Source organism: Acanthochromis polyacanthus, chromosome 4 (assembly GCF_021347895.1).
Source record: "Acanthochromis polyacanthus isolate Apoly-LR-REF ecotype Palm Island chromosome 4, KAUST_Apoly_ChrSc, whole genome shotgun sequence".
Lineage (NCBI taxonomy): Eukaryota > Metazoa > Chordata > Actinopteri > Pomacentridae > Acanthochromis > Acanthochromis polyacanthus.
The window spans coordinates 30,796,850-30,868,938 of NC_067116.1; the positions used below are offsets into that span (position 1 = coordinate 30,796,850).

General features: G+C 39.3%; 3 protein-coding genes and 1 long non-coding RNA gene across 7 annotated transcripts in view; all 4 read left to right on the plus strand.

Moving 5' to 3' along the window:
- Positions 1–15,189: 15,189 nt before the first annotated feature.
- Positions 15,190–24,288, plus strand: LOC110949340 (aquaporin-4-like). Its single transcript, XM_022191324.2, has 5 exons — positions 15,190–15,397; positions 19,571–20,027; positions 20,148–20,312; positions 21,507–21,587; positions 22,074–24,288. The coding sequence occupies exons 1-5, from the start codon at positions 15,363–15,365 to the stop codon at positions 22,326–22,328; spliced, it is 993 nt and encodes a 330-aa protein (XP_022047016.2). The 5' UTR covers positions 15,190–15,362; the 3' UTR covers positions 22,329–24,288.
- A 2,004-nt stretch (positions 24,289–26,292) lies between these two features.
- LOC110949333 (uncharacterized) lies at positions 26,293–36,041 on the plus strand. The gene is made up of 4 exons (XR_002595578.2): positions 26,293–26,476; positions 27,821–27,917; positions 29,276–29,334; positions 35,420–36,041. It is a non-coding gene; the product is annotated as an uncharacterized LOC110949333 (long non-coding RNA).
- A 2,390-nt stretch (positions 36,042–38,431) lies between these two features.
- Positions 38,432–57,335, plus strand: LOC110949339 (BTB/POZ domain-containing protein KCTD1-like). Of its 4 annotated transcripts, none has more exons than XM_022191318.2 (5): positions 38,433–40,109; positions 46,645–46,832; positions 47,375–47,519; positions 48,663–48,968; positions 54,461–57,335. In XM_022191318.2, the coding sequence occupies exons 1-5, from the start codon at positions 38,517–38,519 to the stop codon at positions 54,617–54,619; spliced, it is 2,391 nt and encodes a 796-aa protein (XP_022047010.1). In that variant the 5' UTR covers positions 38,433–38,516; the 3' UTR covers positions 54,620–57,335. The 4 variants fall into 4 exon arrangements, with proteins under 4 accessions (XP_022047011.1, XP_022047010.1, XP_022047013.1 ...); XM_022191321.2 differs by lacking the exon at positions 38,433–40,109 and adding an exon at positions 41,716–45,060; XM_022191320.2 differs by lacking the exon at positions 38,433–40,109 and adding an exon at positions 45,091–45,114.
- Positions 57,336–63,115: 5,780 nt separating this feature from the next.
- The window catches only part of LOC127533761 (transcription initiation factor TFIID subunit 4B-like), a 14,869-nt gene continuing 5,895 nt past the window's right edge, over positions 63,116–72,089 (plus strand). The window contains exons 1-11 of the mRNA XM_051947663.1: positions 63,116–63,218; positions 63,407–63,492; positions 64,684–64,812; positions 65,715–65,837; positions 66,052–66,141; positions 67,269–67,406; positions 68,573–68,705; positions 69,760–69,915; positions 70,381–70,511; positions 71,667–71,792; positions 72,021–72,077. Coding sequence (XP_051803623.1) covers positions 63,116–63,218; positions 63,407–63,492; positions 64,684–64,812; positions 65,715–65,837; positions 66,052–66,141; positions 67,269–67,406; positions 68,573–68,705; positions 69,760–69,915; positions 70,381–70,511; positions 71,667–71,792; positions 72,021–72,077 — 1,272 coding nt within the window. The remainder of the gene's footprint in view (positions 63,219–63,406; positions 63,493–64,683; positions 64,813–65,714; positions 65,838–66,051; positions 66,142–67,268; positions 67,407–68,572; positions 68,706–69,759; positions 69,916–70,380; positions 70,512–71,666; positions 71,793–72,020; positions 72,078–72,089) is intronic.

Sequence of the window (72,089 nt, forward strand, 5' to 3'; positions counted from 1 at the left end):
AGTAAGTCTGACCACCCACATTATGTCTTAACCCCTAAATTCCTCCTTAAATGTTACCACTTAATGCTAATTTTGGAAATTTCCACCTGCATCCACCAACATCCCCAACAGCTGCAGCACTGTAAGGCCAGAATGAGCAACACTTGATTTTATAGATCAGAGCTACTTTGCCTGATTATCTCAAAACCTCCAGAAAAACTGCAATTTACTTCTGACTTATCAAAACTGTAAATTAAAGATTGTAACAGCAAAAAGAATATATAACAATGTATCAGTAAACATTCCCGTTATTTAACGTGTTCTGAAAATTCTCAACCAGATGTGGTGCAAAATTGGACCATAGGCTTCTTCAGTGTATGTGCCACGCTTTGAAACCGTCAGAAGTGTTTTTTTAATAGGTCCTGGTACAGGGACCTCAGGGTGCAATCGTAAAGTGTTAATGAGGCGTAAGTACAAGAATCAGTAGGGGTGTTGTTTTGTGCCATTAGGTACTTCTTTAAACTCTGTGAAAATCACTTCACCAGTTAAATCCCATGTTTTCTGTGCGTAAAAGTACACAGCCTCTCATTAGTTTTTAAGACATGTAGGAATAAAACAACCTTTAGATTTATGTCTACTATCCAAGTTGTAGCCATCACAATTATATGCAAACTGATGATACAGGACATTTGGGATCAGACAGTGTAGTATTTCTTATCAAACACAGAAAAACAGTACCCAGACTAAAGTAGTGTATATTCTGCTATTAGCTTGTCTGTTAAGGTTCAGAGAGAGTCGTGTTGCTCTGCTCTGGACTAACTGTAGTTCGTCTTTCTTTGATGTGTTTGAACTCCACGCCACAGGACTGTGATCCAAATGAGCAAGAACTAATGTTTGAGAACTGCGCTGTTGTAGTCCTAGAGCAATAACAGTCGGATCTCTCCCCGAATGCACTTATGACAAAATTTCACACACAAGTTTGTAATTGGATAAAATAATAAATGATGAGAAATGATGAGAGTCAGCACCTCCAAGCCCGAGGCTGATTGATTGCTGCCTCTGGGTTGGGATTGAGTTGCTGCCACAAGTAAGAGTTCCAGTATCCCAGAATCTTGTTCGTGAGTGTCAGGAACTCGAGACATTGGTGTCATTGTAATCTAAACTCTCGTGCTGTGTGATGGACTGGTGACCTGTCCAAGGGTGTAACTTGCTTCTCGCCGTATGTCAGTCAGGACAAGCTCCAGCCCCCGCTGTGATCCTCTACAGGATAGATCCCCCATCGTTTTTCTCCTTCATTATTTTAAGTTCTCTTTGCAGTGCCTATTGTTAAATCTCTATTAGCTATGTTTTGCAGCTCATTGTCATTTTCTGGCAGGTTTTGCTGTATGTTGTTTAATTGGTGCATTGTTGTCCTTTAAAGAGTAGAATAAGTTTGACAGTCCTCATTTGCATCCTCAGGAGTCTCTTCCTTGTACAACATAGATTATTTTGCTCAGTAATTCCTGACAGATTGTCTGATATGACATTTTATAAATTACTTTTGATTTCCCTTCACTAGTTTTTGTGACTTAGTTGTGATCAGTAGACTCAACGGAAACGGATACCCACATTTGTAAAGAATGCTATGTTGATCTTTTGCCAAATGCATATTCTCAGTGGTTGATTAATGATGACTGCTCTTTTTCTATTGGGCAAATTATATTTCTGGAGACCGGCCAGACTAGGTAGCTTTATTTGTTTTTATCATCCTGGAGTTCATGTAACTGTTTATTCCGTTTAATTAACCTCCCTCCATTGCACTCACTCCAGCTGTCACACATCAGTCGGTCTGACTATTTTGGAGACTTCCTCTCTAGCGGCTGCACTTTTGATTTGTCCCTGTGCTCTATAAGAGATTCAGAGAATATGAAGGATACAGACAGCGAGGACCAGCATCTCCTGTTGTCATTTATGCAGCAAAAACAAACAGAAGGTGGAGTGTATGTTTTATAAGCCAGTGTCAGTTAAGCAGACACCTGGCATTTGCATAAAGCTGACTAGAAATCCACTACAAATCCCCAAACCACAGTGTCCCTGTGCATGTGCAAATGAATGACAGGTCGAAGCATCTACATTTTCTAAAGATATTTACTGTGTGGATGTGTGTCTCTCTTTTTTTTCTGTTAGAATACCCCAAAAACTACTGTGGTGAATCAAGCTTCTTCTAGTGTTTTTCCTTTCCACTTTCGCAAGTTTCACCATATCTTGGGGGAAAAAAAATCACCAAATTGCTCCCAAGGTGTCTGTATCAGTGCACAAGTAGAAGTCAGTTTGGATGAAAGTGTCGGCTGAATGAATGAAATTATAAAATCCTGCAAATATTCCCCAGCCTACATCATATTCTTTCCACAGAGTTTACTCAACTATCATCACGCTGTAACTCTCCTTATCTTCACGACTGAACAAACAGTTCAGAGTCAGCTGTAAGAGACTGAGATGCGGGTCAAAGCTAAAGACTAACATTATTATTACTGTCAAACTAATATTTCTACAGTTATATTTTCATGCTCAGTTAATTCTCTGTACCTCCAACCCTGTTACCAGGTTAAAAGGTGTGTTAACTTTTTTTTTAAATTGCCAAAATGACAACATTCATCAGGCCAAGAGAATGTAAAAACAGAACTGTCAGATTTTCAACTGTCCAACGGTCCATTAATGTATCTTGTAATAATGTGTTTCATCAGGTAAACTAACCAAATCCAAGCTTAAAATTGTGATGTTTAATCAAAATCACTTCAGTCCGCATTTGTAATTCTAAAATTTGCCAAAGGTGTACTGTTTACATTCCAAAAATCCAGAGTTTTCAGGTGAACTGCAGGCTGTGTTTGCACAAAGCAGAGAGGCGACAACTAGAAAGAGTAAGAGCAAAATCATACTTGATCAATAAAACAATAAAAATAATAAGGTTCAAAAACGGTCACCATACATTCAGCATGGTGAAATATCTCGACAGAATTGATGTGCAGAGTAGTGTGGAAAATCTCTGGCTTGTATCGATTGTAAAAATGTAAAAAAGACTAGTCAAATAGCCAGTCTAAATGATGTGGAGTCCACATTTTAATCAAATACTAATTTTTGATTTTTGACTTTTTTATTGATACATGGCATTCTCACGTCACAACAGATGTTTTTGAGATCTCTTTACTTCTAGTAATGCTTGTGCTGTTTCCATAGAAGGGTAGGACTTTATAGTTCAGTGAAAACTGAGTCTTGATGGAGTAAAAGTGTGAATGAAATCAAAAAATACAAACGAAAACAACAAGAAAAAAAAACACTTGGGCTAGGGCAGTAGCCACTTCCTATAAGTTAAAGCAATGCCATGTTAGTTTCACGCATCTATCCAAACGTAAGAATATTTTAACTACAAATTTTCAGCATTATAATTAAGGTGTTTACCACATGGTGACATGTTGACTCACCTATATTTTTATTCACACATATGAAGTTTCTCTACTTCCATTTTCCATTTTCTTTCTCTGTCCTGCACCGTCTTCTGAGAGCGCTATAACTAAAATCACACAGAGCCCATCGGATGTGTTGTTTAGACTCCTCAGCTGTAAACACCAGCTAAATCAACGCTTAAAGCAGAGGATAGATTAGTTAGGAGTTCAGCAAGCCATATAAACGTGCAGCAGTCAGCACGAAACAGCCTCTAAACAGCAGCTCTGAAAGTTCCTCAGTCATTGAAAGCAGAGCTCATTCTGGTGTGAACTCTGGTGACGTATGATGATGAACGCAGAGGAGTTTTGAAAACAGCTGCCTTACCGCAAAATCTTCCATCCCTTGATTGCTACGTCAGGGGAAACTCATGGATCATCCAGACACCCTCTGTAATCATTTTGGTTTTGTCAGCACAAGACAGATGAGTTGTACACTAACAAGCTCGCTCTTACAAATTAGGGAGCCGTGCTGGTATGGAGTCATGTAAAGGTGCATCGCTGCCACGTTAGCAGGTCAAGAACTCCAGAAAACCTGAACAACTAAAGACATCGACTGTGCTCAGTGTTTTTATTTATAAAGCTTTTTTTATTTTACGCCTGTTGGATGACTTCTTTGCACCAAACATGGGCTCATTAGGGAGGCTTGACTCATCTTTTGTCTGCTAACAAGGAGATAAACTAAATATCAAGCAGATTAATTACAATGACTATACAAATCTATTCAGAACTTCATTTCACTGAAAAGCCACACCAACCTCCATTCTCTCTTTCTGACTAAATGGAAATATTTAATTAGTTTATGTCCTCCCTTCATTTCCATATAAAAGTTTCACTTAGACCCTTATTACAACATTTTAAAACAGTAGATTAACTGACAAAAGACAAGATAAAAGGCTGCATTCCCATTCAACCCTGTCAATAGAGACAAAACAGCATTACTAAAACTACGGTCTACACCCAATGCACGAATACACTAAAACACTCAAAGCATGTATGAGGTGGTGGAGAGGGGAAAGATTAACTCAGTACCACAGATAGCAGCTCTGTAATGGACCTTTAAAATTGATTTCATCGCTGTTTAGCTTTTAAATTCATCCTAAAATTCCACTTTCTTCACAATGTTGTTGCTTTGCACAACAACAGCTTAAAAGATCAATTAATGGACGGTCAGCTGTAATTTGTGCTGTCGAGAGGGCAAAATCTTACATTCTATTGACCCCGCAACCTATTTTAAAATTTTCACAAAATAATACCTCACTGTGAACACATTACATTTGCTGTAATCAGTTAGAGCTGCTGAAATTAGTCAGCAGAATCGAGGGTCAATTTTACATCTGTTTGCTTCTCTCCTGCTCTCTGTGCTCACATGTACTGCATTTTGACACAGCTAAATTCCCACTAAAGATACTTTAATGTAAATATTTTTTCTGTTTCTGTTCACAAAGGAATGCATGAAATCCAATGTCCTTTAATGTAAAATCACATTTTCTCTACTCCGTAATTTTCTTTGCCATGAAGTCAGGACTCATATCAACCAAAATAAAAACCAGAGACATCTTTCTCAGATGTCGAAACATGTTGCATTTTAAATACAGAATGGTCACAAATAGTCTGACACTAATGTTCCTCCATAACAACACACATACTGAGTTGCTCTTATAGTCTGGGTCACGTTATACTATTTTCTGACAAAGTAAAGCTAAGAGTGACATCACGATGGTTGCTGAACACAGACAGTAATGTTCATCATTTGAACTTTAACTTTTTCTCTTAACTGAAATGGGAGACATGTTGAGTCATTGTTAATTTCACAACGTCGTTATAAACTTACCCGTCGGATCAGCCCACTCCTGTAATGTTTCCTGACTGTAGCTTAAACGATGCAAGGACATCATTCTGCGCGACTCCAATACTTGACAGCATTTACTGTTATTTATATAAATTAAGAATATATCGGCATTTAATCGGCAAAACTCCGGCCGATGATGATTATTTTGAAAAGGGCTATAATCAGCCAATTTAATCGGCTGACCAATAAACCAGTCAGGCCCTACTGTTTGCCGTCTTCCGTGTGGAGCTGCTTCTTGCTTCTGCCCATTTGCACATGCACAATGGCACTCGCGACGGTAAGTCTGCTTGGAAAAACTGCCTGAAATTCGTTGCAAGAGACGTTTCAGTAGGCAGGTGCATTAATTGCGTTAAAATTTGTAATGTGATTAATCGTGATGATGGATTAATCCGCATTAACACGTTAATTTTGACAGCTCTAAAATGATTCTATGCTACACAATCACAAGTTGTAATCTTGAATCATTTGGTTTCTTTGGATGATTTGTGTTTCTCAGAGAAAAAAAATGGCTGGCAAGAGCTATATAACCAGCAAGTCTTATTCCTACTATTTATCGCAGAACCAGAGATAATCCACATGCATCTGTTACCAGCACAGACGAAACAGATGTGATCTCACCTCTAGAGACAGATAGTAGTAATTTCAACTGTACTATGTATTAATTATTCAACTTGTACAGAAAAATCTCTCCATCTACACATTGTGTTTGTCTTTCCAGTCTTGCACAACACATTCAATTCATTCACCCTCCTAAGCACATCTAAGTACACACATGCACACTTGCATTCACGCACACACTCGTATATAAGTGCCACACAGAGAAAAACACTCATATTCCCAAGGAGACATTTGCACACATTCATATTCAGGAGAGGAGGAAATGATCAGGCTGTGGAAATGTCAGAATCAATCAGCCAATCCCGGACAAGAACAGAAACCCCCATGGTCTGTGAGGCTGACAAGAATGAGAGAGACAGAGTGTGTGAGGCTGTGAGCGTGAGAGAGACCGACAGAGAAATAATTGCCTCAGCAAAGCTGAAGAGATTTTTTTCCAAAAAATCACAGATAAAGACAGAGATTGTAATTACCATTGCTTAGTTTGAAAGTAAGAGACAGAGACAATGTAGGAGAGAGGGAATATATAACAAGGCCTCGATATTGGATTTGTGTTTTTACAGGATTCTACTGCCCTCTGCTGGCCTTGAACATTTCAGAGGAACTCCATAAAACTCACTTCAAGCTGGAGTAGTGATACAGATAGGTGACAAAGAGAAAGACACTGTTTGTAAAATATTGCTCCATCACGAGCTTCCTGAGCAGAGTCAATGATGGTAATGATCACTTAAGTGGAGCAAAAGTTTGTAAATCTCCAACAGAAGATCAGCCAGGTGTAAATCAGGGAAAATCTTATATTCCATTTATATATTGAATAAAACTATTCAATGATCTGTTGTGTCCTGCGGATGGAAGCATTGTTATCCTGGAAGAGATGGGTCTCATCCAGGTTGAAATACAAGTCACTATAAAGTGAAGCCTTTCTCATTCTCCCTGCAAACACCATGAACGCATAGTTGTTATGAAACTACATTTGTGTCTGCTTGTAGGACTTCACTCAGTGCATGAGCAGTAGATCAGCATCTACCCATGAGCACTGTTGCCCTTTTAGACATGAGCATTTGATGAAATTTACATCACATGGGCCCTGCAGACACAGAAAGCACAATACTGGCCTTTGTAGCAGCTCTGTGTTCATATGCAAATCTATCGATCTGTCTACATATATTTACAGAATACTAGTGAACATGACTGCATGTGGAGAGTTTGTTGTCTAGATGTAGTCATGTTCATGGAGGCATGCTTGTAGCTCATCAGCGGCACATCGCTTCCTGCTAGGTACCTCTGGTTGACCTCTGCATTACCTGGGTTATCTCCACAATCATCCAACCCTGGATCTTCCTCCTCCTCCAAGATGTCACCTGCTGCTGCACCGATGTTCTAGAGGATGTAGCCGGCAGCAACCACCTTAGGAGCAAAAAGAGGACTTCGGTATGGTCTCCAGATGTGGTATTCTGATCAAAAAAAAAGAACAGTAGATCCTGTCGGAGTTTTCAACATGTGCTCTGCAGACGTCCAGACTTCACACAGTAGCATGTTAACTGTATAGAGGTGGAAGTTTAGAGGAGATCTTGCTTTTTAAAAAGCCTTTTTTAAAAAAAAAACCAGAACATGTCTGCTCTATCATCTTACCAGGCTGACCTCTGATTGACCCTGTGATGAGTTCTGTTGCTGCTGTGCTGTGAGTTCAGGGTAAAAAATAAAATGAATCATCACCTAAGTACTGCTCAGATTTTCACTTCCAGCTCGTCTCAGTCTGTGCACACTACTGGGTATGTCTTCTAGTTAACATACAGAAATGATGTTTTCACATGCAACATTAGTCACCAATATGTATTGTCTGTATCCTTAAGCAACCTGCAAAACTGCTTTGTTTGTTTTGTAAGATTTTAATATTTTGTCTTCAAATATACAACTGATGTTCAAAAAGGTTTGTTTTTAAAAGAGGTCGTTTCTAATGCTATCAGGTGAAGAAAGACACACAAAAAAGCTGCAAAGTAGTGAAGAAAATGTCATTGGAGCAACTTAATTTAAAAAAATTGTCACCTTAAAATGTTGAGATCACTTAAAAAATGTGAAAAACCAGTTGACACAACTTTATTTTTCAATTGAATAATCGCTTATGAATTTATGTTTGTGCCACCAATTACCAAGTGAGTTGAACTTTAATTCAAACTTGGATGCTAGATTAAAAGCTACTTCCCCTAACTCAATGTAGTTTGTTGCTTGAACACAATTTTTATCAAATGTAATAGCTAAAAAACACAGTGCCAACTGAGGCTTGACTTTTATTTTGTTCAGACTAAACTTACATTTTTTTCAAAAACTAAAAAACCTGCAGAGTATTTCCTATTTCTATTGTATTTAGATTTATAGGTAATCTGATGATTAACTACATTTGTCCTTAAAGGGGAAGTGAAGAATTCAGTAAAGGCAACATAACTCACTGCATATATTTCCTCTCCATTCAGAATGTATATAACAAATAAAAAATGTAACTATCTAAAAGTAAAATAAGATTTTTTGTGTCTTTTCTCCAAAGGATGCTGCCACATTGGAGTACGTCAGGTTTATCAGAAGCTCTTAGCTTGTTTTCTCCTCTGCTTTTGCACATATTTCATTTTTGATCATTGATCAGACTTAGGTTTTAAGATTTAGTTGCCTCTAATGAATGAACCTCCACCAAAGTATCAAATCTTTCCTGATAGTGCATCACCACCAAGTTATGACTTAAAGAAATGTTCTAACTTCTGTCTTGTAATGTTATAAAACCTGTTATTCAGTAGCATCAAACAGCTATAATGTGATGGAAATATCAAATATTTCACTTATGAGCAGCACATATAGTTATTTTGTGAATTTGTCAAGTGAATCTGGAAAAATGTATGATTTGCAAAATAGGGCAAAATGCAGGCATTTCTAAACAACAAGGAGTCTGAAAACTTCAACTTGAAAAATAAAAGTGCTTGTTTGACAGGTCAAATCAGTCTTTAGTCATGAAAGTGAAAATAAATGTTTTTGCACTCACATGTTGTCGTTGCCTGTCACCTGAAAAAAGAATTTTAAAAAAGTAAGCGTGGGACAAACATCTAATTTTATTAGAATTTGCCGTAACTCTGCAAGATATCTATGGGCAGTTGCATTTTTTTGTTGGAGTGCATATGATTGAACAGTACATTTCACAGTTCATTCAAATCCTCAGTCGAGCAACAAAATGACACACATCAGCCAGATGTTGGCGGAACAACTTACAGATTTACATTTTGGCCAGACAGGAGGAAATCCAGGTGGCTGTCAAGAAGTAAAACAGGAATTCAAATAGGAGAATGAAAAACAGACTAAGCGGAGAGCTCTGAGACTCCTGCACACTGGACAGATTACGGTTGCTCACAGTCACACCTGTGGCCAATTTAGAATCACCAGTTAACTCAGTCATTGGACCGTAGAAGAACCGAAGAGGAAAAACAAACATACACATCCCTGATTAACAATGGCTCAAAGAAAATTACAGGGCTAATACTGAATTTTTCCACTTCAACCTCATGGTGGCAGTGATCCATCCATCCATCCTCTATACACCGCTTTATCCTCATTAGGGTCGCGGGAGGTGCTGGAGCCTATCCCAGCTGACTTGGGCGAAGGCAGGGGACACCCAGGACAGGTCGCCAGTCTGTCACAGGGCTACATACACAGACGAACGATCACACTTGCATTCACACCTACGGACAATTTAGAGTAATCAATTAACCTCAGCATATTTTTGGACTGTGGGAGGAAGCCGGAGTACCCGGAGAAAACCCACGCATGCTCAGGGAGAACATGCAAACTCCATGCAGAAAGATTGGTGGCAGTGACCCAAGCCTAAATCCTGACACAATGACACAGAACTGTGGTTGTTCGGCTTATTGTCACAGTAACATGATGGAGCTGCAGCTAGTGACAGGTTCAGTTCAGAGCAGCCTGCAGTTCAGTCCAAAAGTAGAAGAATTTATCATGTGAGTCACTGATTCTCAGTTGCACCGATAAGTGTACAATTTTTTTGTTCTTAGGAGACACTGGAGAGGTTTTGTTTTTGCTATTTTTTAATTAGGTGTAGAATAAAGTGATTTCAGTGAAATGTCCCGATTTTTAGCTTAAAGGCATTATGGAGGATTTTTTTTGTTGTTTAATTTGTCTGATTCACATAAAATGAATATACTAACCTTTAGTGGACTTGTATGTATGGTTTCTAAAAAATTAAAAATTAAAAAAATAACTGTGGACATGGCAGGACCTGAAAAACATCAGCCAATCAAAGCGCTCGGACCGAGGCGTTTGGTTTGCTCCCTTTCCTGTCAATCAAAAATCTTCCAGCTCAGGCCTAGTTACGTAGATTACGTACACCTTGGACTTACGTGTTTTCTGTATGTGTTGCTTTGGTATAGCTTCGTAGTTAGCTGGCGACTTGTTTTGCTCATCTTTTTTACATAATGGCTGATAAAGATCCAGGGGAACCCAGCCGTAAAAGACAACTTCACGAGTGCTACGCAAGTTTCTGGAGGGGGGCGTTCCTTCGTAAATATTAAGACAGGGGAGGCTAGAGGGGGGTGAGGGAGAGGTTGTATGTGCGCATGCGCATGCTACGTTCAAAGTCGTAGGAAATTAAATCTCCTCTAATGCCTTTAAATGCAGATAATTCACCCATGAAAGGCAAGTCACAGATGAGTAGTTCAAGGACTCTTGTAAAGTTGAAAATCTGACAGTTCTTCCTGTTTTTACAATTTCTGGCCCTGAAACTGTGTAATTTGGATGATTTTTCAAATCGATAAAATGTCTTTTAACCCACCAGCAGGTTTTGGGGTTCTGAGATAATACAAAAATATTTTTATTGAGTGTTACAGTTAGTGTTAGTAATTTCACTTCAGTAAAAGACCTGAGTATAGAAGACATTAGCTTATTAGGAGATATTGTTAAGTCAAAGTCAATACCTCTGGAATGGATTTTTTATTTCTTGTATGCGTTTGGTGGATTGTGAACGGACACTAAAGAGTGTGATTGTTGAACTCTTTTCCATCCATGGACTTTAATCTACTGCTGTATCAGCTTTCAGACTTTTTACCACATGAATCCGGCTGCAGGGAGAGGATTACTGAGGTCCAGCACTGATGTTGGCTGAAAAGATTTGGCTCACAGTCGGCCTCCCAGGTTATCCCAAATGTACTGATGCGGCTGAGGTTTATGCTCTGTGCGTGCCAGACTATTTCCTCCAGAAAAAAAAAAACGGAATAAAATGTCAATGCATGCTGTAATATCAGAAACCGAGAAGCCAAGATCAAACCAGAACACACCAGGACAGAAGTGATGCGATCAGTGTGAATCCACTCTCAGGACCCGGTTTTTGACTTGACTCCTATTTGAAATCACAGTTGACTTAAAATACACTTTACCCCTAAAAAGATAAAGTAAAGGTCCCATCCAGTCACGCATTAGACATTAAAATCTGCTCTGTCTTGAAACACAAATTTGGTGTCATGATTTTTCCACAACAAAATGAATTCAATACAGATTTTTCATAGATATACAGAAAACACTTTTGGTAATCATTTTTAGTTCTACACAGTTTTTTGTTTGTTTCCATTTTTTATTTATAAAGATTAATCAATCTCCTCCCTTATTGAGAGAAAAAAAGAATATATGAACATACAAATACTGTTAAGTTTAAAGAGTGGATGCCACCTTCAACTCAGATTTTAAAGGAGTCCAGAGAAAGCTTCCTGTTCAGTAGAAAGAAATAAAAAATATCTCCTGCTAGGAAACTCAAACATCTCTCTGCAAGAGATGTCAGATGTGCATTACATTTTTTCCTGTAGTTGATCGATAACATATAATTAATAAGTGCTTGCCAATAATATTGTTTCCGAAAAAAGCAGTTTAATCAGTGTATCAATGTTTTTGACACATTGTCACACAAAGTTTAACTAACCTTCAAAATAAAGCCCATTAAATCTTGTTAAAGCAAACCACTGGAAACAAGACATGCTCCTACTGTTTTTTGACAAATGATAATAGAAACCAGCTTGGTTTGCCTCCAGACAGGTTACATAACTCACCAGTTTCTTTTGGACAGTGGTCCACAATTAATAGAAATTCATTCTTTATTTATTTTTAAATCAATTTTGGTCTCATTAGCTCACTCACACGTTCTGACTGTTGTAAATATCTGTAAACTGACGTTGTGTAATGCTTATATAAGAGATAACATGGGTGTCTGTGTGATGTGAAAAAGGAGGGCTGCTCTGTCAGTGTGCTTGAAGAAGCATAAACACTGGCAGCTTTGTGTATCAGCAGCGTGTCAGTATTTATTCAGTGGGGATGGGTGGTGCTGTTGGAGGGTTCGGGCTCCTCTTAGAGAAAATAATACTGACAGCGTGCAGAGCAGGCTCGCTGTCATACAATCTGTTGTGTGTAGTTGTTAATAATAATCTTCTGGTAACTGTGTGCAAAATGTTAGTTTCTAAAAGCGAGACTGTATAACCGAGTTTTTCTTTTGCTTTTTGTCCTGTTATTTCGCATTGTGATAGTTTAAGAGCAAAAACAGTAAACGCAGAAAAATAAGTAATGACACAAAAGAAATAATAACATACGTACCTTAGACATACTTTTGCCTGAACAAAACCTGAGCTGTGACCTGCATTGCCTCATGTATTTATCAGTCTTCCGAGGTTTTCTGTCTTTGTCATCGTACTTTGATAGCTGATATTTTCTGGTTTTACTTGCCTCCTCTGATTTTACATGTAGTACTCATGCTGAAGTTCTTTGTTCGCTTCATCGATTGTCTGTCACACATTAAGAATCTTAAAACAGCTAGAAAGAGAAACTATGTTCAAGCAAGCTCATGCTTTTCTAACTTGTAGGGGACTCATGGACTGGATATAGAAGATGGTGAAGGTGAAGTCAACAGAGAACTGCCTGAAACCTGCATTCTTACTAACAGCCAGCAGGGGACGAGTCAAAAAGAACTTGGATTGTATGGACAATGAGAAAATTACTGTACTTCTCACTTGATTTGTTAACTCTGTAGACATTTTCCTTAAAAAGTTCTTGTCTCAATCTCTAGTTTCAAGACTCCATAATACATCAAGATGTTCATTTAGTGAATTAGCATCCAAATATGATGATGCTGCCCACTCCTAGAATCCCTTTTGGAACTATAGCCATTTTAAAAAACTAGGCTAAAGCCAGTTTTTCCCCCATTAGCATGCTGCCATTACTGCTGATTTAAACTTATCTGTATTTTTATGTCATTTATAATTTATTTTTTATGTAATTGTCACACCTAGCTCCCTCTCTGAAGTTATGCTGGGATTATTTCCTGTTTTATTTTGTTATTTCCTTTTGGGTACTGTACTCACTCTCATCTTTGTAATCATTCTACAAAAAGGCTGTAGTCATTGTAGTCATTCCCAGTGTTGTTATGTTTATGACTCAGCCTGCTTTTGATTACTGAACCGTGCTTTTGTGATTTGGAATCATTTTTTCTGGTTATTCTGCTTTTGTACAATAAACCCTGTTAGACTTTTTGTGAGCCCCTGGAGTCATTTGAATCCACCTCTGGGTTGGACTTCTGTTGGAATAATTTGTTATCTTTTGCACTTTGAAAAGGTTCAGTTTTTAAAATGTGCATTGCAATGTTTTATGCTTTTTGTTCTTTTCTTTCTCTTCTTAGAAATTTGCTTTACAAAAAGAACTTTCCATGCCTCGTCTGGATCAATGAAGTTATTACAAGTGGAGCTGATTTTAAATGCTAGTCACACAGTGGGGCTTTTGTTAGGGGAAGGGAGACCATCATTTTTGTCTCACAGATGTTTGGTGGTTTTTAATATAATCTCCGAGCCAATTATATATCCTTCAGTATCACAGAGAGGTTTGCTCAACAAGTGTGGAAATGTGAAGTATCTTTGATTTTTGCCCAGAGGTTTTTGAAGACTGCACAGCTGAATACAAAATCAAGCTCTGGCAGTGAACTGGGATTGGGCTTCAATGCTGCTGGTATAATTTTTAAAAGGATGAAAACAATTGACCAAACTTGACATATTTAGTTTCTGAAAAATGTAACAGTGGTGCAGCTTCTAGTTGAAAATTGTAATTGTTCAGTTATGATTGTTTGCTCATTGATGTGAGATGATGGGCTGAATAAAACTCACTTACTGCAAGAGATGGCTTTCTTCACTGCTAGGAGGATTTTATCCAAACACAACAACCCGGTACACTTCAAATCGATAAGGCGACACTCTGAGATAAAAACTGAGCCACCCTGAGGATAAAACACCTGAACACAAGCCTAGCCATGTTGTATATGTAGTCCAATGCAGTGATGAGTGCACAGATCCATATATACGGAGATAAAATAGCATAAATTCACAACACAACACTGGACAGTCAGCTCCTTAGAACAAGACTCACCAGTCCACCTTCATCTCAAGGGTAACAGACACGTCTTTAAGGACATCAGTGTCCACGTTCTGTGGAGTGACGGTTTGGAGAGGAATAAGGAAGCCATTTCATAACAGAGTAGGGGAGTCTATGACCCCAATTATCAGATACTCTGCTGAGTCTGTTTTTACCAGCATGAACACCTTGAGTCATCTCTCATTTTGTGGCTTCATAACCATTCACCCTTTGAGGCATTCTTTGTCTGACATCATTAACGGTCCAGACACTTTGGGAGTGAGAATGAACATCTAGGACTCTTCATCAGTCAGTCAGCAGCTAAACGATGGGTGAGATTGGAGTGGACAGAAATGTCTTCAAGAACAGAAAAGACTAGTTGTCATCTAGTGATGCACTTAGGACATCAAAAAAATATGGAGAAAATGGAAAACAGTGAAATAAATGCTGTGCTGCAACGCTCTATCAAACCTTTCTATCAGTTCTGTCCTTTTTAGGTTTCACACTGCACTTCCAGTTTAACAGTCTTCTTCTCAGTCTCACTTGCTCTTACTACTAGAAGTTTTACATTGTTATGCAGTAAGATTTTATAATAACTACAAATGGACAAATAAGTTTAACTGAAACTTCACTTGCATGACTCAAAAGTTACCGCTGCTGACTGTCACAACCTTTGCAAAGGGTTCACTGTTCAAATTGCTGTTCTGTATGAGTACTGCAAAGCATCCTGTCAGGAAAATTTTCTACAGCCCACTAAGGATTGGAAACATGATTGCATCGTAGTTTTTAAAACGATTAGTCTCTGCGTTCGTCCAGTATCAGGGAAAATTACCCCCAGTAAGCAGCGTCTTGAAACTCCTTTCACATCTTACTTCTCTGTTGTTTTTCTCTTCTCATCCGATCCCATCCAGGTCAGACAGGGATGAAATAGACTCTAACCGCAAACACACGAGCTCTCTCACGTACAGACCCTCGCTATAAAAGACAGGGACATCAGAGGGGCTGGTGGAGTCATGACGGAGAGCGGCGGGGCTCTGGAGCGCCTGAGGTGAGTGAAGCCGCGCGTAAAGACGCACGGAGACGCTGCGGCACGGCACAAAAAATGTGTGGTTGGACTGGAGTGAGACAGTTATTTTTTTGTTATTCGGCATGTAAAATGCAAAGCCAATGGAGGAAATAGCCTATTTGTGCAATCTTAATAACACTGTGGATCGTTATGTTTGCATTAATGATGTCGTAGCCCGAAATTTGAAATTGTAGTCTTCCTCACGTTCCTCTCCTTGAACTTGTGGCTCGACTGCCATGAATACTGCTGCTGTTCCTACAGCAACCAAAGAAGAGGCAGAATAATGAATCAATAGAAACCTTTTGAACACTTTAAAATAGGTCTGATGAAACACCTCGTGTGGCTGAAGATCAGGAGCTGCAGTTTGGTTATTTTGTCATTTAATTTCGGGACACAGCAGGAATGCACAATAGGAGCAGGCTGCCACTTTGCTGATGTAAGTCTCAGGATGATGCCTGTAATCAGGTTGGGTGTGTAACGTATTACATGTCATCGAGAATATGTAATCAGATTACAAAAATGAGCATCTATAATCAACCCAGATTACAATGTGCAAAAAGTGCCAGTTGATTACAGTTTGATAGTCAATAATTTGATTGCATCTTTAAAATATGGCCACTAATGAAGGCCTTAAATGTGTTTTGGGGGGGGGGGGGTTAGACATTGATTTATGAATAGTGGAGTTCTATTTCTTTTTATTTCTACTGGAAATGGAAGATGAACGTTCACAGGAGGCGCTGCTCCTTTATGTCAACATCAAAGTCCTCCATGTGGCCTTTGATTTCAGACAGCATACAACACACTGTAGCACACACACAGTGCACCTGTAGTTTGTGCCAGTACTGTTTTAGTGGGCGTAATTTGATTTGACTAGCTCTAAATGTGTTTTATTTGCATTGAAAATGTTTTCAGATGTTGAGAGAGAAACTGGTGGAGCTCAAAATCAAAGTAATCCTGTGAAATAAAACACATAATGTCTGCCGTAGTCTGAGTATACACAAGGCTAAGAAAGTGTGACAGTGACATTGTTTTTGTGCATGCAGACAAAGTAAAAAGAGGCCCACACAGTTATTGAATGAAATTCTTGGACGGGACGGTATGACATTGTTCCCAGAAAAATCAAATGGACAAAGAAACCACTGTGAGCTACAATTAAATGAGTCAGAGGGTCTTGATGAAAGAGGCACATCGGTCCATGTGTGGAACTGATGTATGGAGGCTTTAAGCTGTCGGGAAGTATATAGATGTACACCACATGCTATGGTGAAGTTTTTTTGCCGAATTTATACACCATCTTTTGAATTAAAGGTTGGTGTGATGATATTTTGTCAAATTATGAGATTAGGTCATATAAATGGAGGTTGAAATCAAGCAGCATAATATTGCTTAGCTGAGGGGGCATTCATTTGGGTGGTTCTCCATGTTTTCATGTTTATTTGATTACATTCAGATTGGATCAACCCTCTGAAGAGCCTGAGGCAGTGGCGTCTCCAAGTGAGGGGCAAAAAATAGTGTTTGAATGCGTTTTCATCATCATCTAACATAATTATACTGCCTATAAGCACCAGTAATCAAACATGTGAAAAAAATAGGATTGAAAAACACAGTTCAATGCTTGACAAAGTATTATATTTTGATGACTAGTTTCCATTATTTTATATTACTATTTGGCACCCCAGCTGCTAAAATATTACCACTTTCTACTTTTTAAAATTATTTACCATGTTTTTGTTGTTGCTGTTGTTCTGACAGTGTGTTTCTATGTCAAATAGAGTTAAACTTTATTACTATAGAACCTGTGAAAACTGAAGTGACAAAGTGCTGTACGAAAAAAGAGCACCAATATCATGTATAAAAGGCAATAAAACATTAGAAAAGACAATATAAAATGTTATACAAATTGCCTGTCTGTGGTTGCTATTCTCCTACTTTTACGAGAAGAATGAAATGATAGAGTAATTTACTGACCACCACCGCTGGCTGAATCTCTTTTGTAAAAAACAAAATGTAATCTGCAGGAAAGGAAAAAAACATGTCAGTAAGCTTAAGTCCTCAGCAGCAGTTCTTCTGCAGGGACACCCTTTGCTGCTGCGCGACTGCAGGTTTGGTTTATTCAGCGGACTTTGGTCTGAGTTATTTTTTGATCAGAGTTGACTGATTGTTGTGTAAAGCAGTCTGGAGCTTTGGCTGGAGAAGTTGTTCCCAGTGCTTTTATGCTTCCTTTATCTGAGGATGTACTGTACCTTCACAACTTACTTCCATCACTATTAGCAGCATATAAGAATGATTTATTCTGGAGCCTGTGTACTGATTAAGACTTGTAGAAGACAATGATTTTTACTTCACTAAATAACACATATGTTCAGGTGAATGCTATTCATTTCCAATTTCATACTCAAAGTCACTTGAGTTCTTTATGACCACTGTTGCTGACAAAGATTCCTTATTCTTTTTTGAATTTACTGACATTTTTCCCCAGACATGATATTCATACACTGCCATAATATAACCACTGAACCTGTTGACACACAGCAAAATGTTACTCTATGCATGTCATCCTCATCTTTTAAGATATTTTTCCTCTGATGGATTTGATCTTTCTGTGAAAAGGTCTCCAAGCTTTGTAGTGTCATGAGCCTGCTGAAATTGCACTGAAAAGGCTGCACAAGTTTTTATTTATAGTAGCCAACATAACCTAAACAATTTTCAGGCGGAAGACAGGCAGAAGAAAGATGCAGAGAAGTTGACAACAGTCCTACATCACTGAGGTGCTTAGTCACTCAAAACTAGCATTATCACAGCACCTTAATCTGCTTTTTTGGCAGAATTTAGTGGGTAAATTGCAGTGGCAATTTTATTTTATAATAATAATAATAATTATTATTATTTTTTACAAACTATGGACATCACAGTTTTACACAAGGTTAAGATTACACATTTAAACCTAAAACATGATCTTTTCCAGCAGATAAGTTCAGTTTGGTGACTCTGGCCATTGCCATCTTGGCAGTACTAGACTCCTTTTAACTCTCAGCTAATTCAACAATAAAACCAGAGGTAGAGCGGCAATGCAAGCATCTTTGTTCCATGGACTGACAGCAGCCATTTGTTACTCAAATTTAAATGGGCGAATAATATCAAAATTCACCCCTTGTACAGTTGTCATGAATGGGGAAGTTACCTCTAGAGACCAAAACCATGTACCAGGCTGTAAACATGTTTATTTCTGCTGTAAAACTGGCCATTTTAACATAGGGGGTCGATGGGGATTAACCATAGACTGTACATATAGTGGACGTAGCATCTGGCTCCAGAATTGAAGCCAACCCGGAAGTGTCAAAAACTTGCAATATCCCGCCGTCCGCTAGGGTTGGCTCCAAAAAGCTTTTTCTCCATAGACCCCAATTCATTTTTGGAAAAAATAAAATTTGATAGACTGATTTTCTACAGCTCAGGATTTTTTTCCCCGTTAGTTTTCATGGTGAAAATGAGAGATCAGGTGGCCGATCTTAAAATAAATCAATACTGAATTTTAAATAAATCGTTAAAGTTGGCGGAGCCAGGGGGCGTGGCTATACTTGATGGACAGCAACAGAAGCCTCTGCGGTAAAACGAGGGCGGGATAAGAGAGTCCTCAGCCAATCCTGCCCCTAGGTGCTCTCCGGTCCAGTCTGTTTGATGACGCTTTTTACGTCACTGGCTCCAAAAAATCCAAAACGGCGACCAGGAAGTAGCAAAATCCGGGCTTCATTTTCTCTGCGTTGAAACCAACGGGTGACGTCACGGTTAGTTTACGCCTGGGATTAACTCGCTTTTTGGGCCAGCCTCAAGTGGAAGTCAAAGGAACTGCAGTTCTTCTGCATCAGCTTCAGTCAACTCAAACCTAATTAAACCTCAACCAGAGTGTTGTCTCATTATAAAACATATTTATTTTGATGCTGATAGACTAGCAACAAATTCTGTTGCTTAATTTGTAGAATGTGCCGTATTTAGAATTGTGCCCACAACACAACTCTGAATAATTAAAATTCGATTAATCTTTGTATTCCAGCTACTTCAAAAATAACTTTATATTTCATGATTATGGTTAGAATCCTTTTGTAACAATATTTTCTCTTTCCTCCTATTCCTCCTCTCCTCTTTCATCCCTTCCAGGAGGTGTTGCATTCCCTTCCGTTCACCACATAGTCAGTTCTGGCCTCCATCTTGCTGTGCTCCAGACACAGCCATGGCTGCTTTCAAGGGCATCTGGACTCAAGAGTTCTGGCGCTGTGTGGCGGCCGAGTTCTTCGCCATGCTGCTCTTCGTTCTGCTCAGCCTCGGCTCAACCATCAACTGGGGGGCCGCGGGGAAGGACGTCCATCCTCCTGACCTGGTGCTCATCTCGCTCTGCTTTGGCCTGAGTATCTCCACCATGGTGCAGTGTTTCGGCCACATCAGTGGCGCTCATATCAACCCGGCAGTCACAGCAGCTATGGTGGTGACCAGGAAGCTTAGTCTGGCTAAGGCAGCCTTCTACTTTCTGGCCCAGTGTGTAGGAGCAATAGTGGGGGCGGCCATCTTGTATGGCATCACTCCAGCCTCTGTTAGGGGAGGCCTGGGCGTCACTGGGGTAAGAGCATTGGGTCTGATATTCAAGTGTTCATTGTTTTTGTACAGTACAGGAATGTAACCACTATATATCTGAGGAAGCATTCTAATGGTTTATTTGGCTGTTGGTTTCCTCTTGCAGGTGAATACAAGCATCTCTGTAGGAAACGCTCTGGTTGTAGAGCTCTTCATCACCTTTCAGCTCGTCTTCACTGTGTTTGCAACCTGCGACCACAAACGTAAAGACCTGAAGGGTTCCTCTGCTTTGGCTATCGGCCTGTCCGTGTGTATCGGTCACCTGTTTGCTGTAAGTACCCAAACACAGACGCAGCACAGCGTTTAAACCATTCATCAACATACAAATGGTTTAAAATACTCCACTTACAGTTTACATGACATTTCTTGCCTCGCACATTATGAAGGTTTCACGTTATCAGCTGTGCCATTTTGAAAATAATTTGAGAAACTGCCTCTGAAAAATCTGAAAAAGAGGAACACTTTTGCAACCCATTCCAGCCCATCAGCCCAACAGTAAATACTACTCTGATAGTAGTTACCATATTCAGTTTTGTTAATAATGGGCAAGAAACAGGTTTGTCACCTAAATAACAGGATATGTCTTTCAACAGGACTTTCCTGTATAACCACTAAGAATATTCTAAAAACAGCAAAGAGAATTGTGTGTACAAGCTGGGGTCCTGCTGGGACATGACATATTTGAAGTGACAATGAATACATAAAATACTTTCAGTAAAATGTTTGACATAAAGTAAAAAATACAAAATAAAATAGTGAGTCAGTGGGCAGACAGCACAGTTTGCAAACTTGTATCCAGCTTTCTGTTCTTGATTTGGGGATATTTACCGACATTTCACTTCAAATTCTGATTTCAGGTCAGGGGTTTGTGAGGACCTCTCCAAAAGGTTCAGCCTGTGCTACTTCAAGTAGTTGTCTTCTTCAGTTAATTTCACTGCATGTACTTGAATTCTCTCTAACGAGACCAGAGAAACACTAATATGCATTTGCAAATGAAACTGTGATTGGGAAGGCACTGACGAACATTAACGTCCTGCTGATTTTAGTGTCGAATCAGAAAATGCTTATTTGGATCATTAGGAAGGCCATTATATGTTACAGCTTTTTAAAAAATATTTTTAAATTTAGTTTAGAGGACTTGTTGCAACTGTTTATCAATCAGAAATAGTCTAACTGCAATTCAGGTTTATACAAACCAGTAATATTGGTGTTTTAGTGCAAAACTGTGAACACTAACAAATAGATTTAAAAGTACCTAAAGTCAGTACATAGTAAGCTTTACAAGATAAAAAGCAAGTGTTGCAAGTTCAGTTAGTAGCAAGCGTAATCAAGAGATTGAAGCCATAAGAAGTAACAGAAATACTTCCATGCAGGAATGTGCAAATTAATCACTGCAAGTATATATAATATGAATGTCTCAGTGTCCTTCTTTTCAGGGTCTTTCTCTACAATTATTTTCCCTCAGATTCCCTACACTGGAGCCAGTATGAATCCTGCTCGATCCTTTGGTCCAGCTGTGGTCACGTGGTCCTGGGAAAACCACTGGGTAACTGTGTTTTTATTTCTTTGGTGAAAAGTGATTTTGATGAAATGTCACATTTTTAAACAAAGATCAAAACAAAACTGAGCATTGCATATGATTAATTCTAGAGAATAGTTGAAAATCTGACAAGTGTTTTTGTCTTTAGAGTTTCTGACTCTGATGTGTGGTGTGATTTTGATGATTTTTTTTAAAGACATGCTTTTCAAACCTGATGGCAGGTATTGGTGTTTAGTGGTTAAACTCTGTTTTGCTGTGTTCATTCGTATTACAAAATTTTATAATGAATATTTTCAGGAATAAGAATATTGAATATCTGATTTTAAATATTTTAACTCAGCATTTCTATTATTTAAAATTTTAAAAATAAATAAATAACAAGGCCTTTACAGCTGTATTTTGCATATGAACCACAGTTTGTTGATAATAGAAAAGAAGCAATTGTTTGTCTTGTAAATGTAGCATCAGACTGGTGTGTTTCGTGTGTGCTAGGTGTACTGGGTTGGTCCACCACTGGGTGGCGCTCTGGCTGCAGCCCTGTATGAACACCTGTTCTGTCCAGACCAAGAGAGGAGGAAACGTTTCTCAGAGACCTTCAACAAGACGCACTTCACCGCTACCAAACACCGGCAGGATTCAGTCACGGCTCAGGAGCCTCTGTTCACTGTCATGGATGTGGAGAGAGCTGAGAGGAGGGACAGGGAGAGGGAGAGGGAGGTATCAGGCGAGGTGTTGTCCTCGGTATGACTAGAAAAGAAGCACAGCGCTAATGTCCAGACTGCTGATCAACAGTCCACTCTGAAAGAAACTAACCTCCTGTAGGCTGGCTCAGATGACACTAAAACACTAAAACACTACAGAAGGAAGGAGAAGAAATGCAAGACAGAGGGGGCTTGAGTGGTTAGAGAGCAGAACGCCCTGAGAAGCCAGTTCCCAGCTGGAAGTTTCCTATGCATCTCCATTGTGCTTATCAACAAAAGCTCCAAAAGCAAACAAGACTACAGGGAACATTTGAAAGATGGGGTCCTTATTTCAGCCAACAAACAGCCAGATTCCTTTTGTCTATTTTAGCTGAAGGGCTGCAGGTTTTGCAAAATGGAATAAAAAGAAAAGAAGGGAAAAAACAATTTTGTGCTCATCCATTATGTATTTTAGGATGTTCATCCTATTTAGGGGAAAGATGGGGGAAAAAATACAAACTGCCACTGCACCTACAGTGTATTTGAAAAGAAAAGCAGGTGCAAAATTTGTGGCAGCGTTTCAACACTAAGAGACTCTGCAGGAAGCACAGTGAGTGACAGCAAAGATTAGATAAATTTGTCCCATTCCGAGTAATTTTTCAGACAACAAAACATGTTAATCGATGGCAATAAAAGCACATGGACAAATTAAAGGACGCTCTATAAGCATAACAACCCAGAACAATAAGCAGCAGTGTAAGAAGTGATTTCACCTGTCTTTCCCTTGCTGTTTCCTTCTTGAGCTTCACTTTTTCTGATGTTCTAGTTCGCCAGAAGAAAACTGCCACACTGAGAAGTCGATGCTCACAGCAGGCTCCTTCTGTGTTATGATGTAAGCAACCAACAATACTTGTTAGGTAAAACATTAAATTTTCATAGCCTCGGGAGGCCATTTTAATTTATTCACTGATCTTTTTGTTGTGCTGACAACGTTGGTGCATTTCATGAATATTTTCTCACATATACGGCCGTCTTCAAGAGCAGTATTCAGTATTAAGTTCAGCAGAGTTAAAGAAAGAAAACTTTCATTGAGTGTCATTGTTTTCCAGACACGAAGAAGATACAGTTATGAGAAAATATCATAAAGTCAAACTAGTGTGTTTTTTTGACATACTTAGACACCCTTTGGAATAGTGCCTACAGATAAAGGTGACATACTTAAATGACAAAACAAGGAGCATTAACTTTTCAATCATTTACTTCACAAAAACATCAATAGATGTAATGTTTCTGGTTTCATCCCCAACAGTCTCTAAATTGACCTGATTCTTGACAACTCCTGAAAACAGCCCAGTTCCTCAGGCAGCAAAGCAAACCCAAACCAAAACATTTAGACCACCAGGCTTCATTGTTAGTCTGAGGTTCTTCTACCGAAAAGCTGCCAGTCATGTCTACGGTTACTGTGACCACACAAATCAATGTTTGATTCGTCCCTTCAGAGCACGATATTCCAATAGACTTGATCTATGCCTTTATGTTTAATGCAAACTTTAGTTGAGTGCTAATGTTCCATTTGGAGAGCAAAGACTTTTTTTTCTGACATGCCTCCCATGCGGGTCAAATTTATTCACTTTCTTTCTGACTATGCAGCACTTTGACATCAACAGTAGTAACAGTACCTGCAGATCCTCTGATGAATTGTTGGGCTTCTCGTAAATTTCTTTTTGCATCAAACACTCTGCTCTTGGGCCGAATTTGCTGAGGCAGCCAGTTCTGGACAAAGTGGCAGTTAGATGAAATCCACACCACTTGTGGATGATTTATTTGAGATAAATCTGATGCCAGATGATGACATCCCACACTTCAACAGCAAAGAGAGCCGCAGAGCAGATCAGTGAAACTCACCCTGCGATGGAGTGCCAACTCGGCTGTATTGATTGACTCTGAGTCATTTATATAGCAAATGTTCAAAAATGTCCCTTGGCTGTTGCTCCGTTAACTTGAAAATAAATAATTTCAAAGATAAATGAGTTATGGGCTTTTTAATGTTTATTCATTTCATTTAAAAAATGAAATGCCCCCTGGTCTACTCTCATTTTGCAAACATAGCCCCTGGGAAAAGCAAAGTGAATATCCCATCCATAGGCAGAGAGGAAGTCCCATCTCTTTCATGGGACCTTATTTTAAATTGTCCAGTAGTCATAAGGAGAGATAGCCAAGCCGCGCTAGACAACCCACGGCAACGAATTTAATTCTCTGCCAGGGTGGGTCGAGTTACCCTCCATAAGGCTCGAGGTTGGATGCTCCTAAAACTGGCCGGACGAATCACCATGAAATGTAGAGTCAGAAGGCGGGCGTAACTAAGTGACGACAGAGGCGCGACGACAACCGGCGCACAATAAACAGTTATCTTTCGACTCGGCTTTGGCCACAGCCCTTAAAGATTTGAAGCAAAAATTCAACTTGAAAAATAAAGGACAGCACTGAAGTGTTTCATTGAGAAGAAAGACGTATTTGGACTTATGCCGACGGGATATGGCAAATCCTTAATATACCAGTTGGCTCCGCTGGTTGGGAAGCTAATGGGACTTAGCCACAATCCGGCGCGCTAGGAACTATGTCAGCCTATTCGTTGCGCTGATTGGTTGTATACCAACCCAACTGCTGCAGAGTGATTTGAAAGACAACCTTTTAGCCCGCCTCCCTCCCTGTCGAATGTTCCTAGACCCTTGTGTCTTAAGAGCTGGGTCTAGCGCGGCTAGGCTAAAGGAGAGACAAATTTTTATCTGTCCCATTTTAGCTGTGCCATGAATTATACATATGTTGTTTGTTGATCTTAAAGACAATTTTAAAAGTAGACAAAGCCATGGTTTGTCTCAAAGAAAGAAATTTTTAAAAACTGCTGAGGCAAATAACAACCCAACCTTAAACCGCTACTAATAATAAAATAATAAATAAATAAATCAAGAAATAATGTACCACTGCTAGTCCTTTTGCTAATTTGACTCAGGTTATGTTAATCAAACTTGCTTGACTCTACAGGAAATACAAAGCATAATTTGCAATCAACGGGACCACCTGTTGTGAGATCTGAGTCTATAAAAATAACTAACACTGAAGGGACAAGATAGTTTAATTTCAGTTACCATTGATTGTCTAATTAAGGTCACATAAATTACATATCATGAAAAGTCTCACACACTATGCTACACTAGGACTCTTGTGCATCAATTAGATGATTGTTAAATTGTGCAGTTTATCCTTATCTGGATTTGTTCCAACCAAAATACTACTTCCTGTCTGACTACCTTTAATTTTAAAGGTTTACTCCTCCCAAAAAGTATTTTCTAAATAACAAATAATAATTATAAAGATTTACTTTACCTCAAATACATATTGCTATAATGGTTTATTCCCATCAAAATGCTACTTTCTGTGCAAGTACTTAAAGTTTTACAGGTTTGTTCCAACCAAGAGGTATTTTTTTTACCTCCTAAGTTATGGGCTAAAAGGTTTGTTCCACCCAAAATACAATTTTATGTTCCAAGCACTTGTAGTTTTGAAAGTTTATTCCACTGAAATGATACTCTCTAACAAGGGATGGGTATGTACTCAAAACTGCATCTAACTTTTTTTTTTTTTTTTTAAAGCTAGCCCCTTTACAGTAAACAAGTAGTATTCATTATAACTGTGGGACTAAAACTTTCAGAGAAAGTGAATTTCAGAAGTTTTCAGTAGTTTTAACAGCTACTTTTTTCTTTATTTTTATGGGGTATGATTCAAATAAACAAAATAAATGGATACGGCCACCAGTAAGGTCGTCATATACAGTCTTGCATCAACTTAATGGTTTTTACTCCACTTAAATGTTTTTTTACATAATGTATCCTCTACACCATGAGAGATTACTTTATCCTCACATGTAAATGTAGCTAGTTAATGCTGTCTACAAATGTTGTGGTGAAAGTGTGCAGTGGGAACGCTAAAGTCTGATATTCTCATGGCGGCCATTTTCTTCCGTCTCTGTCCTGGTTGGAAGTTGAAGCGCTGCTCTCGAAAGTCCTGCGATTTTCCAGGGAAATGTATGAGGAAACGAGGCACAGTCTAAACGTTGATGATTTGACAAGTCGTTATCGTGTCACTGCGTCTTCATTGATCAGCTACTGTTAAGACAATGGACTGTAAAAAGTTGAAGGACGTCGGGACATTTAAAAGGTAAAGAAAACTGTTACCTGCAGCTAACGTTAGCATCTGAACACTTCCTAGCTAACATGTATGTGTGACAGTCTTTCACGATGTTGACTTTTCACCTCAGAAATGTTTTTGGCTTAGTTAGTGAAGTTATGCGACATATGTACCCACATTTCTGTGTTCATACACTTTAAATTCAACACTTAAGTGCGTCTCAAGTACTTCAGCTGTGAGTGTTTTCTGTGGCAGGAAGAGGCAGAAAGGCTTATTTTAGATGCTTGACTTCAGTTACAGTACCAATACAACAATGTGAATAACTCCATTACAAGTAAAAGGTCTACATGAAGGGCTCTACTTCAGTAAAAGGAGAGAGTAAAAGGGTGTAGCTGGAAAATGTAGTTGCAGTCTAAAATGTGAAAGCACTGGTCCAGACCCTGTGACTAATATGTTTGACATCATTATATATCATTATTAATAGTTAAGCAAAGTGTGTCAGCAGCATGTCACTGTTGTAGCTGGTGCAGATTTGAATTTTTCTATATCTGTTTTTTATTCACATGGACAGCAGATAAATCTCAGGGCTTTTCAGATGAGTAATGAGAGAGTTAAGGTGGAAAAATTCATATAGAAAAAAAATCAATACTCTTTGATTTTTGCTGCTATATTTAATCATTGGAACATTTCTTGAAATATAACCATGTGAGAAGTTTAGAGAGCAATCACTGTTTACAACCTATAAACATCTAAAAATGGGATTCTGAGTGACTTCTTGTAAAGGGCCAAAACACTGGAAACCACTTACTCTGTAACTACATCATGTAAATTAAACGCTTGTATTATCCATTGTGTCAAATCTGCGTCTTAAAAGTAGCTAAAGTTGTCAGATAAATGTGGTGGAGTAGAAAGTACAATATTTACCTTTGAAATGTAGTGGAGTGAAAAGATCGAGTAGCATCAAAATGGAAATACAAGTACCAAAATTGTATTTAAGTACATCACTTTGTTATTATGCACCACTTTGTGTTTTATCTGCTGGCTTAAGTAAATAGGTCCAACATTAGCCTCGATATTCTTTTGTTCTTCTGAAGTAAAAAAAAAAAAAAAAAAAAGACCTACAAATGAGAATTTTCTGTTCTTTTTTTTTAGTATATCATCTTTATTGATTGGCACTGTTTCAAAGAGGATCAATTGTTTACTTGTTCAAAGATGTTGAAAATCCTTTCATTAGGATATTTGATTTTTTATTTTTATTTTCTGTGTTTCAAAAAGCCCTGAATTGTTTTTTGTTTGGCAGCACTGCGGCTAATTAGACAAATCGTAATATTGATGATGATAATAATTATTGTTATTATTTGCTTTCACTGGTAGGAGGTGTGTTAAGTTGACTGGAAGTCACACACATAGCTGTATGTGCTTCTGTCAACCAGTAGATGTCCCTACAGCCTGACTAAATAAGCTCTCTGTGGTAAGAAAACCTCAATCTCTCTCTCTTTCTGTGTGTGTATGTCTGTGTTTGTGCAGGGCAACACAGCTCCAGAGCCTCCAAACTCTCTTGGCTATTTATTAAAAGAAATAATTCCTAATTGCTCAGTTTAAATTAATTGGAGCGAGGGAATAAAACTGTCTCATTAAACCTGCGCTGACCAGAGCCAGGATGCAGCTGTGAGCATTGAGTCATTTTCACTAATAAAGCACTAAGCTGCTGATGCCTCAGAACCTTGCATTATTATTTTTTTTCCCATTTTGCTTATAAAGTAACTGAAAGGATCAACAGCACACACTATATGATGTTGAAACATCTCAGCTGCTGCTGCTGCTGACATTTTACATTCTCAATACATAAAAAGTATTTATTAATGAAAAATTTTGCTAGTTTGCAACAGCGCATTTAGAAGGAAACGAGATGCTGAACTGATTCATGTTTTTATTAAAGTAAGGAAATGTTATAAATTACAGCTGCAAGGTGGGACTTTTATATACAAATGAACCTTGGTTACATTCAAGATTCTGAATACTGGTTTGTGCTTTATATTGCCACTGATCTGACGTACTCCCTAGAGTTAAAGAGCAACTTATAGGTTGATTGTTTTACTTAGTATTTGTTGGAAATGATTGCATAACAGACAGGAGGATTATGTTCCCTTAGACATAATGAATGAAACCATGAACTTTAAAGCCTGAGAATGAGTTCTTTGAAAATCCAGAATGTGCACTGTCGTCTTCTATAATGTTTGCTAGTGTCAGGGTTGAGCTGCATCTTTGACAGAATGCTGTTTAAAGGTTTACTTTACCCCAAATACTTCCAGTTTTGATGGCTTATTCCAATCACATTGCGGCTTTCTGTCCAAGTACTTCAAATTCTACAGGTTTATTTCACCCAAGAGATACTTTCTACCTCTCAAATTCCCCCAAATACAATTTTATGTCCAAGCAAGTAGAGCGTTCATTGAAATATAACCATGTGAGAAGTATTGAGGGGAAAATTCTTATTTTTTGGAGCTGTTAACAACTCATAGACATCCATAATGTGCTTCTAACTACAAGAACTTCAAAATTTTACTCTTCTATAATCTTCAAAATTGGAGTTGAATTTGAAAACTGATGCCGTCCGACGGGGAGGTTTTCCCTTTAATTTGTAATCTGTCTAATACATGATGACTGCATAGCAAAAATACCCCATACGAAAGTAATTGCAACACAAATGATTGGAAACCTTTGCATCCATCATAAATAATCTGAAATCTTTGTAAGCTCAGACTAAACCACTGAAAATGAAAAATGGGCCACACAGTAAAATATCTTCATTCATGTGTCTTTCCACAGTTACAGGACTGCTACAATGCCTCTTTTGTGGGATTGGACCACATGACCAGCATTTGTCGGTAAGCCTGGTGCAACCATGACCTTGAGTCCAGTTCACCCGTTAACCTTCCTTGGGCCGCTTTTAGTAGGTGTTAACCACTGTATTCCAGGAACACCCCACAACACCTGTTGTTTTGGAGATGCTCTAAATCTGTCTGGGGTTGCTTTGCTGCTGTAGGAACTGGGTTCCTTGCAGTTATTGATTCTATCATGAATTTTGCACTATATAAAACAGTGCTTGAAGACAATGTGAGGCCATCTGTCTAATAGTTACCTTGAACTGTTGGAGCTGTACAGTTCAACAGGATAGTGATCCACAGGACAATAATAAATCCACAGAATGGCCGAATCAAAGCCCAGATTTGTAGACACCGGTGGCTGTCTGTTTGGAAGGAGAATAGAGGAAACGCCCATCCAGCATCCCAACCTCTCCCTTTGTCTATCCACTATATGCTGCATAAAAGACATACTATTTTCAGCATCGACTCCGTTTCTGGTGATACCAGGCCATCACCAGTTAGTACTTGAGCATGGAAGCACATTCTTGACCTTTAGAAATGGAAAATTTGAGTGTTATCGTTCAGTCCTTAGACCTGCTGGATCAATGCTGTCCTCATCCCTCTGAAGAGATCTGCTCTGTGTGATCTTTACCACTGACCTTTTTTGTTTTATTTAATGTCAAATGTTTATCTTTTATGAATATGTTTCCTCCTTGTTTACATCCATGTTCCTTCATGTGAACTTCAGAAACATGTTGCCACTGTATAGTTGAACTGAAAATGAAATTCTTTGATCTTTTGGCCTAAATTAAACTATATTTTCATTTTCAAAATATATAAACTAGGTGGAAGGTGGAAACTAATTAGCCTAGCTTGCTAAAGTTAGCACTGATTCCCTCTAGATGTCACTTTTGGTTCATGTTATTAACATCTGCTTATTGGCAGCTCTCACACTGAATCGTTATGCTCAATAGTCAATAAAGAAACACAAGTAATCTGACTTTTTTCTGACTGATCACCTTCTTTAAAAATAGTCAAAAATAGTTATCGTATTGAAATATTACAGCATAATTCGTTTTTATAATAAATACATAACTAAGATGAAAAACAACAGAAATATATTCACTCTGTCTATTTATGTACAGCAGCCAGCTTTTGTTGTTTCATTGTTGTTACTCGAGCTGACCGGCGATATTAATGGATGAACCCTTTTTGATCCCGAATAGTTTCTGGAATACCAATTTTGAAGCTCTGTGTGGTTGCTCCAGTTGTTACAATCTTGGCAGTGCCTAACTCCTCCTACCTCCCAGCTAATTCAACAATGAGCGAAGGACTCAGGGACAGTCCTGTGACAGTAGCCAATTCATCGCCTGTACTGGTGTAGCGAACCTGTCAGATGCTATGCTTTTTTGTAGCAGACTGTATTCGCATTTTGTTTTGTTTTTTCTGTGAAACTGGGTGCTTCACATAGGGGTCCATGTGAACTGACTTGCTTTTGCAGCTATTTTCAAATGGCTATTTGAGGGGCTGCAGCTTCATTTTTCAGCCCCAGAGGTTTCTGCTTGGCATGTAACTGGCTAAATTTGGTGGCAGTTATTGAGCATGCTTGCTTCAGGTTTCGTTCAAACCAACTTCAGCCCTGCTTGAAAATAGAGAGACTTTCATTCATTTGAATGAGCCAGACACCTTTGAGCAACAATCCACCTGCACTATTTTAACATAGGGCAGGAGGCATGTGAATGGCTGCATGATGAGAAGGCTTATTGTACCAAATGGTGAAAAAGAAGCTGGGCTGGAAGGCAAAGTTCAATTTACGGTACAGTCTATTTCTCAGCTCTCATCTGCAGGCATGATGTCTGCACAGTGACTAAAAGAATAAGATTATAATTTAAGAGTTTGATCTGTAGGGTGGATGGACTTAGGAATAGGTTGTGGAGCTTGAACATTTAGAGAGAGCTCGTAGTAGAACCAGCTGAAGGTGCTCGGGCATCTGATTAGGATGCCTCCTGGGCTTCTTCCTTTGGAGGTTTTCTGGGCATATCCAACTGGGAGGAGACTCCAGGATAAACCCAGAAGTCGCTAGAGGGATTGTATCTGGCCCGAGAATGCCTTGGGATTCCCCAGAAGATGCTGGAAAAGGTTACTGGGTCGAGGGATGCACTTCTTACCCTGCTGCCTCTGCAACCCCAGATAAGCAGAAAAAAAAATACATGGATATTTTGAAAATAAATAATGAAAAAGATTTTTTAATGATAAGCTACATTTTAATCATCTCTATTTCACAAATATTTTCTTTCATTTATGTATTGTTCACAATTTATGTGATTATGTATTTATTATGTATTTCTTAATTAGGGATTTAAAAAAAAAAAAAAAATCTTGTGAGTAGAAGGGGTGGGGGTGTTTTACACATCATGCCCAAGGCCCAGTGTCTCCTAATCTTTAAATGTTTTACAGCGGTTATACTGATATAAAATAGATTCTTAATTCCTGAATGTAACTGGGGATGTAATGGTGCATGGGACCTGCTGAAGCTGGAAGCCAACACCTGGGCCTCATGTGCTGCACCAGTCCGTGCAGACCACAGTGTAAAGACTGCATGTCAGTGAAAAGAAAAATCATTCCACATACTTAAGCCATGATGTAGCGTTATAAATCTTCGGTGTAGACATAGCCGAAGAAGCAGCAGACTCCCAAAGTCCTACTATGGCATTTGTCAGTGTGTTTGTGCTCTGGGGCATGTCACCAGGGAGCCAGAGACACTTCACAGGCATGAGGCGCCCCCGCATTTTAATTCTTGTTAGCCGAGCCTGCTTTAGACCTTGCTACCCAATTAGCAATTAGCCAGCCTTTTACGTGGAGACCTTTGCTGTGGTGTGTGATTCTGGCCTGATTTGTATGCAGTTTGTGCAGACGCTGATAAGAGCACCCGCAGTACATGTGCAGCTTTTTAAATTTAATTTTGTGATGATTTGCATGCCAGGACCGCTGCAGGGCTAAGGGAAATAACATGGCCTGTCTTCAAAAGGAGATCTGTACACCAAGCACTGCAAAATGTGTAGGACTTGCGCTTTTTTGTGCAGGCAGGTAATTTGCTCCCTGACTAATCTGCAGAGATAGGGAGAAGTTCAGAAAAAGCACTTACACAAAGAACAAGCTGTAGCTTGGAGGCTTGTCAAAAACCTGAAGAAATTAACACCAAGGTGTAATAGCTGGAACAGACGAGGATCTGCACAAACCTCGGAGGTGAGGAGAGGATGTGTGTGAACACGTTTACTCTCTACCCGTATATATGTGTATGGACGTGTGTATATGTGAGTGCATATGTATCTGAGGATAATTAATTTAGTGAGTGATCTCAGCCATATGAGAGACTGTGTCTGTGTTGTGTGTTTTTGCGTATTACATGGGGAAGGTAAGAGTGTAGGTGGAGGTTGGATGAGACTAAAATTGAAGTCTAAACTGCAGTTCTTTGGAGTTTCTCCTCCACTTTAAGTAAATGATCCAACTGTTAAATTGGTTGTATCAAAATGATGGTGGCCAACTGCATAACCAGGCTTTTAACTTCAATGTCTACCTGTCCTTAACCTTAAGTCAGCGCTGTGAGTTTCTTTCTTTGAACTCTGTTCTTTTTTGTTGCTCTTGTCACATTTTTCTTCAGTGTGGGATAATTTTCACTTCATTATAAAGTGAAGTGTAGGAACAGCACAGCCAGTGTATCTTTCATCTGCATTTTGACAATTTGCTCCCCCTTTACTGTTTGTAAACCATACTGTTCTTATTTTATTGATGTATGATATATTTTGCTCTTCTCTTTGTTGTTGTCTCCTCACTGCTCTGGGTAAACACAGCCTGCAGGTCATCTAAAAACTCTTAGAATTTTTGTTACATGACTGTAGGCTGTAGCTAAATCAGTCATGACTTCTCCTTTGTGCTGAGAAGTGCTGATTCTTTTTGTTTTTGGGTCAGGAGGTATCATTTCAGACAACTGTGTTGCTCCATGGAGTTTACTTATTTGGTATAGGGATCCAAAAATATGTTCTGTGAAATGTTTTTAGTTAAATTTTTAGAATATTACATGTTTTTAAACCTGGGGAATGTTTCTATTTTCACCGTCAAAAAAACGTTTTAGTTGGGAAGTAATTTCAAGGGTTTAGTATCTTCAGAGTTAGGCTCCTACAGCCATGAGATTTGCACAGCACATAAACTTTACCGTCACAGCCACCACTTCTTATCACACACATGGTCTGCTTCATTCAAGTTGCTTCTGTCTGATGATATTGATTGGGTGCCAGTACCACATGTTCTGTCACAAACACAATGAAAAGGGAAAGGCAATATAAACCTGACATTAAGACCAACAGTAATATGAAATGGAAATTGAGAATTTAAATGTTAATCCACTGAGGACTGATGTCTCTTGCATTGTTTTGTTCTGTTGCTTTTAGTACAGCATTGAAATCATGTTTCCCTTGTGTTGTTGTCATAGCACTTGTCATGATGTGCTTCAGTTAAATTGTCATCACTTTCTCTGTTTGGTGTTCATTTCAAGTATGTTTTAGGACATTTGTTCAGACAAAGTTATTTTCAATGACAACAGGGATGCATTCTATATCTTTACATATATATCAACGCTTAAACACACCAGTTTTGGTGGTTTTATGAATCCACAACATTGTTTTGGCATGTCAAAAAGCAAAAAACCAAATACCATTCTTGTTTGAAAGTTTTGCACATTTTGAAGGGGTGCTAGGATTTTGAAATTTTTCCAAAGTTTAGATTATTTGAATCTGTGGGATACAAGTAAGCCATGCTTTGCTGTTCCATCATATCGTTTCCAGTCCTGATATTAAGCTTAAGAAATCGTCTGCTGCCTCAGGCATCATATTTAGTGGACAGATATGGGATCCATCTTTTCATCCAACCTTCAACTAAAGAATGAAATAACCAAATTTTCCAAAATATCTAACTACTCGTGTCAAAATGGCTCCAGCAGCAGCATTGCACATTTGCTGCAACAATCCTGGATTTTTCACATCTTCTGCCCCTCATATGTGCCTGTTCTCATGACACACAAAAAGGAGTACATATAATGTTATAGTTTCCAATGGCATTTGTTATCTTTTAGTGAATGAGATCATGAATTTGTTATCATGGCATGATGACTCCATACCTGCTTAGATCTTACAACAGTCATCGGAGAGCAGAAGAGTTCAGGAAAAAGACTAAAGAGATGGGGAGTGACGTGCACTAAAGGCAGTAAAGTGCTGCAGCTTAGGTCCTTGAGGCGCTCCTGAGTTGTGGCCTGAAGACAATTGTGACATTATCAATCATGTGCTCTTTCAGTTTGTGATGCACCAATGTATAACATGCTGGGTTTCCTCAGACTTTTTCCGAAAGATTATGTCTTCTTTCTCCTTAATTCTGCACTGTGGAATTTACGCATCCCTCCTCAGACAGTGTGAGTCGCAGACTTATGACTGCGTGATGCAGGCTTATAGCTCCACTGATAGTTTACTTTTTCTGAGTAATCGTTCCTGCTTCAGAAACCTTGTCTGTATATCTCCAGAGGAGAGACGAGCCGTGGCAAATATTTGTAAAATTTCAAACATAATACTTGTTTTTCTGTTTACTTTTTTCCAGAAAAAATATGTTCAAAAGCAGTGGAACACTTTAACATTAAAGAACTGCAAAAGAATAGAAGAAATTACTGCAAACGTGTCAAATAATTATATTTCTTAGCCAATTTAAATACAGTAAAACAGTGTATATTTATGGTTAAACATTGTAAAAGAAGGAATTACTTTTTGCAAAATACATATATTTGATGTGGACATTTTGTAATATTTTAGCCTGTTTGTTTTTTTGCACAGCTGTCATGGAAATTAAGACTTTATTTCTGGGATTTTACGAGACATACTGTACTATACTGCAGTTTGGTTAAACAGGTTTTTAAAAATAAGTATTATGTATTTATATAATGTTATATAATATTTTTTACTCATTTTAGCTTGCTTACTTTTTTCATTAATGCATCCTACTTGTGTCTTACTACTTTTCTAGTAGGCGCTGCATTGTTCTAATGTTATGTCATTTTGTTTTTTAGGGCAATGCCTAGCAGAAGAATTTCCTTCAGATAAGTAACGCTTTTATCTGATCTTCAAATAACGGCAAATATCTGTAAAATCATCTGATGTCTTTGCTGATTTAGTTACAGTGAAACAAATTTTACAGTCAAACATTGGATAAGAATGAATTACCAATTTCTAGAAATTCAGATTTTTGATATGAACATACTGTTGTCTATTTTTAGATTTTGACGTACATTTTTGTGTGATTGTGACTGGATACTGAATAATTTTGCAAAACAAGTAAATTCTGTAAGTGTAATGTAGCTGTAAGTTGTTCAAAAAATGCACTTAAAAACTTAAATAGACATTAATTTTTTTACAGTGTAGTTTCCTGTCATGTGTCTGTGGTTTGAACCTTGTTAAATTTTTAAGGGGCGGCATGGCTCAGTGGGTAGAGTGGCCGTCTTGTAACTGGAAGGTTGCCGGTTCGATCCTCGTCCCGTCATGCTCATGTTGAGGTGTCCCCGAGCAAGCACCTAACCCCTAATTGCTCCTGATGGGTCGTGGTTAGCGCCTTGCATGGCAGCTTCCGCTATCAGTGTATGAATGGGTAAATGTGACACATCATGTAAAGTGCTATATAAATACAACCATTTACCATTTTAAAACCTTTCTGTTGTTTCTGTGTCTGACCTCAGCCTGTTTCCAGTGTTTTCAGTTGAATACCTGGAATTTTATTTGCCTTTGCCTGCATCTCGTGTTCATGTTTCTGCTTTGGCTTTGTTTCATCAGTTTTAGTTTACTGAAGCTTGAATTATGTTTTTGCTGAAACCTACCTCCTGTGTCCCACGCTTGGGTTGTCTTTCTTGAACTCAATGTTACAGATTAATGGAATTATTGTGATGTCGCTGTGCAGTTATCGCAGTGTCTTTAGACGCTGTTTGTGTGTATCTAGTCCAAAAGATCGAATGATTTTTTTAAAACAAATTTTTGCTTCTCTTTCTGCCTTTTTTTGCCACAGTATGGTAACAACCACTGTAACCACCACTGTAACTATCAGTCGCAGCAGACACACTAGTTTAACAGGAGACAATAAGTTGATGTAGTCCAAACAGCACTGAGATCAGTACATGGGGTACTGACTGTATATCAAGGTCGTGTTTGCCCAAGGGAGAAACCAGTGCTCTTAGCTGGGAGCAGACATGGAGCATGATGGGATACTATATTAAGAAGCTGCTAAAATAACTGCTATGATAACTGCACATCAGAAAAGGATGTCTTAGACACAAAGAATCAATGTTTCTCCCTTCCAGCACTCGAGCTGAGTGCATTTAAACAAAATATATTGTAAAAGCATAAGAAAAGCTGGGTGGACTATTAACTGTGGGATATGTTAAAGAGATATTCCAGCAATTTAGCGTTATATTTGTATTGCATTGAGGCACTTGTAAGAATCAAGATGCAAAAAATGGTGCAGAGTTCACTTTTGACCTTGAAATTGCAGTTGGCAAAACAGTTTCACAACACTGTCCATTTAGTAACTTTCCAGAGCTTTTAACCATAGTACATAGAATTTCTAAGCTTCATCTGCTGATTTAGACGATGCTATGTGGTTGAACGCTTCAGACTAGTTACAGTTTGGGCTTTTTTTGTCAGCAAGTGTTTTCAAAGTTTGTAACACACTTTAGAAATAGTGTTGTGAAATGACTTTGATTTTGGTTTATATCATGTTTTTAGGGCCATAAAATCCTCATAGCCTCTAACAGTAAAGGTCTATTTTTGTATCTTTCACTCAATATAGGCACAGAAATAGGACATCTGTGAGAAATGCTCAGATGAACTTGATTTATCCATTCAGTTAAACATGATTAAGTTGATGAACTAGTAACATGTTTCACATTGTGAATTGAAGTATGATCTTTGAACAAAGTACTATTGACATCAGAATTTTATTTTCAAACAATAGAAGTTCTTTTGTTTGATACTATGTTTTTAATTACTAGTAATCTTCCAGATACAGCCAGATAAAAGTATTCAAGGGCTCCCTGAGCCTTAATTTGCTTCTTCCATCAATTACTGCAGCTGACCTACACATGGCAGCTTTATTACAATGCCCAAACCAGTAGTCAACCAGTTTACAGTAATGCATTAATCGAACTTTATTTTGAAATATAAATGTAGTGCATGAGTTATGGTGTTAAATTTTGACCCAGGGCTGCTCTTCAAGTGAAGGCCACCATATTCTGTAAAAATGGAGAACCCTCTTTCGCTGACATGGTTGACCTTAGTGGTGCACATTGCCAAGCAGTTCAGCAAGATCAGGAAACTCTGACCTTGCCTGCCATTGATATGTGTTGGTGTGCATAAAAACATGTATTTCATGTCCATTAGCTTCTCTGTTATTTTCATACTTCAAAGGCTGCAATTCAAAGTTCCTTTCTTAATTGAATTAAATTGATACCACTATATGCATTTTTAAAATATTATTTACCCCTTTGATGGTTGGAAAAAATATGCATGTGGGTAGCTCATTTTGGAGTTCATGTGCAGGCTATGAACTGTATTTATCTATTTTAGCTCTCAGATTATACCACAAGTCCCAACCTTATTTCACATACATCATGTACGCACCCACACAGGAGCTAACACCATGCACATTGAGTCTATTCAAAACACACAAACAGATAAACAGTATAACTTATGCAACAAAAAAGCTATCCAGATGTGTGTAGGATATAACTCATACAACAAGTTGAATCACTTTTTTTGTTGAATTTATTCTGACCGTCTCTTTTGTGTGACTGTGTTGTTGTCTTGAGATGTCTGCCTCCTCATCCTATTGTGTGTCACGCTGATTTTAAATGGTATTTGTTTGATACTGGAGGTTACACTCCTGCAGTCCTGTTATTTACCACATCACAGTGTTGGTGCTGCTGGTCCAATATTCAGTCCAATACTGCAGCCTTTTTGGCAGGGAGCGCGCCTCCAAATTTTCCCTCCCGCTGCGCTCGCGCTCTGTACCTTATAAAAGCGCGTGCACGGCTGAAGGTCACTTAAGCACAAAAGGCTTTCAGCGCTGCGGTCCAATATAGCGCATGCGCGCTGCCGGAGGACTGCTTCACAGACCGCAATATGGCGAGAATGCCTGCCAGCGGAGACACGGAGCAGGAGCAGATGAGCTGCCCCGAGAGGAGCAGGGATGAGGATGATGAGGAGGAAGATGAAGATGAGATCCAGGAGGTCCAGATCACCGGGGAGGAGGAGGAGGACGAGGAGTCCGATAGAGATGGTGTGGAGCTGGAGTGGGAGTCAGGGAGCACAGTGGTGGACTCCAGCGGTTCCACCGCGGAGACGCAAGCGGTCGTTATGCGGAGTATGGACCGAGGAGAGGAGGAGGGAGAGGCAGACCCGTTCAGCAGCAGAATCCCCTGTGGGCTGATGGAGGGAGACCTTCAGCGGTCAGAGCGGAACAAGCTGAGTGAGAACACCCGCCTAGCCACCCGGTATGCAGTGAGGATCTTCAGGGAATACCTGAGTGAGAAAGCCCAAAGTCCAGACTTTGAAACTCTGGACAAGGATGCGCTCTGCGCGGTGCTGCGCTCCTTTTACGCGGAGGCGCGCTCCAAAAGTGGACAGTTGTACAGCAAGTCTTCCCTCATCAGCATCCGGAGCTCCTTGAACCGATACCTAAACGAGCCGCCCTACTGCCGCACCTTGGACCTCACCAAGGACCCGGAGCTGCGCAGCGCCAACCTGACCCTGGCCGCGGTTATACGGAGGCTGGAGGAGCAGGGCGCCGGTCCTGTGGTGCAGAAACAAGCCATCACGCGTTCAGACCTGCGGAAACTGTACGAGTCCTCCGTGTTCAACACCGACACTCCGTTCGGGCTGCTCAACAAAGTCTGGTTCGAGACCTGTATGTATTTCTGCACCAGGGGCCGGGAGAACCAACGGGAGTTGGAGGAGGACTCGTTCGGCCTGGCTGTTGATGAGGACGGGAGAAAGTTTGTGTATTTCAAGGCTCTCGGACCTTACCACAAGTCCCGCTCCGCAGCATGGACCAAGAAGCGTCCGGACGCAGACGAGGACACTTTGCCACGGATGTACGAAACGGGGACGGAGCAGTGTCCGTACGCAAGCTTTGTCCGGTACGTGTCCAAACGGAACCCGCTGTGCAGGGCGTTCTTCCAGCGGCCCCGGGACCACTGCTGCGCGAGCGACGTGACGTGGTACGAGAACAAAGCCATTGGAAAGAACCTGTTGGGCACGAGGATGCAGATGTTGTCGCGCGCTGCCAAGCTCTCAAAGACCTACACCAACCACTGCATCGGCGCCGTCTCCATAGCAACGCTCAACAGCATCGTGGGGGCTGCGGGCTTCAGGCCGACGACGCTTTACGTTGCCTCGGAAACGGTCAACGGTCACGCGCAGCCCCACCTCCAGCTCGTGATCCCGTACCTGCGCCGGGTCACCGATGTTGCGGATGTGAATCCACATGGGACACCGACGAACGCGGCGGCACCATCACCCCCGACAGCTACAGCGAGGAAAGTGAGCGCCGAGGAGGAGTCCGGAGTTCCCGCTGCCAAGAAGCTGTGTGTGCGCCCCGGGAAACGCGACGAGTCGCCTGCGGAGCGAAGCGAGAGAGAGTTGGTGCCAGCGAGAGCCACGGAGTCCCACATCACACAGCCCGGTGTCCGGTCCCCGGTCGCTGCCCCAGCACAGGTAACCAGAACATGTGATCGTTTATCGTCTACAGCAGCTTCAAGATTGCTGTGTAAAACCTGACAGCTGGTCTGAGAAAGGAAGGCTGCTGTACAGATAAAATGATGATGACGATGAAGTCTACTTTATACTACCTTCTACCCACCTACACATCTGAAGGGGGAAGTATTTTCTCTGTGCAAAGTGAGATATTCATTTGTGTTTGTAAGTGAGACACCGGTGGTAATTTTCATTGCATTACTTTACTTTTACTACTTCATTATCAGTATTAGTAATTCTGCAAAGAAATGTTTGTAATGTAAAAATATTTTTTGCTGTACAGTCAGTGAAGTGTAATTAACTCATAATTATACTTAATTACACTTCTTTAGCAAATGCCAGCTGTCATTGTTATTTTCCACCAATGCTAATCATGATTTTGTATGTGTGGAACAGACAGTCAAGTATTTAAATAATTGACTTGAGTAAAAGTAGCAACATAAAATCGTACAAATTCTCTCTTACAAGTAAATGTCCCAAATTCAAAATCTAGATAGCTAAAAGTGCTAAATGAATAGCATTAAATTGTGGTTAAAGTGCCTGAAGTAAAAGTACTCTTTGTGCAGAATAATATGGCTATATAATATGATTGGATTGTTGATGTATACGGCCCTTTGTAGTTGCAGCTAGAGCTATTTTTTTATTCTGCTGGATAGATTAAGCCAAAATAACATGCCCTCATTTATTAGTTTATTTATATTTTCTATTAATACTCTAAATCTGCAAAATAACTAGTAACTAAAGCTTTCAAATAAAGGCAGGTAAACGCTTAGGTACAATACTTGAGTAGATGTACTTTGTTGCATTCTACCAATGATACCAGGATGCCTGATCATGATATTTGTTTGTGTTCCCCAGCCATTGTAATCTTTATAACTATGATATTAAAGTGCCCCATGCTGAAAAGGCTATACCAGAGTTTTTGGATGCTTTAGCTACTTTAGTCCAAGTTACTTATCTGTGTCACATTTGGCACCAGACATTATCATATCACACATGTTGTTGAGACATTATTAGCAGTGCCTGAAATGAGGAAAAACACATCTTAATTACATTATGTGAGAACTGATGAGCCTACATGTTTTTAGTGAACTAGTTAGATTAACAAAAACACTGGTATGGTCCTTTACAATGTGACCTGACACGTGTGGGTTCGGTCACTATGCATCTTTGAAAAAGATCATTAGAAAATAAATATTTGTTGCACCTTTTTAACTGTCTTAGCCCCAAGCAATTCATTTTTCACTGTAATATTACTTCCTGCACCTCTATAGAAATATTACAACAATAGCTAGAATTAGGGTAAAATTAAAAATATATTAATATATTATATATGCTGTGCATCATAAAAAAGGATAAACAAAACTTGACTTTCCTTGAGTATTTGTTTTACAGAAGGAAAAAAAAATCACAACAGGTGTTACCAATACTGTGGAAATACTGATAATATTTCACTACTTACAATTTTGGTTTGTTTCCATACTTGTCTCTTATCTCTTCTATGTCAGCACAGCCTGCAGTTCAGTTGAGAAGTCAGCAAATTTTTGTTGAAGGATTTTTGGTAGAAGCTGAATTGTTAGTTGTTTTGGGATGGCACTGGGGAGAGCATTTTTAAAAAACTATTTATTTACATAATTTGGTTAATGGAGACCTTTTAAGCTTCGATTGGGTTGTTTTCACATCACAGTTGAGTACTTTGAGGACCATTGGAAAGTGCAAAATACAACATTTCGAACCGTTTTTACAGTTTCTGGCAGATAAATGTTTAATTTTGATATTTATTAGGGATAACATAGCCTTTTAAGTTCTGTTATTAATTTAAAAATTACAGATAAAACTGTTTTAATTATGGTGATTTAAGCAAACTGCTTTTATCTAAATGGTAATCTGCAGTCAAACTGAAAAACTGGGTCTTTGGCCTGTTAGAGAACTTGGTGTCTATACAATCAGGAAAAACACAGCATAAATTCACTTCTAAAAAAGAGACATACTGAGTGTGAGGAGCAGGACAAGCAGCAGTGATTTCTCATTGGGACTGTCCCTCTGTTGCCATTGGTTACTATACCTGCTGATGGATTTACCCACCATGCGTTACAGCAATAGCCGCAGGGTTAAGAGAGCTGTTCTGTCACCCCGCTCACAGACAAACACACACAGTATGTAGATGTGGTAGATATGACAGCCTGCATGTACCTGCTGTGTGCTCACTGTCTGCAGGTCCAGTTTATCTGCTTGTTTTGTTGTGTAAGCTCCATTTACTACAGTGCAGACTCAGTTTGTAGTTTCATATGCCCAAAAATGATTTCAACAAAAGCCAATAACCTTTTATATTGTTACAAACTGATATGCGTCTCCAGGTTCAGTGTTACTGATAGTGCTGAAATAACAAACAAAGAGATCTGTGCTGCACAGCGTTTCTGCTCCTCCCTCTCTAGTAAGGTTTGCTCTGTGTAGGAGGCTCCTCACCACAGATGTTTGTGGATTTAAGTGCTGAACCACTGACTGACTTAAAAAAAATTTTATAGCTAATGTAGATACGTTGGCTGTATCCTTTCGGTTGTTTGCCTCCACTTTGTCTTTAGACATCCAGAGCTCCACACCAATTCAGGTTGGGACTTCTCAACACAGTTTACCTTGCTCTCTAGTGTTGCAGAAAAATCACTAACTGATCTTGAGGGTGGCTAGTTCAGAGCAGTCATATTTGTGTGGTGTGTGTGTGTATGTGCTGTAGCCCCAGGGCAGATGCAGTTGAATGGCCTCTAACTGCTTCATCAGCTAGATCCAGTCCACCACGCATGTGTCATTGTTGGCAATTTCAGATGTTGCAAATACAGTTTGCCCTGTACACAGAAAACACTCAAGGGATACTGTATATTTAGATCCAGATCCAGAGCTGGCCTTTGTAGCCAGTAAGGCCTAAAGTTGGAAGGATGTCTCCAGAACACAAATACTGACTGTCATGATGACTATAAAATAACAAAATGTTTTTTGTGATTATTTTTTTATCCATGAGTATTGAGTCATAAAACTGTTCATGTCATTAAATTTAAGACTCCACACCTGATGGTACCAATTTTGACAGGTAATTTTTTCCAACTTTTTGCCATCAGAGTTATTTATATGATGCTCAACTTGACATTTAGTCACTTACATATCTTAAATAAGTACACTTTAAAGCTGCATGCCCAGATATTTGTAGGTTTTATGACTCTGTTTTTTGTTTCGCTTTCAAAGCCTCCATTCAGACAGTAATGAAGTGCACTACATAGTGAGTGAGGAATGGTTTCAGATGGAGGCGCAGACTTGTGGTGTGACCTCAGACTAAGAATCGAAAAGAACACAGTGATGTGCAGCAGACCAGGTTTGAAGAGAGCTGTTGGAACAGAATTAGAGAAAACAGCAGATCAGTCTAGAAGAGAGCTGTGTGAGAGCCCAGGAGACCTTTGTTCCCAGCCTGTCAGGCACTGGCCTCCTACCAGGCTGCCAATTGCTTCATTCTGAGCTTAATGCTTTGCTTCTTGCCAGGCACCTGGCGCTGTGAAGTAGCCTACAAGGCAATCAGGAATAGCTTGTGTTCTGACAGCACAAAGTTGTATCAGTGTGCCTGACAGACCCACCTTGTGATTCTTTGCTTCCTGTCAGGCTGCTGGCATGTTCTGACAGTCTTGAGGCTGTCTGACAGGCACCATTCAAATAATGAACTCCTCTGTAAAATTTTACTGAGTGGGTAGGTCCTCCCAGACTGTTCAAAGGTTGTCAATGTGTGCAGTATGACTGGTCCTATTTCAGAAGAAATGTATGCTAGGAGACACTTACCTGACATGCCGTATCGAGGAACATAAGTTACATAGGGCTGTTAAATATTTGATCTGAAGATGTTTTCACACCTGCTCTCTTCAATCCTGTTCAATCAAACTGGGAGAGCTGTCGACTGGTAAATAAATCAGCAACTAATCTGATAATCAATGTATTGGTTCAAGTAGTTTTTAAAGGAAAAAGATTTGATGTTTGTTAGATTCCAGCTTATGAATGCTTTCTGTTTTTGTGGACTCATCTTTACAGTAAACTGAATATCTTTTGGATGTGAACAAAACAAGGCATTTGAGGACCTTGGGCTTTTGGGAACATTGGTCAACATGTTTTATTGTTTTGTGAAATTGTGCAAACCAAGCAACTAAATGATTAATTCAGAAAATAATCAACAGATTAATCAACAATGACAGTACTTGTTCGTTGCAGCCCTAGAATGTGGTTTGTTTTGCCCATCAGACAGAACAAGAAAATTTAAACACATCCATCCATCCATCCATCCATCCATCCATCCATCCATCCATCCATCCATACCTACTTTAGCAGCAGTGAGCCTTAGAAAAAAAACTGTCATACTGGCACTGTTTCTCTCACAGATATCTGCTCTAGTCCAGAACACAGGATCTTCTTCCAGTATTTACTTTTGTCCTCCTGTCCCAGAAACATCTGAGTTTACATGATGTGAATGTTCACATGCAGTTTGTTGTCATGCATGATAGTTTGCTTAGAATTTTGTTGTTTTTCAGCGAACAAATTCTTGCTGTAAAATGGCCTAAAATACCCATACACATTAATAGGGCATTTTCAAGCCATTTGTAATTGTTCACTAATGTAGTTCAGTGCTGCTTCAAGTATTTTTTGGCCATTTGGGACAGCACAGGCTTCTGGAAAACAAAGTGTAAACATTGATGTGTTAATGTAGATTTTCAGTCATCCATGCACTTTCTGCTGGCTGGAAAAAACACAGTACTATCACTACTGCATTGACACGTGAATGCCTTAACTGAAAAATCTAATATTGTCTTTCTTTCAAAAAGATGGCAGTGACCAATGCTTTCATTAAAGATCCCAGAAAGTGAACCGGGGATCTTCTAGCTGCAAGGTGAAAGTACTAACCAGCACTCCACTGTGCAGCATTTACAACAACATGTTTCTGGTAATCAAAACTAATGTATCAGAGAAAATTTGTTGCACATTACAAGACAAATACAACCAATAAAGTACACACAGAGCTTTGCGACATCACAAAACAACTTTTAATTTCTTCGTCATATCGTAGGCTATATATTACACGTCTTTTGACATCCATTTTTTCATGTTGGTGCACCTGGAGACATCATTGGTGATGTTTGCTGGAGTCATATGGTGTTTTGGACCTTTCAACATCACACACACACTGAAGCAATGCAGCCGAGGTTCATCAAGCCTCAGCTTCTGTCCAGGTAGTGCTGTGCCACCCACAGATATCCGTTACATAACATATTGACATGTCTGTCAAAATTCAGCTATTAATGTGACTCAGACAGATCTGAAATGTGTTAGATTTATGTCTAAAACAACAGTGTTTTTCAGGTCTCGCTGTAATTCTGGATTTTACAGAAACATCATTACACCTACAGAAATCCTGTTTGTTGCCCACAGCTGGCTGTGTGTCAGATTCTCTCCTATGATTTTATTAATCACCTGCAGTTTCACAGAGCATCTAAAGCGATGAGTTATTGGTTGAAGTTAAGAGTGATTTGCACATTTACACATGTAGCACAGCAGTGGTAAGTTCATAAACACTGACTCTGACAGCAAATGATGTTCTTTGTTCTACTACACATCTGACAGGTCAGCTTTTACATCCCGATTCCAGCTTTGTAGGGTGGAAGTATTTGTTTTTAAGCTTCTCTGAATGAATCCTGAGCTCCACCAGAGCTGTCAGGACATTTATTATAAATATACATTATAAAGATTAGCCTATCATTGCACTCACACAATCACATTTTAGTGTTTGAATTGTGCTATGGGACCTGAGTTACAAAGGTGAACATTTATTTTTAATTAACGTATGCCTCCTGCCTAATGTCTAATTTAACATTACACACTTGTTCGCAGGATTTGTAGACTTTAGCGAACTGGACTTCAGAGGTTTCTGTTTAATTTGCTGTTTTTGATTGTCACAGTTGTATGGTCATAGTTTGACAGTGTGCTTCTTCGAACATGTCAGCCAGGCTAAAGGGAATTCGTAGTTTAGTCTCATAGGTAAAGTTAGTCGGCAACTTTCTCTGTAGGCAATTTTCTGAGTAGCTGATACATATGCGATGTACAAGCCAACTCTTCACCATTCTCTAGAGAGTACAGCTGTGAAGGACTCAGTTAATTCTTCTGGAGATCTGCTTTCTTCATCTAAACATGCATAAGGTTTATAAGCTCCACTATCTTTTAGGGTTTAAAAATAGCATGGGTATGAGATGGCTGCGAAGTAGTAGGATTGTCTTCATGAGACAAGCTGATGAGGGACGTCTGTTAATCTTCAGGTCAGATGAATAAGGTGACAAGGTTTCCAAGCAATTATTTTTATAGAGGTACTTTGAAATGGACTAGGAGAAAAGGGGATTACACACAATAATAGTACATATATACAGTTTATACACTGTAAATGTCTTCTTGCATTAAATGGATTAACCATTGTGTGTCCCAGGACAGACGTAGCAGCAGCAGTATGTCGAGTCAGCAGCTGCCCTCTGTATCTCCTGTGTCCCCTCTGGGCTCCATTGGCATCCCCACCCCTGCCCAGCTCACTAAAGCCAACGCACCTGTCCACATCGATGTAGGAGGACACATGTACACCAGCAGCCTGGCCACCCTCACCAAGTACCCTGAGTCAAGGTGAGAGGCATGCATCTGCTATGAAAAACAAACCCTGAAAATGTCTGTAACTCTTGAAAACGTATCTTTCAACTAAGATTTTAGTTTTCTCAATAGTCTTTTCTTTTAACCTCTTGGCTACTGTTAGAAGCTTAAACACGAGTGACCTTAACAGAAGAATTTTAGGATCAGTGTTTGTATTTTTCACTGCTTTCTTCTTTTGAATTTCTGTTGGCTAACTAGATTTAGTTAGTTAGTTGTTAGTTATTGGAGCTTAATAATGAACTGAAAGAGTTTAATTCAGTTCCAAGACATTAAAGAGGTGCAACTGAGACACAGTAACATTATGTATGGGAAATATATACGAGACTGTTAATGCAAGGAACGGATGCACCAGAATTTCTGCTCCCGCTTAGTAAAAGTATTTTAATTCATCCTCAAGTTCTGAATGCTGAGCTCTTGTAGTGCAGTTGCTGTGTTCAGCAGACCTGACAGCTTCCCCAACATTTGCTTGGCATTGAGTGCACAGACTTCTGTGTCTTTGTCTTTATTGTGTCGGGCAGAATCGGCCGGCTGTTCGATGGCACGGAGCCCATAGTGTTGGACAGTCTAAAGCAGCACTACTTCATCGATCGGGATGGGCCCATGTTCCGCTACATACTTAACTTCCTCCGAACCGCCAAACTGCTCATCCCTGATGACTTCAAAGTGAGTGTCTGTCTAGAGCTTTGATCAGGTACTGCCACAGCTTTTCGCTGTCTGAACAGTAGAGGCAAAGTTTTGACAGAGGATGATTTTTGACTCCTGTCTGTAGTGTATAGACCATCCACAGTACCTATGCTGAGACTGCTATAGAGAGTTTCAGAAGATGTCCTGTGCTGTTACATGTGTGCTGTGATTTGCTAAAGGGCACAAAACTGCGGATTAACAAGCATGATCTTTAATGCTGTTTTAAATTTTGTTTTCAGCAAAATCACCACTCATATTAATAATACATTCCATAACTTTTTAAATGTACATGCTTTGGACTCAAAAAGTCATTTTTGTCATATTTTAGTCTGTTTCTATTTCTATTAATAATGATATGCTGCTATTTACACACAACCTGCATCGCATTATACAGTTTTAATATTTGGCCATCGTGTATAAACTGAAACACTTACTCTGGTTACTGCAACCATTTTCTGATAACATGACAGCATAAACAGAATTTGTGGTATGTGTGGCTGAATATTTGCGCAAAGAAACTGTCACCTGCATCTTCTGGTGGTGATTTGCAACCTTTGCTCTGCCCTGAAGTCAAAGAAACTCTAATTCTCCTCACTTTCTTGTTCATTAATTCTTCATCATAATTATGGGAACCCAAGCAGAAAAGTGCCTAAGGCCAGTGTGTGTAGACTGTTTATGTGATTATAGCATCTTTGGAATTAATCAGCAGGTACAGTATGTGTTTTGTTTATTGGAAAAATTAAAGTGAGTTCATTACTTCAACCGAAACACGCTCAAATAGATCATTTTCAAATTACATGTAATGACTTGAACTGTGTCCAGTGAGTTAGCAATACAGTTCAGTTACAGTACTGAACTTCTGAATAAGCAATTTATATGTATGGATTCATTCATTTGACTTTGTTTTAAGCAAAAATGCATCCATGAATGTGTGTATGCTCACATGTGCACCTCTATGTATGTGTGCAAGGGAGTATTTTAATGAACTCTTCATCTGTGTTTCTCTATTCATATATGCCTGTTTCTCAGTTTGTCTTCATGTTTTCGAGTTTATCCTCATGTTTTCAGCTTGTCTTTCTGTTTCTCAGCATGTCTTCAGGTATATGGTGTGTGTTTCTGCAGGAATATTCCCTGCTGTATGAAGAGGCCACTTTCTTCCAGCTGGCTCCTCTGCAAGCTGAGCTGGAACGCTGGAGGACCGAACGGGAATGTGGGGGTGTGTGTTGCGACTGTGAGTGTGTGGTGGTTCACGTGGCTCCAGAGCTCGGCGAGAGGATCAGTGTGAGCACCCAGCGGGCGGTAATTGAGGAGGTGTTTCCTGAGGTGCGAGACGTCATGTCCAATTCCCTGAACACCAGCTGGAACCAGGACTCAGCACACATCATTCGCTTCCCGCTCAATGGCTACTGCCACCTCAGCTCTGTTCAGGTATGAAATACACTGTGAGTTCAGTTCTTTAAGAGATCAGACAACAGTGGCCAGTCTTTCTGGGTGTGGTTTTCTGTCAGCATTTCTGTCCCCGTTTTGAGCCATCCAGGCACATGCAGATATGCACAGTGTAGACAAGAAAATTATTCTATTCTAACATTTGTGACTATACAGTGATGTATTCTGTGATTCGGACATTGTTAACAAATGTCCCCTCAAACAAACATCCAGGGTTCTGTACACAGGGGTTTAGTATGGTCTCTCTGGGTGTAAACTGTGGATGTACACTACAGGTCAAAACTTTCAGAACACCCACATTTTTCCAGTTTTTATTGGAAATTATGCATGTTAATGTCTCATTTATTTCACCCTAAGTCAGGTGAGATAGGCTCTGTCACCCCGTGACCCTCGTGAGGGTTAAGCGGTGTATAGATAATGGATGGACAGATGAATGTCTCATTGTACTCTGAAATGAAAGCATAGAACAAATAAACAAATAAAGTTACAAAAAATCTGTTGATAAACCAAAGTGTATTCTAAACGTTTGACTCAAAGTAGCCCCTTTTGGCTGATATAATAGCTGAACACACTCGTGGCATTCTTTCTGTGATGGAAATCAAATATTCTTCAGAAAGTTCTTCTCAGCTGTGTTGCAGTTCTTTTAAATGTGTGAGGTGCTTGTCTGCTGTCTGCTATGCAGTCTGCTCTCTGCTAGTCTGGTGTCTGCTAGTCTGCTAAACAGACAGCAGACAGCCAGACTAGCAGACAGCCAGACTAGCAGACAGCCAGACTTAGCTCCAGCTTAGCTCCTCTCTTTGTGGTGTTTTTGGTCCCTTTTGGTCGTTTTGTGTCTCTTTGTGGTCATTTTGCTTCTCTTTCTTGTCATTTTGTGTCTCTTTGAGGTCTTTTTGTGTCTCCTTGTGGTAATTTTGTATCTCTTTCTTGTCATTTTGTGTCTCTTTGAGGTCTTTTTGTGTCTCCTTGTGGTAATTTTGTATCTCTTTCTGGTCATTTTGTGTCTCTTTGTGGTCATTTTGTGTCTCTGTGTTAGGTTGCTTAACTTAACTTGCCACTCCATGTTTTCAAGCTCAACATCTTGTGCTTTTTTCCTAAAGTAGTTCTGGCATAACTTCAACGTATGTTTTGGATCATTACCTTTCCGTAGGATGTACCCTTGACCAACTAGGTGCATATCAGAAGATGCTGCATGGCACTGCAGAATGCTGTGGTAGCCATTTTAATTCAGGATACCTCTCACTCTGTACAAGTCACCAACTCTAGATCCAGCAAAACAGTGCCAGACCTCCTCCTCCATGCTTGACAGTTGATGTCAGACAATGAGGAACCATATTTTTGCCTATTTGATGGTGTACAAAAATCCTGCGTCCTGAACGAAAGATTTCAAATTTTGATTCGTCAGTCCATAACACTTTCTTCCAGTCTTCAGTAGTCCATTGGTAGTGTTTCATGGCAAGCCTCTTTATCTTATTCTGACATCTTAGCAATGACTTTCTTGCTGCAGCTCTACTTGTCAAACCTGCAGCTTGAAGTCTTCTCTTCACAGTTGAAACTGAGACTTCTTACTGCGACCACTATTAAGCTGTGCTTGAAGCTGTTGTCCTGTGAGCCGCCTATCACCAAGCTGTTGACTCTCAGAAACTTGTCCTCTTATTCTCTTGTGGCTTTGGGTCTTCCAGACCTCTTTCTGTTAGAGTTTCTCCCAGTTTCTGAGTTCCTTCTGATCGTGAAGAAAACTGTGCTCACTGATACCTTGACTTTCTTCGCAATTTCTCTGCAGGAAAGATCAACATTTTTAAGTGTTATGATGGTCTGTTTCTCTTTTATTGTTCATTGTCTTTTCCTTGCCATTTTTATAGCAACACACTACTTTCTGCAGTACAATACTGTTCAAATAAAGCTCTTGAGGGTATGGTACCACGGTGTGTTCCAACACTACTTTTATGCAGACAGAGGAGGTTGTAAATAATCAAGAAAAATTGGGACACCTGTAGGATTTGGTAGCACCAACTTTCAAGGCTTGATCAGCCTCCAATGCTGTAGAACAGCTTTAAGTTGTGAACCCATTTCTTGTTCCCTGAAAAAGGCCTTTTTGTATAATGCTGAAATGTACATTATTTTTCAGTTTTGGGTAACCTTCCCTTTTTTTTAAACTTCTGACAGTTCACCACTTACATTTGTACAATTTCAAGCTAAGCATTTGAGTTGAACTACTTGAATTTTAATGAAAAATGGGAAATACTCTAGTGTTCTAAAACTTTGGTGGGATGGTATGGGCCTGACATTTCTCAGACAACATTCATTTCCCTTGTAGCTGCCTGTGTATTACCATTTTCAAAATTTCCTTCACTTAAGGAAACAACAACAGCCTTTAAGCAACAACCTGCACACTGGAAATGGTGCGTTGTTCTTTGGGTAAATTAACTATTTTAATGACAGCACTCGCCTGTGTCAATGCAAATGTTCTAATTCCATTTATCTGTAGCGTACATTAGCCTCAAGGGCTACAGTGTTTGTTGTTGCTTGGCAACACTATCCACTCTCCTGGGCAGGGCTTGGGTAATTATAGTTGTAACCATCCCAATTTTATCTCCTACATGTCAAACATGTCTGGCATTAATTGCTATGGCCCCGATGAGCAGTTCTGGAGATTTCAGACTGCATCTGCATCCTTACATTACTAAAAAATCTAGGCCCAATACTGGGTCAGACAAAGACTCCAGACCAGATTTGTCCTCCAATTGCTGAGACGGGTGAAATGGGTGCAAATGGACCCAAAATTCCTGTAGTGTGAGCCTGGTATAAAGGCCTCTGGGTGTCTGCTCCATATAATATCTGACTCTGTAGACATTCAAAAACCTGCTACCTTCTCTCTTCTGACTAGCTAGTCTATTATCAGGTCACTTTAAAAATGGTAATATATTTTAATGCCTTCATTTTACCATTCATGTTGACTGGAAATATTCAGCAGAAGGACTCTTTACCATACTGAAAACAGTTAATAACCGCCGTGTGTTGGTGGGTGACACATTTCTTTATTGTCATTCTGTCTGTCTGTGTCTCAGGGGGAATCTCAGTAAGACAGAGCAGCAGCACAGAGGAGCAGAGAACTCCTGAAGGCACAATGAGATAATGTCACCATGTTCACTTCAGTGTGAAGGGACAGAGAGTGAAACTAATGGACTACGTCTGAACTAGTTTGTGTTTCAGGCCAGAGAGGCTGCGTATGAGATGGATTTTACCCAGAGAAGAAGAGTGACCCCTGCCCTCGGAGCTTCTGGCTCAGCTATTGTTAGAAACACATTTAAACACACACACACACACACACACACACACACACACACACACACACACACACACACACACACACACACACACACACACACACAAAGACTGCAGACTATACCAGGTAAATTGAAGACAGTTGCAACTGTGATTATTATTCTTTGACATTCACACTTAACGCACATAACAATCACTTTGACTTTCGCTTTTGAAGAAAATGTACTGAGTTCACTGTCCGCCAGATGGAAGTGTTTGGCCTGGTGGGACCTGGCTGTGTCAGGTAAAAGTACAGTGGCCTTGAAAGCTCAACTTAGAAAACATTTCTACAGATGTCATATAGCAGAATTAATTTTTCCAGGGACACAAAAGGCTGATTTATATTTTAACCACAGTTACCTGTGCTACACATTTCATCTATCTTCATTGATCTCTCATCTCTTTTACTCTCCATGCATTTATTTGCCTGCATTTGATGTCACAAACTTTGTCTTGTTTCTCCAGTAGTTCGTAGTTCCGTCCTCTTCCTCCCTGTACCTTTCTGCTGGTATCTCTGGCTCCCAAGCAGCATGTTTCTGATCTGCAGTTACTGGCCCTGCCAACCTCCCCAGTGTTTGTTTACTGTTGTTTAGAACTCATCTTTTCTCTCTTCTCTCTTAACCGGTTCGAGGCAGATGGCTGCCCTCCCTGAATCTTGTTCTGTCAGATGTTTCTTCTGTTGAAAGGAACTTTTTCCTCCCTACTGTCACCAAATGCTTAGTCTGACTCGCTGAATGTGGACTTGTACATCTGTCATTACTGCTGCGCATTTAATGCAACTTTCTCCTATCTGTGTGGAATCATTTTTAAAAATCCCCGTCACTGTGGGGAAACAACAGTAACAATCTCTGATAAGCAATCTGCTACATAGCTAAAATTGAGCTGAACTGAAATGCAATAAATCTACAAAAGTCTGCAATAGTTGGTGGGGGAACATTCCCTGCAGAAGCAAACCATCAACTTGTTGTGTGTATAAGCTGCTGTTTGTATTGTGTTCCCCAACCTTGTGAGCCAAAAAAAGCAACTGGACTTCTTTTTGGCACATGCCTGCTGGTGAAGCCAATGACCTGGATGATGGAAAATTGACACATACACCTTCTTTGTCTTTGTCTTTTTAGGCAACCATATCTGCGTTCATACCACATCACACACACACATCGGACATACTATTTGCCATACTATTTGTCTGTTGCTTACCACAGTCTGATTGCTTGATACAGAATTTTTTTGTGGGTGTCTTTTTTTTGTCTATTATTCACAAGTACAATAATGTCTGAATCAAGCAAGCAGATATCGTGAAACAGCTTTAAATTATGAAATTTTTAAAAAATAATTAAACTTCTTTTTCTATTTGGCCTCCATAGTTTTTGCATGTGTGGGCTATAAAATTATCATAAAGGATGCTAATGAAATGTTAAACTGCAGGGTGTGAAGGGGTGAGAAGGACACATCATGACAATTTTTTGTTGTCTACGGAATTTCCATGATTTCGGGGCAGATCAAAGCTGTTCTGAAACCCTGTTCTGCTTCCACTCAGATTTACCTGAGCTACAGTAATGTTTCCGTTCTGTTTTGTCTGTTTTTTTTTTTTTCTCAGCAGTATGGCTTGCTCCTCTGTTTAATTACTATTTAAATTAGATATTGACATCTGACAGCTGATAAATGACTAAAAAGTGATTTTCAGAATAAAACACTCTTCTTTTTTTTTTTTTAATTAAAGCTACATCTTAGTGCAAAGAGTGACAGTTACACTGACAGCATATGTTTCTATTTGTACAACTATGAGAAGATCGTGGTGATTATTATTGCAACTTTTAGCTGATTCAGTCCCTGCTGTGACTCGTGTGTTGGTGTCTCAGTGTTTACTGGTGGATGTCATGGAGGTGGGAAATATTAAACATTTACAGTGACTTCAAAATTATCCATAAAAACCTAAGAGTCCATTTGTCTTCACTTGAAGACAAATGGACGCATCTTTTCAGTTTTTCAAGATGTTTCATGTCTCATCCAAGAAGCAACGTTAGTGACCGTGTCATTCATGAAATGCTGAGTCTGTATTTTTGAGTTTGACACTCTGTTTGCAGAAAATGTTTTGCTGAAAACCTACCTGACGAGTCTCACTCTTATTGTTTTTTTGTTGCACGTGGCTGCAGGTGTTGGAGCGGTTACAGCAAAGAGGCTTCTGGATCACAGGCTCGTGTGGCGGCGGAGTGGACTCTTCTCAGTTTAGTGAATACATTCTGCGGAGGGAGAGCCGAGGCAGCCGACACCCTCCGACCCTGATACCGATCAAACAGGAACTCCTGGACTGAACTCAGAATGTTGCAGAGGTCGACTCTGGAGAAGTATGTGGACGAGAGCAGCATCATTTCAGTATGAAACAAAGTGATCAGACATGAATGCACAGACACCCAAATGATACAGTGAAAAGATGAAGGAGAGATTTGTATTTCCTTTGACACTTTGCTTTCATGCACAGCAGTGCTACCAGACAGCATCAGTAAATGATCAGATCCATCTGTGCAAGAACCTGCAGGCTGTCATAGGATCATCAGTCATGTACAATGTGTGCTAATTTTAACTCACACTGACATTTGCATTTCTGATGTGAAATGGTGCAGTATGGGTAAAATCTTTCATCACAGTGTCATTTTATATTGTGATATAGTGTGCTTCCTGAAAACTCAATTGACAGATAACAGAATCCACTAAATTAAATACCTGATAAATGAAGATTCTTCATCACATTGATGCAAACATTCTGTGAATGTGTACTACCACTGAACAGTTCCACTCTGACATCAAGAATTCTCCCATTGGCTTAATACCACCAGGGATATGAAATGAGGGCTGCCACAATATAAACGGTGCAGCAACAGTTGACCATTTCTGTATATTCATTGCTGCCTCAGCAAGTATTTGGACCTTTTTAACTTCTGCGCAATTAAAGGGGTGGATTTTATTTTATTTGGATGAGATGAGCATTTTCTGTCAGGAGACATGAAGGACAAAATGAAAGCATTAATTTTTGCAAGCTGAATAAGTGAAAAACTAAAATCTCTCATTTAAAAAGTATTCAGAGCCTTAATTCAGTAGTTTTATGAAGCTACTTCAGTAGCAGGAACAGCTTCCAGTCTTCCAGGCTTAGCTCACCTGGATTTGGACAGTTTATCCCGTTCTTCCTGCAAATACTCTGAGGCTTTATCAGACTGGATGGAGGCCTCCATCCAATCTGGTTTCTGCACAGAGAACATCAGATGTTCTCGATGGTTTAAATGTAGACTGTTGCTGAGTCACTCCTGGAAAGTCAGAGACTTTTTCTGAAACCACTCTACACATACTAAAGTTGTCTTGGTTGTTTGCTTTGGGCCGCTCATGGATCTGCACCGTCGATCAGGTTTTTCTTATTGCAATAGTCTGTTTAAACATCCTTGCATTTCATGGTTTGGTTTTTGGTCTGACAATAATGAGTAAATTGTGAGATCTTAGAAACGCAGGTGTGTACCTTTCGAAAAACTGTCCAAACCAAGTCACTTTGCCACAACCCTCAACACATCTTAAAGATTATTAAGGCAAACAGGATGCAGCTGTCCAGTTTGGAACCGCTGCAAAGACTCCGAAGGCTTTTGTGGATGAGAGATTTCAGTTTGTTTTGTTAAATTTGAAAAAGAAATTCGAAAAGCATGTTTTCATCTGCCATTATTATTACGTTTAGACTGATATCAATGACATGTCACTGTTATTACAATAAATGTAGGATGTGTAGAAAAGAAGGGTATGAATACTTCCAGAAAAGACTCGACTGAATATTGTCATATTTTGTTGACTTACCAAATTAGTCATCTCTGCCACAGTGTGAGACCACATGCTGAGGATGGAAGTCCACATCCACATTTTCACTTTGTGCTGATAATTATTGGATTGTACAAAAATACAGAGTCCTGAGGCGAGTCTATACATCTCATAAAGTGTCTGCATGTTTTGCACAGTGACTTTTTTTTATTGCAGTAGAAAAGTTTCATTGGTTCAGTATATTCACACGTTAACTGACTACATTTTGGTGACTGTTAAAAAACATTGCATTATACCTTTTTATCATTTTGTGAATTCAAAAGCCATGATAGATTGATGCTGTCGCTGGATTTTCAGGAGTTTATTTAAACACCAGAAGCATAGTATATCACAGACCTCAAGGGGCCGTGTGATGTATGACTGAGGATCAGTGTGATGTTGTTCTGCTGACAGAGGCGTGAGATCAGAAGGCGCTCGCGTGGATTGATCTGAAAGGTGTAGACAAATGAGGCAGGTTTTTTTTTTGAGGACCTCTCAATGACAGCAGGTCTGCATTTGACATTTTGACATGAGATGATTCCACTGTGCTCACAGAGAGCAAAGGACTGTTCAGCATCTCTTTCAGCACACAGAGGTATATAAACAAAAAGTACAAATCCGTATGTAAGTTTCAGATGTGAGGTTTAAATTTTTTCAAGAACAGTATTTTTCCAGGAGAGGCTGTTGGTTGTAATGTTCTGTACATGTTCAATGCAACTGTGTAGAATATATATATATATATATATATATATATATATATATGTGTTGCAGTGTATAAATCTTGAGGCATGAGCCTTACTTGCATGTACTGTTGCATTGATTTGTAACATTTGCGGAGACCATCAGTTACTTTTACCTGGAGCAAACCTGACATGTTGCACTTGGTAATGTAAAAAGTCCAAAAAAGTAACTCTTATTTATTCAGCCTTAATTTTATTTATGGCATGCAGTGTTTTTAATTGTACGAGCACAATTTCTCTCTTCATCCTGTTTGAGAAAATAGAGAAGAAGAATCTACACAGAATGTATTTTTAATGCAACCTGTTATCTTTTCCAGATATGTTTTTTTGGGACAAGTTGGGGGTGAATAAGAATGGGACAGGAACTCCTGCATTGTTATTTTCTAGAATGTTTCCTTTGATTTGCACAACTAATGTAAGATCATTTCATAATTAATAAAACAGAATTCAAAAGTAAGATTTTTCCAAGGTTAAATGCAAAAACATCCCTCAAGTTTTATTTTGAAATAGCAAACTTTGTGTGATACCTTACTGTGGTGGTGCTGTTTTATTTTTTAATTTATTGCCTTTTTTTAAACAGGAAATTTTCAGGAAAGACATCCTGGCCAAGATAGTGTGTTCAGTCTGAACAGTTTAAACCTTTGAAAGTATGCATAATTGCTTCCTTGCCAAAACTTAAGATAGGATTGTCAACCTGACGTCTATGCAAATTATGAAGCTGTTTTTACACAAATGCTGAAAACTGTGCATGTAGTAGCATCGTATGAAGGGACCAGAGCCAGGCAGAGACCAACTTGAGGCCTCACTGTTTTTGCTTAATGCAGTCCAAAATAAACAAATGGTTGAAAATCTAGCGGCTAGTTTGTCAGAATAAATATATTCAAAGACAGTACATTAAAAGCAATTATTTATAGTATAATTGAAAACAGACTCTGCAGTGCATTATGAATTTTTCTGTTTAACATTGTCAATAGACTTTCCAATAATATACTGTATTTGTGTATACTGCATGCTCATTTTCATCACGGTGCGACTTGTTTTGTTTTGCTTTGTGTTTCACGTTTGTGTCGTGTCTCATTTGTATTCTTTTGTGTCTTATTTTTTGCATTGCTTTCTTTCTCATTTTTGATGTTTTGGCACTAGTTTGTGCCCTTTATTTTCGTTTTTTTTGTTAAATGTCTTGTTTGTGTCTCATTTTGCCTGTTTGTCATTTTGTTTCACGTTGTGTCTCATTTTGTGTTGTTTTACAACAATTACTGAACGATCACAAATACAGTGCATAGCTGTTATTTTTCTGCTACAGTTCTTTTCTATTAAAGTAATTATTGTAATTTAATAGAAAATATATGTGAAAAAAATATTAGCTTTAACATAGTAATCACCTTTAAGCGACAGGCATATAATGGAAAATCACAGATTGTCACATGAAGAATAACAGAAAAATGGTAAATATATATTATTTTGAAGGCAATTCTTTTCTGTTATTGAAGCCACAGACAGACAGGACAGACCCAAATGAGAATTTAAGTGCTATAGCCTAACTAAGAATGGTTAGAAGAAGACAATATGGAAAGAATGAGATTCTAAATTTAGTATTCTGTCATTCTAAGCAAGTATATCCAAGTTTTTTTTCACAAAAATCTCCATCATCCATTATTCTCCAGGGCTTAAAGTCCAGTCCACAGCTGTCTGTGCGTGACAGGCTCTCTGCAGCTTTTGATTGGTGATCTGTGACTTACTTTGACAAGCCAGTATGAACCTGAAAAGAGGCAATGGATAAAAGGCTGCTTGTCACGAAGCTCAACCACTGCAGCAAGACTGAAAAACACTCACCCACTATTGAGCAAAAAATATCTTCTGTGAATGTAAAGTATTGGCTCTATATAAGCATTGACTTAGAGTTTCAATAATGGAGGTTTCAATAGTTAGTCTTTACTAAGAGTATATTCCTAAAAAAAAAAAAAAAGTCCCAATAAGTATATCAGAAACTCCATACAAGTTATAACTGACTTCAAAATTATTCTTCTGGGCTTTGCTTTATTGACCAATTAGTTGGCATAAAATTTGGCTAACTGTAGACAATATTTATGCTACAGCTAAAGTGACAGAGGTTTAGTTTGAGATGTACTTAGAATATATCCAGTCGAGATGTTGTGGATTATATGAGAAGGGAAAGTATTATTGGATAAAGCTATTATGTTTTTAACATAATGGCAAGGAAAAAAATAACTCATATTTGTACAGTTGATTCAATTGTTTGCAGATTTCCACATCCCTCGGGGAGATGAGCAGACTCCAAATACTATATTTTGTTAAAACTTTAAGGGCAACAAGACATTTAAAGAAAATTATGTTTTTTTTATTATTTCTTTTGGGTCTATGACATGTTATTCTAAATTATGTACTGCTTTCCCTTTTTTTTCTTTGGTGTATGTATCACTGACTTTTTTTTTTTTTTTTTAGCAATTTACAAACTATGACATGAGGATTTTTATAAATCTATGTCAATGTTGACACCAACACTGATGTGTTTCAACATAATATAGCCCCATCATATTAAATCTGTCATAAAATAACAACCCAATGCACATTTAGGAATGTTTCAGACATCCTGTACAAATTTACTTCTATAGACCCTTTATTTGTTTACAAACATTGTGACGTTTTTTGTGGGCGGGGCTTATGCTGGAGGCAAAAGCGGAGCGAGAAGTCAAGCGGGACTGGGAGTATACAGGTCCTTCTCAAAAAATTAGCATATTGTGATAAAGTTCAGTATTTTCTGTAATGTACTGATAAACATTAGACTTTCATATATGTTAGATTCATTTCACACAACTGAAGTAGTTCAAGCCTTTATTTATATATATTTATATTTATTGATGATATTGATGATATTGATGATATTGGTCAAAAAGTAAAGAAAAACCAAAAATCCCTGTCTCAAAAAATTTGCATATTATGAAAAGGTACTCTAAACGAGCTATTAACCTAATCATCTGAATCAACGAGTTAACTCTAAACACCTGCAAAAGATTCCTGAGGCCTTTAAAAACTCCCAGCCTGGTTCATTACTCAAAACCGCAATCATGGGTAAGACTGCCGACCTGACTGCTGTCCAGAAGGACATCATTGACACCCTCAAGCAAGAGCGTAAGACACAGAAAGAAATTTCTGAGCGAATAGGCTGTTCCCAGAGTGCTGTATCAAGGCACCTCAGTGGGAAGTCTGTGGGAAGGAAAAAGTGTGGCAGAAAACGCTGCACAACTACAAGAGGTGACCGGACCCTGAGGAAGATTGTGGAGAAGGGCCGATTCCAGACCTTGGGGGACCTGCGGAAGCAGTGGACTGAGTCTGGAGTAGAAACATCCAGAGCCACTGTGCACAGGCGTGTGCAGGAAATGGGCTACGGGTGCCGCATTCCCCAGGTCAAGCCACTTTTGAACCAGAAACAGCAGCAGAAGCGCCTGACCTGGGCTACAGAGAAGCAGCACTGGACTGTTGCTCAGTGGTCCAAAGTACTTTTTTCGGATGAAAGCAAATCTTGCATGTCATTCGGAAATCACGGTACCAGAGTCCGGAGGAAGACTGGGGAGAAGGAAATGCCAAAATGCCTTAAGTCCAGTGTCAAGTACCCACAATCAGTGATAGTCTGGGGTGCCATGTCAGCTGCTGGTGGTGGTCCACTGTGTTTTATCAAGGGCAGGGTCAATTCAGCTGGCTATCAGGAGATTTTGGAGCACTTCATGCTTGCATCTGCTGAAAAGCTTTATGGAGATGAAGATTTCATTTTTTAGCATGACCTGGCACCTGCTCACAGTGCCAAAACCACTGCTAAATGGTTTATTGACCATGGTATTGCTGTGCTCAATTGGCCTGCCAACTCTCCTGACCTGAACCCCATAGAGAATCTGTGGGATATTGTGAAGAGGAAGTTGAGAGTCCAAAACATGTCTTGAAGTCTGTATATAATCCACGAATCGGTCGTTTTCAAGGAAATGCACCTCGCGATGCGAGTCCAATATTCCCTGTATTTCTCGTCATATTTAACGGGTTATTGTTTTTGATTGTATTTTTTTCTGTGTCTTGTTGTGTCCTTGTTCTTATGGTGTGTGTATTTGGACCCAGTGTCTGGAATAAAGCTGAACTGAATTGAATTGAATATTTTTTTATTTACAAATAGAATATTAGCGATTTTTTTTTTTTTTGTACTGAAAATGGCTGGACTTGACTGCAGCTGATCGTCTCTGTCCAGTCTTTTCGCCTCAGTGCATTTAACCACAACTGTCTTCGTTCCCTCCGAGCACGAGTGTTCAGTGGAATCCTATAAAACTTTCGCCTTTCGGTCACGGCCGCGGGCTTCCTCTTTTGCCTCCAGCTAAAGCTGTGACGTCATTCGTGATGTGGGTCATTAAAAGGTCTATACACGCCTAGATTAAGTTAGAGCGTGCAGCTAATGGCTGTTACTTATTTGAACTCAGATTAGTTTTGTAACACATTTTCAACTGACAAAAAAATTGGAGGGAAATCAATTACTCGTGTTTTTTTAGAGGCAGCAGTTTCATCTTCCAAGTTTGCCGCGAACGCAGCACAAGCGGAATATGGTGAGTTCAGGGACCACACTGCCTCCTGCCGCAACACGTTGAAGGACAGGTGAGCGACTGTCCGTTTATACTGGCTTTTGAGCTTTGGTGAAGGTAAATGTATTTCAGGGAAGGGAATCTATGTGTTCTGACTTACAAAAGTCGTTTGTTTGGATGAAATAAAACTGCACTACCCTCAAAATGTGACAGTGAGGCTAATCGCGGAGGGACTTTGCTCAGATATTGTGTTTCAGGATGATAAGGTTACACCACTTAGAATTTGCAAGCTTTTGTTAAGGAGCTAGCAAACAAACAAACAACGTCGAATTTTATACAAAAAATATTTTCCCCTCCTACCTGAATTATGTACGTACACCTGTAGTTTTAAGCTAGAGGTGATACCTTAGCTGCTAGCTTAGCTAGTCTTTTTGTAAAATTCGCTAATTAACAGCTTGAGGTTGAAGTTCACTGCACACGTTTTCCGGTTAAATTGCTGAATAATGTCAGTAATGTACCACATGTATGGGTCATACCTGACAAGGTAAGTGTTATTTTTTTGTTTTTTCTTAATTTCACTGCAGTATTTTTCAGTGGGATTCGTATATTGCTACTTGGTTAGCTGCACTGTTCTCCAGGGAGTAAAGTAACGACATAAGTTTACTCACGTCATGTACTTAAGTACATTTTTGACACGCCTGTGTTTTACTCCTGTATTTTCTTTTTGTGGTATTTCATACCTTACTTTATACATACTAGTATGTCGTTTGCATATAAGGAGAGAAGCCATGTATAATGCCAATAAAAACTATTTTGATTCCGAAAAAGGTTTTGAATTACAACACATGAACAGCTAAACTAGTAGCTTTTTCAACTTGTTTGGTGTCTTAAACAAAGCAGTATTTTGTCAGGATTGCAATGTAATTTAAATTGGGCATCAGAAGTTCTTTTTCCTCTCCCATTAATGATTTGACAAGCCCTCAGATTTATCTGCTGTCAATGTATATAGAACTGAATATGAAATAGTTTAGCTCCACCTGCAGTATTAGTAATACAATATCAAACACAACAACATGTCAGTCAAAGGGGCCATACCCTGACTTTTTATTTCAGTACTTTAACTATATTTGGTTGCTAATTCTAATGTACATACATGTTTTCTTGCTGGACTCTTACTTGTAATGAAATATTTTTTACACTGCTGTATTGGCACTTTTACTTAAGTCAAGAATTGCAATACTTTTCCCCCCACTGCTTCTCCCATACAGAAATAGCCATGGCCACAAATAAAGTGGTCATTGAAGGCCAAAAGTTGGAGTCCTGTGGTGCAGCAGAGGATGGAGACTCTCCTATTCAAGTCAGGATATTACAGGTCCCAGCCAAATGTGGACCCATCAGTGCAGTGCAGCCTCCACCATCTGCTGCAAGTACCTCAAAAGGTGACTGTGTCACTCCTAAAGTCATCTCCAGTGGCCAGAGCTACCAGCCTCCCTCCTCCTCTGTATGTACAATCCCAGGTTCTCACACTTCCCCTCGTTCCATCATGGTGATTGCAAAAGCGACAACTCCAGCAAAGGTGAGTGCTACTAGCCAACAGGTAGCAAAACAGGCTCTCAGCCAGGTGGCCTCCTTAAACCAGGTCACAACTCCTGGAAGAACGATGGTCATAGCTGTGCCCAGATCAGCAACTCCACAGCCGGTCGCCCCTCGACCACCACAGACTGCTTCTGCACAGCTACCAGCCAACATCCAGATACCATCAGGTGAGCTGCAGCTGATTGTAGATTGTAGTCTTGATTACTCTCATTTGTGTTTTTGTTTTACAACTATCTTGTGTTCAGCGATCTGTATGTTTAGTCTGTTAAAATGTAAATAGCTGTCATGAGCTTCTCACCATGTGCACATACTTCAGCCAGCACTTCCTCAAGTATTTTTTAAATCTGATTGGCAGGTATGATGTTGATCCGCAGTGACAGTGGTCAGCTGATGCTGGTGTCCCAGCAGGCTTTGACTCAGGCTCACCAGGGACCAAGAGCTGTCAGTGGTCAAGCACCAAGAATACTGACATCACCGGTGTGTGTGCAGCTTTTTATAAGTTTTTTTAAAATTTTACTCAAGAAGAACTCACGTCTTACTGGTCCAGTGGTCTCGCTTGGCTGTCATTCTGTAATTTAGGTATCTGCAGCAGCTGGAGGTAAAAGTAATGAGAAGGTGACAGTGATCCGGATGGCAGCTCCCTCAAGTTTCCAGCCAGCACCAGTCCAAAAGACAGCTGTGGTAACAACACAAGAGCTGGTTGACCGTTAACAATCAGTTATAATGGATCGTGTAGCAACATGGATACAGCTGTATGCACATATGCTCAGTTACAGATTTAGCTGATTCGACTCCTGCAGCAAATGCAAATTAAAAATTGGCCTTTCTTCCGTTTCCATGACTTCAAGTTAGTTTTCCCTTCAAAAATGAACCTGAGTTGCTGAAAGTTGGCATACAACTGCAGTGATGATTCTTCCTCTTCATAGTAATAAATCTAATGATAGTGGGATATTCAAGTTTTTTTTTCCAACTTTTGTCCCAAAATCAATTTGTGTCCTCCCTGATTGTTTCGTAATTGGTCCCATGATGATGAGCTATCTTTAAGCCTGAGCCCTGGTGATAATAAAAACATAAAGTCTGTTGAAAATTGAAGAAAGGTCTTCTGCTGGACTTGTCCTAGGTTACACAGTGTAGGTTGTGCTTGGAATCTTAACCCCAAAGACATGGCAGCTCCTTGAGTTTCTACTCATCCTGATTATAAAGTTGGTCTCTATACCTAGTTCTCTTTACAGCTGGCCACAAAAAAAGACACAAGTGGTTGGCTGTGAGCATTGTTAGCTTGGCTTGTCCTTGTCCTAAATAATAACAATGTATTAATGATGGAAAGTAGTTCATTTGCAACACTGAAAAAATTCTAAATGGTGGAAAATAGAACATGTAGGGATTAATTAATAATGTGACATTTAACCTTTGGAAAACTGAATCTTCACAGTGCAGCTCATGGTTCCTTTAACTGTATGAGTGTGAGACGAGCAGATGTTTAACTTTGCTTTGTTTTGTTCAGAGCAGTGTCCCACCAGTCATCCTCCAGATCCAGCCTTGGTTCACCTTCTAAACTATTGCAAGACAAGCATTGATGGTTTATTTTCAATATCGTCTCTCTTTGAGTGATGTATTTTACGTTGTGCTCAGGTGATTGGTGTTGCACCCAAACCGGCTGTGGTTCAGACTCTCAGTGCTGTGTCTGAGCGGGGGAGCCATCCTCGCATTCAAGTGGCCATCACAGAACCCAAAAAGGATCCACCAGCCACGTTCAGTCAGGTAAGTCCTACTAGTTATGACCTGCATACTCAGTGTGGATGTCACTTAGCTCAGAAAACAAATTTTGGTCTGTACTGCCACACAAGACAACATGGAAGTAGACAAACCTGACCAACAGTATCCAGGTAAACTTTCTTTAAACACTTGTTACTGCGAGTATTAAGGCCGTTTACACTGTTTAGGCCAAGGTATTTTTTACTCTGGTGGTGATGGGTATAGTGGATTCACAATATGCTTCACATTTGTCTTGCAAAGCAAATTATCAAGTCATTAAATTCAGAATGCACTTATCAGTGAAGTGATAACAAACTGTGAGCTGAGCTGACCATCATGCACCTGCCCATATTCATTTGACTGTTGATTCAACCACATGAACTATTTAGAAATATAACGCAGACAAATAAACCTGCTGTTTAAGATGATACACCATGCTGATTGTTGAGCGGTGTTATGCAAACTGCTCTTTGCAAACTTTACACTTAACTTTCTCACCATTTGATCAAAATGCAGTCATACTGACAACCTCTTTGTGTTTATTAGGTTAGAGCTGACTCAAGAGAAAAACAAATCAGTAAATGTTTCATTATTTAGATTTAAGTTGTGCCAGTTCAAAGTTGTGGAAATGCAGGGGTGTTTACTGATAATCTGGTTCTTCCACAGCCACAAATAAGGAATTTATTCTAAAAAGCTGTTGATGTAGTGCCTTTCTCATTAAGAAAGTAGCACTGACGATTTGGTCAGATAACAATATATTGATCGAAAAGTTGACCTGGACTCTCGCTACAACTTCTGTTTAAGCAAAACGTGAATTTAACAAGTAATATAAAACTGAAGAAACACTGATGCATTTGTTGCAAACAAGTAGATAGATAATAATTTTTTGCCTGACATTTCACCAACAGGAAACCCTGGAAAGTGTGAAAAAGTGCAAGAACTTCCTGGTTACTCTGATCAAGCTGGCTTCAAGTGACTCCAGGTCTGCCAACATGGCAAACAATGTCAGAGGACTGGTCAAAAGTCTGCTGGTACGCATCCTGCATTACATATTCCTGTCCAATCTAGTTTTGCCAAGAGAATGTAGTACATATTTTTAACAAATCTTTCTACTAAGTAGACTCAAAGGCATTACTTTGCTGTAGTCATATGGTACATTTGTACCCAAGTAGTATTCATCAGTTTTAACTTATCAGAATTTTTACTTGGTACTTTGACAAATATTTGTACTATTTTAACCTGCAGGAAGGGAAGGTGGAAGCAGAGGAGTTTACAGAGCAGCTCTATGATGAGTTGAAGTCGACTCCGCAGCCCTGCCTGGTGCCTTTTCTAAAGGTAGGGTGAGACAACATTTAACGTCCTCGTATGTCCGCAGACTCTGAAAAATCTTAAAATAAGTCTAAAAATTGTTCGAAGTGATACAAATTGTGTAGCTGTACCATCTTTATTAGGCCCTGTCATTACTTTGGTGATCGAAATGTAATGAATTTCAAGCACAATGTATCATTCCAGCATCCACAATGTAATCACAGAGACAGAAAAGTCTCTGACAGAACAGAATTTTATTTATTTATCTTAATTTTGTATTGCTTTTATTGCTTTTATTTATATATCCTATTTTTTCCATTTTACTCTGTTCCTTATTCTCTGGTGTTTCCCCACTGTGTGAGATAGCGTTTCCTCAAGTGTTCTTAATTCCCGAGTTTGTGTGAGTGTGTGTTTATGTGGATTTGTATGTGTGTGCGTGTGTTTGTTTTTGTATCTCTTATATTAAGTGCTTTTAATTGTTGTATTGTTTTTATGTAAAGCACTGTGAGCTGCTCCCTGGGATGAAAAGGGCTTTATAAATAAAGATTGATTGATTGATTTGCTCAGATTAAGTTTTTATTGGATATACGGATGTTTTTAAAAAATTATTGAAAAGATACTGAGTTTGCAGGCTCCATGTGTGCTCAGCAAAATGATTGACAAACAGGAGAGAAATACCAAAAGGAAGATGTGGTTGTAAAAATAAATTTGGTATCACTTTGGTAATTAAGTGGAGACTAGAGACTTCTTGTGCACAGGTGCCTAGCTATCTTCTATTGTAGCCTGCCTGTGAGGCATTACAGGAATATTAGTGCATTGTAGCACCTGTTGACAAGAGAGCCATTTTCAGTGCACTGCTGTTTGTATTTTGCCTCAAGGTGATGCTCTGAATACAGGTAAAGATTATCATACCTTTTTTTGATGCAAAGGTTTATTCATTAGATTAGCAGTGATGTGGCACAACATGGAAGTGAAAGCGGTGCTCTGTTTATTCAAATATGAAAGTGACATATTAGTTTGTCTCGAAAAACGATGAATAATTGTGATCATTTGTAGTCCTAGCTCACTGAAAATCTTCATGCGTACCGCTTGTGAAATGGAATTTGTACGATGACATGATTTCTTTCCACTTGTCTTTTCTTTGGCTTTGTCAGAAAAGTCTTCCAGCAGTTCGCTGCCTGACCGCAGACCCTCAGTTATTTATCCAACAGGCTTCAACTTCCATTCGCAACCCCACATCTCTGTCTTCCACCGTGAAGCCATCCAGCACAGACCTGAGGACCAGCCAGCAGGTAACCAAATGTTGTTTGGTCCTGTGATGTGGTGAGCGGTTTATATATTACCGGAGCAAAACATGTAATTGTCACTAAATATGACAAACATTTAATTTGAATAAGTAAAAGAAAAGTATTATAGCACCATTCAGTGTGTTTACATGCGCTGTCGTAATTAATTATACAGACATCTGCACATGGCTATGAAGAATCTGTAGGGGTAAGATTTTGGTACCAGAAACACGCTGATTTCCATTTGTGTCTTTGCTATTCTTCATACGCTGCGGTTTCAGCTTCACAGACCCGCACTTACAGAGAAAGTCAAGGATGATGCCTCTGTTTCTGTCACTACATACATCTATGCATCAAAAATTATTGCATGGGTGGGGAGGATATCTGCTCATTGATGTACCATGTATACATCACTGGGTCAAAGCTTTAAGCACTAGATATTTAGATTTGTTCATCAGACAGTAGAATCAGTGAGGCATCTAATCAGACCCATATTTGTTTTGCAGCAGAACAAGAACCCAAACATCTTGCTAGAATCATAGGGGACTATCTTTAGCCACAAGAAGATCAAGCCTTCTTTCAACAGATGGTCTGAACCACACAGAGCCCTGATCGCAATATCATGGAGTTAGTCTGAGATTACATGAAGAGACAGAAGACACTGAAGAACTGTAGCAGGTTGTCCAAGATGCTAAACAACTTTCCTGCCAAGTATGTCGGTGTACCAGTTTTAAAGACGCATAATTTGGACTCTAGACATTTTTCTCTTTGCGGGACTTCAAAAATATTCTTGACGTTATGGCTAAAACCATTCTCACTTTACTTTTAGTGCCCAACAGCTTAGCACAGTTTCTGTAAGTGGATTTACATGAATGTGATCACTGCAGTGCATGTAGACTGGTTCTCTGGTTACGTGCAAACACACATTATGATGCAAGCTTAAGTAAGACATTTGAAATCGTGTTGAACACCTCGGTTCTGCAGCTCTGCAGCATGTTAACAGTTATTTGTGTATCCTTTTCTGCAAAAACGTCAGTGTCAGTTTGTTGTGATTTTAAATTACGTTTCATAGTTTAGGTAGAAATGTGAAGCAGTCAGGCGTCACCTTTACAACAAAGTAAAATGGATGGAATGATGGGACTGATCCTTAATGATTACTATTATTAATGCAGGGTGTTCAGCAGGCTCAAGGAGTGACTCTGAGGCCTGGGTTGACGACATTCGCCCAGTCAAGACATTACGTGTATAAGAGAGGTGGACCTGTCCTCAGACACACCGTGGTCCAGTCAGGAAAACACTTTGCAGGTAACTTGTCAAAAATCTGAGTTCTCACTATTTGATTTTTAATCTTGGTGTCAAGAGACAAATGAAGAATTGATTCTTGATCTAAATCTGCTTGAAAGCTGCAGAAAGAAACGCAAGTGTAATTCATTTACATGTCACACATTAATTCAAGAGCAGTCGGAAGTTGAACTTTTGATGATTATTGAAATTTTTACAGTGCTGGTTTTAGGGTTCAAAGGGTCAAATGTTTCATGTAACAGAAGTTGATCTGCATGTTCAAGAGTCACAAGTTGGCACCAGTGAAACTCATTAGTATCTGCAACTCTGTGCAGCGGTTCAAAAGAACTCTGAAATGACAGTTACAAGGCTGAGCTATTTTCTTTTGTATGCTCTGTAAAATGCCACTGTGTGTGCTTGTCATGATTGTTTGTGCTGGAGTTTGCTACTGCTGTTAGTCACAAATACTTCACCTTTGTCTTTCATTGCAGTTCTAACTAATGATTCCCCAAACCCGTCTAATTTATCAAAGAAAGTAAGAGTAGCATACATGAGCCTTACACCGTCATGATGTTGCTCCGTGGCCTTGCAGATGAGCTCAGCCTTTTGTCATCCATCATTGTAATGTTACCAAAGTACAAAAATAGATCCTGCAGTTTTGAATCAATTCATTGCTCTGTTGCCACAATTGCAAAAAACTCAATTGTTTTGTTTTCTAAAGGGATGTTTGTGATTTGAAAACTGAGCATGGTGGAGATAGATGTACAAATCAAGCTCCACCCACAAACTCTCACACAGATGATGCTAAACTCAGTGCCACTCTTCAAGTAACTTTGTATGTTTTTTTTTTTTTTACAGGAGCTTTTTCAGTAAAGCAGAGCTTCACTCAGGATCCATCTCATTCTTCCAAATCTGCATGCAAAGACAGTTCAGGATCTTACAAGTAATATATACAGTTAATTGTTAAATTTGAGGCATTTGTTGTGGGTTTAGTGGAGGTGGTCAGTGAATGCATTATTTCAGTGAGTGTTCTCAGAAAATCAGCAGCACGAACATGTCTGTTTGTTTCACAGAGAAGATGATGACATTAATGATGTCGCTTACATGGCTGGAGTCAACCTCAGAGAGGAGAATGCACAGATCCTGACCACCATGGTCGGCTCTGTGGTGCAGTCATGCCAGGATCAGCTGTTCCTGTCGCCCCACCCGGTGCTCAGCCGAATCCTTCACACAGGTACAGAAGCTGTACTGAGACAGAGCAAACCAGTCTTCTGGACGGTTGGATCAGTTTGAAAAGGTGTCTTTTCTGCAAACATTTTATGGTGAAATACATGTAAAAAGTTAACAATTCTAAAATTCATTTTTCCTTAGTATAAAGCCTTAAATCAACATTTGATATTTTAGTCAAATGATGGACAATCTGGATAGCCTCAACTGTCTGGGAAAAGAAAAGAAAACTAAATACAGCATGTAGTGACCAAAATAAGACCTTACCTTAAAATGTGTTAAACTGGGCCATCACTGTTACTATTTATTCTACCTGTCAAAATGTTTGGTGTTAAAAGATCTGTTAACATTCTGTAAATTAAGTTTGGTTCCATGTCATTTATTGAGTCTGAAACATGCGTTTGTCATTATGGTTATAAGTTGACTTGGACCAGGGAGGCTCTGATGTGTTTTTGTGTGATTCTGGTGTTAGGACAGGCACTGGGAGTAACTGATGTGGGTCCAGAGGTGGTGGCTCTGGTGTCTCATGCTACTCAGGAGTGTCTTCGTGGGTTGCTGGAGAAGCTGACTGTGATTGCTGAACACCGCAAGGCTGCCCTGAAGGTACAATAACCTGAGCCTGACTTAAAATAGTCGAGAACATCCATACTGCTTCATAAAGGATGTATTTATTCTCACTTAAGCCACAACTGTGCAGCCTCACACAGCTGTTAGCATGATGCTGTTCTAAATATGTGCAATTACAAGTGCAGAGGTGGTCACAGACTGTGTTGCAGTGTCTTAGAGACAGCTTTCACAAAAAACTAACAACATTCTTTGAACTGCCTCATTACTGCTTCAGTAGGTGAATTTACAATGTGCTGTGCACTTATTACCAAAATACCACTGAGCTGTGAAAGAAGAATATTAAGTCATTAAAACACCAAACTGTCATTGCGCTGTTTGTGATGGCTGTTGCACCACCACAAAAATGGGGACCTTGGTATGGCATTTAATGAGTGTCAAAATCTGTGCACAAAAAACATGCACGTGCTTGTGATAGGAACACACATCACAGTATTCTCAAGTGTAGAACCATGCTTGCGAGGAATCTTTCAAGCATGAAACCGTGATGAGAACTTGCTCACAACTGTTCAAAGATTACTCGCTTGTCAAGTACATTTGTAATAGTTTTATAATCAACAAATAAATTATGACATAATCTATTGTTGTTGAAAAATCCTGCAATGATGGCTTATGAGCTTTACGAATTACAAAGCAGTAATTATTTATGGTAGCGCCACCTTTACCTTTGAAATGACAAACACATTAATACATCATGAATTCTAATCCACTAATATAATAGACAATATTTTGAAATATGCAATTTTTGTATAATGAGCACTTTTCTTGTGATACTTTTAAGTATGTTTTGATAGTGGTACATTTGTAGATTTAATTATGTTAAAACTTTTATGCAGGACTTGTAAAGTAGAAGATCAGAGTATTGGGCTGCCTGTAAAGTCTTAAAAGTCACTGTGAAAAGCGAGTACTGAGCCTTTGTGAAAGCGAGGGGAGGGTCAAGCAAGTCCTGTGCTCACAGGACCCTGTGTGCACACAGAGCAGAAATGCTCCCTCATAAGGATGCTGTTCTGCTTCCAGATGCTGTTCAGTAAGCTTGTATCACATGCACGCTGTTGGTTTTCATGTGAATGCAGTTTGACATAAATTTTATTTTATTCGTCAGTGTGAGATTTCTGTGTATTTGTGTGGCAACAGGAGGACCAGTGGTATATTAAAGAGAGTGATGTGCGCTCTCAGCTCCGCTTCCTGGAGGAAATTGAAAGTTTGAAGAAGAAGAGGAAAGATGAAGAGGAAAGAGAGCGACTGCTGCGTTTGGCCAGGGTAAGCAAGTCGAGAAAGTGTAGACTTAAACCAGATGTTTTTTTCTGTTAGAAGCAATGATACTTTATGTACTCGGATGTAAACACACCCAAATCTACAAGTAAAGTTTCCCTTATACAGGTTAAATTTTTGGTATAAATGTATGTTAGGTCACAGCAGCATTTGATCCGAAACCACAGCACATTATCTGTAGAAATGTAATTTATTTATGTTTGTTTGTGGTCACAGAGTCGCTCACACACTGAGGATCCACAGCATCAGCAGCTTAGGCAAAGAGCCAAAGAGGTGAGTTTCGTT

Coding starts and splice junctions, on each gene's coding strand:
- LOC110949339 (XM_022191318.2), top strand. CDS start 38,517: ATGGCGAGAATGCCTGCCAGCGGAGACACGGAGCAGGAGCAGATGAGC. Junction 46,833..47,374: donor ACCAAGTACCCTGAGTCAAG/GTGAGAGGCATG, acceptor TGTGTCGGGCAG/AATCGGCCGGCTGTTCGATG. Junction 47,520..48,662: donor TCATCCCTGATGACTTCAAA/GTGAGTGTCTGT, acceptor GTGTTTCTGCAG/GAATATTCCCTGCTGTATGA.
- LOC110949340 (XM_022191324.2), top strand. CDS start 15,363: ATGACGGAGAGCGGCGGGGCTCTGGAGCGCCTGAG. Junction 20,028..20,147: donor GAGGCCTGGGCGTCACTGGG/GTAAGAGCATTG, acceptor TTCCTCTTGCAG/GTGAATACAAGCATCTCTGT. Junction 20,313..21,506: donor GTATCGGTCACCTGTTTGCT/GTAAGTACCCAA, acceptor ATTTTCCCTCAG/ATTCCCTACACTGGAGCCAG.